Source organism: Heteronotia binoei, chromosome 16, assembly GCF_032191835.1.
Source record: "Heteronotia binoei isolate CCM8104 ecotype False Entrance Well chromosome 16, APGP_CSIRO_Hbin_v1, whole genome shotgun sequence".
Classification (NCBI taxonomy): domain Eukaryota; kingdom Metazoa; phylum Chordata; class Lepidosauria; order Squamata; family Gekkonidae; genus Heteronotia; species Heteronotia binoei.
The window spans coordinates 47426840-47487442 of NC_083238.1; the positions used below are offsets into that span (position 1 = coordinate 47426840).

The window sequence follows — 60603 nt, forward strand, 5'->3', positions numbered from 1 at the left end:
AACGCCATGTGTAAAGGCTATGACTACTTTGACTTCATTTTGCTCGGAAATGGTTTAGAAACTAAACCTCACAGTGGCCGTGTAGTTGGTGTGATCCTTCTCTATGTGGCACAGTAAAAAGGCCCCAGACTGTCATTTTGGAATGCCAACGGGCTTTAACTGGACTCCAGATTAAGAAAAAAAGAAGGCTCGCTCTCTTTAAGGGCATATTATTCTCAACTGATCACATTTGGAATAAACTCTACAGCCAAAATCCATTTTCCATGGTCGTTCTGAGCCCACTGCGTTCCCACCGCAGTTGAAGTTAGCGAAATCCAACAGAAAGTCAACCAACATTTGCTCAATGTTTTTATTTTAAAAAATATTTTTAAAGTGTGTGTGCGTGCACGCATGCGCTCACACGCTTGCATGCCTGAAAGTCATGGTGACGTCTGGCGGCCCCTAGTAGGACATTATTCAGAGGTGGCTTGTATTGCCTGCCTCTGCATCCCAGACCTAGTATTCCTTGGAGGTCCCCCATGTACTTGCCAGAGTCGACCCTGTTTAGCTTCCGAGATCTGACGAGATCAGGCTTGCCTGGGTTATCCTGGTCAGGACATTTGTTCAATTGTTTTCGAAAGGGCTCAGCCGTGCCCAATATTGATTGGATTAAAGATCTGATTACGAACACCAACTGGTAGGTAAAACATAGAATCAGAGTTGGAAGGGACCCCCAGGGTCACCTAGTTCAACCCCCTGCGCAATGCAGGAAACTCACAAATACCTCCCCCTAAATTCACAGGATCTTCATTGCTGTCATCTCCATCTCCGTTGGTAATTAAATACGAGCTTTAGAAAGCACACACTCATCTATAGATTTATCCACTTTTGTTCCACAGCCTGTAACATTCACTTTCTCCATCACAGCAGGGCAACGAGACCGAGTGAGAAAGAGGGCAAGGGGGGGAGAGCTGCCGGGTTTCACACCGTCGTTCCTGAAAAATGTGCTTCATATCTCTGCCCTCGCTTGGCAAAAGGACAGTGTGAAGCCTTTATTTTCTGTAAGCTCATTGGGATCTAGCCCTCAAATGCATGTTCCTGTCCAGGCATTCACCTGAGCCATAAAAAAGGGCCTTCCAAAGAGAGTTCCTTGGTGCACGTGCAGAGTTCTTCTACCACAACGGGACACTCAACAGAGGTTAAAGGCTTCCAAATCAGGAGGAATGGGAGTGGGGGAGGGGCAGAATGGACGGTCTACAATTTTTTCTAGCCTACAGTATTCTCCTCCCGCATGACTTCCGTCTTCACAGAGTCACATTCGCAGCAAAAGGTAATCTTCTCTCATTGTCAAAGGAAGAGGGAAAATGACTGAAGTGGATTTAGAATGACGAAGCTGCTGGAAGGCAGGGAGTGGGGCCAGGGGGCTCTTCTTGTGAGAACGGGTTTCCCTTTTTGCCTCAGTTTCTCTTGGACACAGTTATCCACGCTTCCTCCTTGGGTGAGGTGACTAGCTCATATTTGATGTCTATAACTTGTCCTTCCACGGGCTGCAGGTGCAGTTTCCTCACCACTGCACTCAGCAATACGGTAGCTACCATATAGGCAAACCTAGGAACCAAAAAGCAACAAGGTCGATTGTGGGAAGTCTAATTGTGAAGATCATGTGACACCCCCCACCCACCCAGGGCTGTTTTTGTAATAGGAGCTCCTTTGCATATTAGGCCATAGCCAATCCTCCAAGAGCTTACAGGGCTCTTCGTACAGGACCTACTGTAAGCTCCAGGAGGATTGGTTACATCAGGGGCGTGGCCTAATATGCAGAGGAGCTCCAGCTACAAAAAGAGCCCTGCCCCCATCCCAGTTACTTGGAGTCTGAGGAAAATCATCATTGATAGAAAGGATTTCTGTCAGCAAAGTGGGGCTTCGAGTCTTCCCTTTGTACCACAGTCCAAAATCATAGAATCATAGAGTTGGAAGAAGAAGGAGAAGAAGGAAAAGAAGAAGATCATAGATTTATACCCCACCCTTCTCTCTGAATCAGAGTCTCAGAGCGGCTTACAATCTCCTTTATCTTCTTCCTTCACAACAGAAACACTGTGAGGTAGGTGGGGCTGAGAGAGCTCTCCCACAAGCTGCCCTTTCAAGGACAACCCTTGAGAGAGCTATGGCGGACCCAAGGCCATTTCAGGAGGAGTGGGGAATCAAACCCGGTTCTCCCAGATAAGAGTCTGCACACTTAACCACTACACCAGACTCCACAGTCATCTAATCCAACCTGCACAATGCAGGAGATTCACAAATATCTGCTCCCACTCCCCCCAGTGACCCCTGTTCCATGTGTAGAAGATGGCAAAACCCCTCTAGGCCCCCTGGTCAAACTGCCCTGGAGAAAATTGCTTCCTGATACCAATGTGGTGATCAGCATTTCCCTGGTCATGTAAAAAACAGCCATGAGGAGAAGGAGAAGACCAAGAAGAAGAGGAGGAGGAGGAGATTGGATTTATACCCCACCCTTCACTACCCAAAGGAGTCTCAGAGCAGCTTACAATCTCCTTTCCCTTTCCTTCCCCACAATAGACACTCTATGAGTTAGGTGGGGCTGAGAGCTCTGACAAAAACTGCTCTTTGCAGAACAGCTCTGACAGAGTTGTGACTGACCCAAGATTGCTCCAGCAGCTGCATGTGGAGAAGTGGGGAATCAAACCTGGCTCTCCCAGATAAGAGTCCAAGCCCTTAACCACCACACCAAACTGGCTCTCACTCTAAGCACTGATGCAACCCTTCCTGCTCTCCCTCTCATGATCTGCCTAAGTTCACAGAATCAGCTTTTCTGCATGACCCCTGAAATACTGCTCCTGGGGCCAAGTGGGGACCCCAGAATAGGGGTATGGGGGGCGGGGGAGAGAATCAGTGAAAACCATTTCCCTGTCTGTTGAGGGAATTTTTTCCTCTGGACAAATTCTAGCAACTTGCAGAAATTCCAACGCCATCAGAAACAAACTCCCAATCACCACCCTTAACGCCCAAGACCAGGGGTGGAATTCTAGCAGGAGCTCCTTTGCATATTAGGCCACACACCCCTGATGAGCCAATCCTCCAAGAGCCTACAAGGCTTTTTTTTGTAAGCTCTTGGAGGATTGGCTACATCAAGGGGGAGTGGCCTAATATGCAAAGGAGCTCCTGCTAGAATCCCACCCCTGCCCAAGACATATTTTTGGTTTTCTCACCTCAGCTCGGGGCACTCCTGGCTCCCTGAAAAGCCCAAGAGAGAAAGATTTTTCATGGCAGTTTCATCGTTGAATCTGTCTGGATCAAACCTACAAAAGGGGAGGTGGGAAGAGATAAAAACAGACATTAGCTACCTGCTTTAAAACTACATTTGGTGGAAAGTCAGGAGCTGAAGTGCTCTGTAATGCACAAGATTCTACCACGAGTGTATCTGCATCAGATCAATACTGTTTTGCATCTCCCCCCCCCCCCCCCAATTTTGTACAGTTTGGTTACACTGCAGCAATCTGATTTCTCTGCTCTTCCCTCCTCCTTCCCTGCGAGATGTTTCCTTCCAATTTTTTCTCAGCCCAGCTGGCCTGTGAATGAATGTGTGTGCGTGTGCAGAAGCTGATGAGTCATTAGAAAGCAGAGCGCTTGTTTCACCAGCAGGTCAGTGGGGGGGTTTCAAACAAGCAATTACACTCTGCCTCGCCTAAATTAACGTGAGGTTCCCACCGTCAGAGGATCGACAAGGCAACAAGACGATGACAGGCTATTTACTTCGCAGGGAGGAAAAAGGGAAAAAACCACATTCATTGTAGCAGATAACACAGATTAAAGGACGCGCTATGGCACAAGCAATTATTTCATCAGGCATTGGATTTACTACTGAACCTCCTTTGACTACCATCCCTCACTGTGTCCACCTTAAAGTCAACAGGCAGATTATGAAAATAGCTCACAATCGCTTGCAGCCATCTTTTAAATCCAGCACACAATGGGGTGTTAGCCATCCCTCTGTGGGCTTTGCAGAATTAAGAGTTTCCCACTTCTTTCTCCCACCAAATTCTGTTCTGAAGGGGAGTATGTCGGCAGGGCTTTTTTTGTAGCAGGAACTCCTTTGCATATTAGGCCACACACCCTTGATGTAGCCAATCCTCCTGGAGCTTACAGTAGGCCCTGTACTGAGAGCCCTGTAAACTCTTGGAGGATTGGCTACATCAGGGGAAGTGGCCTAATATGCAAAGGAGTTCCTGCTACAAAAAAAGCCGTAGATGTCAGCAGACACAGGGAGAGCACAGAGGGTAAAGTCAAGATCTGAAGGGGGAATGGGTGGGAATTGCTGCCCCCTCTTCCAAAGAATACCATTAAGTCTTGGGGACTTTATGGTTGTATGCATCTTTATACACTAAATCACGGGTGGCCAAATTGTGGCTTGGGAGCCACATGTGGCTCTTTCACACATATTGTGTGGCTCTCAAAGTCCCTACCACCCTGCCAGCCAATTTGGAGCCTCAGGTCCCCCCACCCCACCCCGTGTAGCTGTCAGATAAGAGATGCAGATTCTCGATTCCTGGGTGCATGATGCCTGGATCAGGACCACAGCATACACAGAGAAGAGGCTTCAGCTTTCTCTCCCATGCTTTCCCAACTTGAAGTGATCCGGGGTGGGGAGGGGTGCTATTTTGCTGACTGGGAATGACCAGGCATTTCCTGTACCTTACATCAGACTGTTATACATGGGGAAGACCTCAGACCTGTGGATGGATGGAAGGGAGGGAGGGAGGGAGAGGAAGACGGAGAAAGGAAGGAAGGAAAATAGATGGGAAAAGAGAGGTGTAAAGAAAGGAACTTTAACTTTAAATGTGTTCTCCAAGCTACCAGCCGGCTTGGCAAAGTGATTTAAATAGAGAAATGCTTTCTCCAAGCCAGCCAATGCAGGTTGGGGCTTTGAGAGCCACACAATGTGTGTGAAAGAGTCACATGTGGCTCCCCAGTTTGGCCACCCCTGTGATGTAACATGTGAATTTGGCCCTGAAGATAAGTTACCTCAGCTTGTCTAATAATAAGGCTAGTTCTGAGCCTTCACTGAATGAGCAGTTTACGTCAGCCATTTTTAAAACTGGCACAGCCTCCACCATTTTATTTTTCCTTGTGCATCTGCTGTTGCCAAAGATATCAGCACCCCCCCCACACACACACAATGCTTTTGGATTCTCAGTTTCTTCTTTGCTTCCTTGTTCCGACATTGCAGCTACAGCTGCGAGAGGCAGAACAGGGCCCTCAGAGAATTTTTTTATTCAATTAGGCCTAGTGTCTTTCCTCCCTGAATTAAATCAGTGACCCAGTTCATTTCCATCCTCCCCCAACACCAAAACTATGTTAAGAGTTGCCATCTGGAGGCTGAAGTGAGCTACGGCATTTCCTTTCTGGCTATGGAATCCAAATTTTGAAATTAGTCCCTTTTTTAAAAAAGAAAAAGAAAAGTTCATTCCTGGAAATATTGAGGTTGCACCTCCGTTTCCTTCAACAACAAACTCCTTGAGTGACATTTCCTCCTCTGAGCCATGATGTTATGAACTGAGATTTCAACACAGCTGACCTTATTTTTTTTCCTTATAAACAATAGCTATATACAGCATTTACTGTGGAAGATCATGAACATTTTTAAAAAGGAAGCTTTTGATTTTTTTTTTTAAAAAGAAAACGCAACAGAAAGCATTCTGAGAGATCACATTTCCCGTCACGTCATCTCACTTTGGAAGCAAACATGTCTGCAAATCTTAACTAGGTTCACCAGGTCCCCCCAACCACTGGTGGGGGATGAGGGGGTAGGGTTGCCAGTTCCATTAAAGGAAACTCCTGGAGATTTGGGGCCACCATATTGTTAACTATTGTCCACTTCAAAAAAAATCCTGTCTGTGGAAAATGTACTAGTTAATGAAAGGATTTCTCTTAGAATCATAGAGTTGGAAGGGACCTCTAGGGTCATCTAGTCCAACCCCCTGCACAATGCAGGAAACTCACAAACACCTCCCCCTAAATTCACAGGATCTTCATTGCTGTCAGATGGCCATCTAGCCTCTGTTTAAAAACTTCCAAGGAAGGAGAGCCCACCACCTCCCGAGGAAGCCCGTTCTGCTCAGGAACCGCTCTAACGGTCAAGAAGTTCTTCCTAATGTTGACCCGGAAACTCTTTTGATTTAATTTCAACCCACTGGTTCTGGTCGTACCTTCTGGGGCCACAGAAAACAATTCCACACCATCCTCTAAATGACAGCCCTTCAAGTACTTCAAGATGGTGATCATATCACCTCTCAGCTGCCTCCTTTCCAGGCTAAACATCCCCAGCTCCTTCAACCTTTCCTCACAGGACTTGGTCTCCAGACCCCTCACCATCTTCGTCACCCTCCTCTGAACCCGTTCCAGCTTGTCTATATCCTTCTTAAAATGTGTTGCCCAAAACTGAATACAATACTCCACATGAGGTCTTACCAGAGCAGAGTGAAGTGATACCATCACATCATGTGATCTGGACACTATACTTCTGTTGATACAGCCCAAAATTGCATTTGCCTTTTTAGCCGCTGCATCACACTGTTGACTAATGTTCAGCATATGATCCACTAAGACCCCTAGATCCTTTTTGCACATATTACTGCTAAGACTTCATACCCTCCTTATATGTTCTGTTTTTGCCATGTTGAGCACCGCCTCCCTCAGAAGAGAAGACTGAGGAAAAGTAGGACTTGAGCAGTTCCGCCCTTTCTTCATTACCTGTTTCAATTTGACTTTCTTGCCCTCACAATGGGCCTACCATGTCCTTGTACTTTTTCTTATTCTGAACATAAGAAAAGAACCCTTTTTTTGTTTTTAGCATATTTGGCCAGTCTAAGCTCATACTGAGGTTTAGGTTTCCTAACTTTTTCTCTACAAGCACTGGTGATTTGTTTATATTCATCCTTGGTTATAAGGCCCTCCTTCCAATTCCTAAAGGAGTCTTTTTTATTTCTCAAGTCTTTAGAGAGCTTTTTTATGGAGCCACTTCAGCTTCTTTAGGCTTTTTCCATTTTTTCTTCTCATAGGAATCATCTGTGATTGCACTTTCAGTATTTCGCTTTTAAGACACTCCCACACCTCCTGAACCCCCTTCCTCCTAAGTATTTCTGACCCAGCATAGTTATAAGTTTATCAGAGTTTGCCTTTCTGAAGTCCAACCTATAAGTCTGACTACGTATAGCTTTTCCCTTCCCTAAGACTGTAAATTGCAAAATCACATGGTCACTACTGCCCAGGGTGCCCACTATTTCCACTTCTTCAATCAATTCTTCCTTGTTGGTGAGAATCAAATCCAAAATAGCAGATCCCCTTGTTTCCTTCTTCACTTTCTGGACAAGGAAGTTGTCAGCAAGACAAGTCAGGAATCTATTTGACTTTTCATTTTTAGCAGATTTCTGGGTAACTGAAATCTCCCATGATCACTGTATCCCTTCTCTTGGAGAACTTTGCAATCTGCTGTAGAAGTATCTCATCCAAGTCCTCTGCCTGACTTGGTGGTCTATATAGCAGACCTCCACAATAATATCAGTTATTTCGTACTCCTTTTATTTTTACCCAGAGACTCTCAACTGAGCTGCCATGCTCAGATTCATGTATTTCCTCAAAAGTATATACCTCCTTTACATATACTGCTATGCCTCCACCCTTTCTCATTTGCCTGTCTCTTTTAAATAAGTTGTACCCCTGAATTCTAATATTTCAGTTGTGAGTGTCATCCCACCAAGTTTCAGTAAGGCCTATTATGTCATAGACTCCTTCCTTTATGACTTACAGTTTCTCCTGTTTGTTTCCCATACTCTGTGCATTAGCGTAGAAACATCGGAATCCACGTTTTATGCATCCCGAGGGTTTCGTTTTCGTACAAGCCTGCAAGTTAACATTATCTAGCGTATGCACCACTCTTTGCAAATCTTTAATGTTCTTAGTTGTGTTATTTTTCATTTTCAAACACATCATCTGGTCCAGGGGTCATTTTGTAGAAAAAAAGGTGCCAGAGTTCATTAGCACACATTTGCATAACTCATTTGCATATGCCACACACCCCTGACATCACCGGAAGGTGTACTAAATTCTATCAGCTCAGCATCTACCTGAAAGTGCTGCCTGAATTATCATTGTCATAATTACTCCCTTACTCCCTTTACACTTTTTAAATTACTTTCTCCTGTGCGGCCACAGTGGCATGAGGAAGATTTGCATTTGTCTGCTTTACATGATTTGGTTATTTTCCCTTTTTTTGTGTGGAGAAAAATATTAGAAAGGGGTTTTTTGAACAGTGGAGCTCAGAAGCTCAGTATTTTTTGGAGCGGGTGGGGAGGGGGGAGAAAGAAAGCGCAATAAAATTTAGAGGTTCTGGAGCTCTTGCCTAAAATGAGGCCTGATCTGGCCTAAAGTGGTGCAGTTTACCCAGGGCAGTACCACACAATAGGCCAGAATTACCATTTCCAAACCAGGAAAGGGAAAAAGAAAATCACAAAAACCTATGATGAAGTTGCTAGAGTTTCATACTTGTAAGGCAACGGCCAGGCTGAGCTGTCCTGCAGCACCACACCGAGGGCATACAGCACCAGGGTCTGAAATAGAATTAAAAACAGATCACTTCCACCAGTCCAAATGACACAGCATTGGCATATAAACCTTAATTCATTCTCAGCTTTAGATTATATTATCAAAACTTTCGCAGCCACCAAGGCAGCTAAAAGTTAAATAAAACTTTATATAACAAATATCCTAAAAATCATTAAATCCAGAACCAAAATTCATGTTCGAAGCATATAAAACAGAAATTGAAAGACATGGCAGGAAGGAGGGATCATAAACAAAAAACCCCCAGACAAAACAGACAAGTCTTCACCTGGAGGGAGAAGATGGTGTCAGAAGTGGACAGATGAATATCTTGGGAGAGAGAATCTCCTAAATTTGGTGCCATGGCCAAGAAGACACTCTCTTGGGTTGGTACCCCACCTAACCTCAGGCAGAGGGGTATCCAAACAATCCCTCAATCTCCCTCCCCACTCTATCACCAATCAGTTTTCAGTCTGAACTGGAAACACACCAAACCCAATATTCCATCTCTTGTTAATACAGGATGATTTTTGTGAGGATGGCAAAGAGCCCAGTAGCACCTTTAAGACTAACACATTTTATTGTCGCATAAGCCTCCAAGAAACACAACTCTCTTCGTCAGATGTTTCTCGGAAGCTTATGCTACAACACAATGTGTTGGTCTTAAAGGTGCTACTGGACTCTGCTATTTTTTCAGCAACAAATATGACTAAGTCCTCTGAAACTGTAAGGATGGATTTGGGTGTAGGGATGTGACAACTTTCATCAGAATCCTACTCTTAAACGAGAATGACACGAAACAATAAAATAAGTAAGCACATCTTCACATCCCCTTTTCAGTTATGGCAGCACTGATGCACAGGAAAAGAGAGTTATTTATGTTCTGCTGTGTCAGTTTAAAAGCTCCACACTCTCCACACTGTCTCCCCGGACATCATAATAATGAATGAAAGATGAGCATCTGCCAATAAGCAGGGATGGAATTCTAGCAGGAGCTCCTTTGCATATCAGGCCACATACCCTTGATGTAGCCAATCCTCCAAGAGCTTACAAGGCTCTTTTTTGTAAGCTCTTGGAGGATTGGCTACATCAGAGGTGTGTGACCTAATATGCAAAGGAGCTCCTGCTAGAATTCCAGCCCTGCCAATAAGGAACGGAGCCCTACCTCTTTTGGAATAACGTGCTGGTCAACCTTGCCCTCGAGCTCCTGCAGCCGGGCAGCGATGGGCGTCAGCTTCGAGGTCCTCACCGTCTCACACAGGACCTGCCGGCAGTATCTGCAAAGAAGCATCTATTAAAAGTTTTGTACCAAATAAAATGGAACACCACATGCTTCCATGGATTCCAAAGGTTTCTTGGATTCCGAAACACCAGGAAAAAGAAATTGTTCAATGTTGAACAGTACCGGCCCTAGGGTGTGTGGAGCCCCAGGCAGGCTCCCCCCACCGCCGGATCTGACATCAATGAGACCTTGTTGGGCTGGACAATGCGTGTCATATAATGTAATATATATAATGCCAGGTAGCGGAGATATAAACTTTATAAAGGACACACACAAGCACAATTAAAAGATTTTTTAAAAAAAGATGCTTAAAAGATTAGCACTCTTACAATACTTTGTATATTTATCAGTCTCTGATAACTGACACCTCTTGCTCTAAATTACTGCATCAACATCTTGAGGTAACGTCCGTGCTGTAGCAACTCTGGGTATGCTGTTCAGGTGTGGGTGTATAAGTTGAAAACCTACTTTTGATTTATTGACAATCATTACAGAAATCTGATGGTCAATGCTTTGAGCCTAAGACTCAAGGGAAACATGAAATGGCTGGGCATTGTAAGATTTTGTACATAAGTTGTTTCATGTGCTGGTCAGCCAATGGAGAAAATAGAGGTTTTGCTCTGTAGCTCCTGTGTGATTGAGCAAGCCTGGCAAAAGGAAGCAAGAGAGAGAGAAGAAAGCAGATGACAGCGAAGTGCTCACGGGCCTGATAAGAGCCCTCTGGGGACCTGATCCAGCCCTTGGGCCACATGTTTGACACCCCTCATTTAAACCAGGTTGCCTCTTCACCCACTTCCAAATTATAAGAGGGCGCTTTTTGGGTTTTTTTAACTTTTCAAATATTTTATTATAAGCTATGTTGACAATACAGAACATGTATTGAAGAATCATTTAAGTAACATCCAACAGAAACTACTGAACATATTAGCACAATAAATCTTATACTGTACAACTAGAAAACTCCATATGACAAAGACATCAAGAGCAAAAATCCACTTCATGTAACCTAGATTACTATCCAAGGTTTGATACTCAAAACACTTTTCAATAATGACATGGAAGCAGTGTCTGACATAAACCCAAATCCAATGGGGGAAAAAATTAAAAAGAGAGAAAAAGAGAGAGAGAATTAAAAAAATAAAAAGACATAAATGAAACAAGTAAGACATAATTAAGACCAAGAATAGATCTAATTTAAAGATTTCTAGAGAAAGAGGAAAGGAAAGGTCCCCTGTGCAAGCACCAGTTGTTTCTGACTCTGGGGTGACATTGCTTTCAGAGCGTTTTCATGGCAGACTTTTTACGGGGTGGTTTGCCATTGCCTTCCCCAGTCATCTACGCTTTCCCCCCAGCAAGCTGGGTACTCATTTTACCAACCTTGGAAAGATGGAAGGCTGAGTTAACCTCGAGCCAGCTACCTGAAAACCCAGCTTCCGCCGGGGATCAAACTCAGGTTGTGAGCAGAGCTTAGGACTGCAGTACTGTAGCTTTAACACTCTGCGCCATGGGGCTCTTGCCTAGAGAAAGAATCCATCTATAAATTAGGTTGTCTAGCAGGATATCATGAGTTGAAATATACTCCATAAATGGGAACTATTTTTCCTCAAAATAAGTAGATTTAAAGAGGGTCTTCTTGATTTGCTTAAACCACTGGTGGCACTGATAGGGACACAATTCTAAACTATGAAAGTGAAAAGGAAACAGATGTGGGAGAAAGGAGGATGTGGGCAGCAGGCACGAGTGATCCAGCTGCATGCCCCTGCTTTCTTAAACTCCCCCCCCCCCTTTGGTGATCAGGGTTCTGGCTGCACCAGCCCACTGGCAGTGAAAAAGAAGTGAAGTTTCACACACACACCTGAGCTGCTCGATTTTCGCATACGTGATGGGTCCCTTTCCGAGAATTTGGTCCAGCTCTTTGTAAAGCTTCTGCTGAACTTCTTTGGAAGTAGTCAAGAAGTACACTGCCCAAGTGCACACTGCCCGCAAGGGGAGGAAAGGGGGGGAAAGCATCAGAGAAAGGAAAAAAAAAATACAGGTTTTGTCAACAGCTCTTTTCTTTCAATTTACCATTCTTGTACGATAGCTGGGGAAAAAAATAATAACCTGTAATGGAGAAGTCGGGCCCTGTGAAGTGGTGCTTCCCACAAGGAGAGAATGAAGTTGGAGGGTGGCATCTCAGCCAGAAGAAAGGCTACTTAGGGGATGGCTGAACCCATCCCAATGAACTCACAGCAGAGGCAAACACATACAGATCAAAAGCACTAAATTATGGCTATCCAGGAAGGAAGAAATCTAAGACAAAGTGTTCTCGGTGCAAAAACAAACCCTCACATTTTTATCTGCAGATAACAGCTTCACTTGCATCTGATAAAAGTAGGGAATGCCTAGAGAAACTTGTCCCCTCTAAATTTTTTAAAAGGTTCGTTTAAAAGGTATAACGGGGTTTTTTAAACATTTTTGAAAGGCAAGAACATCCCTGCAGTGGATGTGTGATGTTTTATAAAGACGACGACGACCATAGATTTATACCCCGCCCTTTTCTCTGAATCAGAGTCTCAGAGTGGCTCACAATCTCTTTTATCTTCCTCCCCCACAACAGACACCTTGTGAGGTGGATGGGGCTGAGAGAGCTCTCCCAGAAGCTGCCCTTTCAAGGACAACTCTGTGAGAGCTATGGCTGACCCAAGGCTATTCCAGCAGCTGCAGGTGGAGGAGTGGAGAATCAAACCCGGTTCTTCCAGATAAGAGTCCACTCACTTAACTACTACACCAAACCAAAACACCCATTATGTACTTACACTTGGCAGTGATTATAGACCCTGCCAGGGAGAATATCATTGTGTCTTCCAATACCTAGGAAACAAAATTCAGACTATGATCATTTTCTCACAAGCCCACCAAACTTGTATGTTTTCCCATCTACACTTAGGTGTCCACAAGAGAGCAATTCATGCCTTCCTAGGGCTACCACAGGTCGGGAAAACAGAGCAGGACCAAAAGCTTATGTACCTCCCCATATGCCGCAGTCCCAATTTGAAGAGATTCATGCTAAGCCAAGGCTAACAGAGTCTGCTCAGGTAATCTATCTCCTCTCAGATGCCAATCAGAATATCACAAAACAGGTAGCTAAGTTCTGTAATGCTTGTCTTTGTATTAAAAATGCACATATCTCTTGATTTTATTGATACTTTTATTAATTTTTATTTTAACTATGGATAATTTTGCCATTTAATGTTCAAATTTGTTTCAGTTATGAGGCTTTTATGGTTGGCTTGGTGCCATATGAATAAACTGAACTGAACCATATAAGATGAAACAGAAAGCAAAAAGGGGCCAAAAAGGCTCAACATTTATCCAGCGAGAGGGTGGGGCCAACTCATATTCCCTCTGTGGAGTCTTGTGAGCAAAAATTTTACATCGTGAGCTACTAGCATGAAAGTTGGAAGCTACGGCATCAGTTAGTTTGCTCTGGGGGTCACCCTTCCTGGGCTAAGACCAAAAAAACCTGTGAGCTGGATAGGGTTGCCAATCCCCAGGTGGGGGCAGGGGATCCCCCGGTTTGGAGGCCCTTCAGGGTCATCAGAAAGCAGGGGGGGGGAATGTCTGCTGGGCACTCCGTTATTCCTTATGGAGAATTGATCCACAGGTATCTGGAGCTCTGCGGGGAGCGCTGTTTTTTGAGGTAGATGCACCATTTTCAGCATAGCATCCAGTATCTCCCCTCAAAACACCCTCCAAGTTTCAAAAAGTTTGGACCATGAGGTCCAATTCTGTGGGCCCCAAAAGAAGGCGCCCCTATCTACTTCATTATTTCCAATGGAGGGAAGGCATTTAAAAGGTGTGCGGTCCCTTTAAATGTGAAGGCCGTGGGAACAATTATGGATATCACCTTTATTTAATTCCAAATCTTATTATTTTCGGCTACAAAACTATAAAATCTTTGCAAGGTGGTATATGACTCCATATGGGCTCTTCAAAGGAAAAGTGAAAGATAATCCATCTTGCTGGAAAGGATGCGGTCAAACAGGTTCTTTCATCCACTGCTGGTGGGAGTGTATGCTTATCAAATGCTTCTGGGAAAAAATATTAAGAAAAATAGCAGAGATAACAGGAATTACAGTTCCATTCACTCCCGATTCAGTCTTACTTAACATATGGCCAAATTCTGATTGGACGGACCTGAAAAAGGAGCTATTATCTTTGTTACTACTAGCAGGGAAAATTGTTATTGCAAGTTGTTGGAAAAAACCCATTGGGCCAAATTTTAAATCCTGGTGTAACAAAGTTTGGGATATACTAATTCAAGACAAGTTAACCATCAATATTTTGCTACAGGATAATGTCAAAGCTGGTGATTGGTTTATTGAAAAATGGAACCCTTTTCTTGAATATATAAATAACAATGAGACAATTATTGGGAAAATTCCCTCCAAATTTCTAAGTATTATGATTTATTAACTCTGCAATGGAATACCTTTAGTAATTAGGCTAGGACCTGAGAAAAAGGCAATTTTATGTTTCTTAAAGTCTCAGCCTATTTGATACGTGGCATGGGATAATAGGTTAACAGTGACATATATTTTATAGGTCACTGATTTTTGTTAAGTTTAAGGTTTATTCAGGGTGATTTTTGCTTTTTTGTGTATGTAAAGAGAAAATGATTATATATATAGGCAAATATATTTATATACATATTGTAAAAGTACTTGTTGTATACTGTTTAAAGATAAAAATATTTAATAAAAATTTAAATTGTAAAAAAAAAAAAAAATGTGAAGGCCGGAACTCCCTTTGCGGTTGTTATGCTTGTCATAACCTTTCTCCTAGCTCCACCCTCAAAGTCTCCTGACTCCACCCCCAAAGTCCCCAGATATTTCTTGAATTGGACTTGGCAACCCTAGAGCTGGAGGCTAAAAATTGTGAGCTAACTCACACTAACTCAGCTTAGCAGGAACTCCTGAAAACCTCAGTCTTGCAGGTCCCTCCCCCAGAGGCCAACACTACATGGCTTCTGTGGGTTTACTGTACAGAAGGGCAGCCTACATGCTGGCTCAATAAACAGCTTCCAATCACTAGCATTAATGCTTCTTTGTATTAAGCAAAAGTAGCTATTTTACACTAAACATCATCCCTTTATAAGGTTAAAAATATCCCATGAAAAAGAAACAAGGAACCAAAGCCTCATCACTGGAAGAGGCAAAACGCCAGACATTGCAGCCAGGAAGGAGAGGGAGCAAAATACATGCCATTAAATTAGACCCGATCCATCAAGATGCAATTAGCAGCAGACCTAGTGGGACTCTGTTAAATGGACCTTGACGCCCCCAGCTAGATATACCTGCTTGTCGCTCTGGTTGCCCTGTAGCAAAGAGTCGATGAAGATATGCCGATTAAAGTTCTTGCCCTGCCGCTCTTTGATGACTTTCTTCAAGACCAGCTCCATCTCCATCAGAGCTTCAGGGATACAAAAGAAAGCAATTCCTTTCCGGCCAGCAGAGGGCAGCATTCCCAAACCCACACTGGCACCCTGGCCAGGCCACTGCGTCCCCTCTGCCCCCCCCTGCATAAAAGCCACTTTGCCCTTTACAGAGAACAAGAGCGCTGCAAGCATCTCTCTCTCACACAAGTATCGCATATGCCAGAGAGGCTTTTCCATTGCAGCTTTCGACCATGCGCACGCAGAACCGAACTATGCTGTGGCTTTAAATGTAAACTAGTAAAATCTCATGTACGCTATGTGAATAACATTACTGATTTAACTAGGGATGACATTATGTTTTGTTCAAGAGGGAAGGCTGGGCAATTTTTTGGTGCACCAGGAGAGGAAGAGGAAGAAGAGGAGGAGGGGAAAGAAGAAGAGGCGGAGAAAGAAGAAGAGGAAGAAGAGAAGGAGAAAGAAGAAGAGGAGGAGGAAGAAGAGGAGGAAGAGAAAGAAGAAGAGGAGGAGAAAGAAGAAGAGGAGGAGGAAGAAGAGGAGGAAGAGAAAGAAGAAGAGGAGGAGAAAGAAGAAGAGGAGGAGGAAGAAGAGGAGGAGGAGAAAGAAGAAGAGGAGGAGGAAGAAGAGGAGGAAGAGAAAGAAGAAGAGGAGGAGAAAGAAGAAGAGGAGAAGGTGGAAGAGGCGGAGAAAGAAGAAGAGGAGGAGGAAGAAGAGAAGGAGGAAGAGGAGAAAGAGGAGGAGAAAGAAGAAGAGGAAGAGAATGAAGAAGAGGAGGAGGAGAAAGAAGAAGAGGAGAAGGAGGAAGAGGAGGAGAAAGTAGAAGAGGGGGAAGAAGAGAAAGAAGAGGAGGAGGAGAAAGAAGAGGAGGAGGAAGAAAAAGAGGAGAAGGAAGAGAAAAAGGAGAATGATGAAAAGGAGAAAGAAGAGGAGAATGAGGAAGAAGAAGAGATTGGATTTATACCCTGCCCTTCACTTGGAGTCTCAGAGCAGCCTACAAATCTCCTTCTCTTCCTCTCGCCACAACAGACACCCTGTGAGGTAGGTAGGACTGAGAGAGCTCTTTCAAAATGACCCAAGGTGACTCAGCTGGCTGCAGATGGAGGAGTGGAGAATCAAACCGAGTTCCTCCAGATTAGAGTCTGCTGCCCTTAGCCACCAACATCAGTCCTGGCCTGTCAAAATGTCATCTTCATGCTTAATTTCCGCCAGCAGCCAGAGAAATAATCCTACTTGCTCTCACCGATGCTTAACGGCAAGACTTTTTGGCTGAATGCCTGAGGACCATAGCGCAGGTCTAAGTGTTCAAACGCTAGAACCAAGAACAACAGTTATATAGGACAGGGGTGGGGAACCTTCGTCTCGAGGGCCGTACGCAGCCCTTGAGGTCACTTGGTGTGGCCCTCAGGGATTGCTGGGCCGAACTGAGCCACGTGGCAGCCTCCCTGGGGCCTGGCTGGCCAGCAAGGATCATGGGGCCCAGCTGTGCTGTGCAGCAGCCTCCCCAGGACCAGGCAGGGATTGCAGGGCCTAGATGTACTGTGTGGCAGCCTCCCTGGGGCCTGGCCAGCCGGCCAAAATTGCTGCAAGGCCTGGAAATGTTACTGTCCCAGCTCAGTTTGCACTTGATTATCCCAGACAGGGTGGCCTAATATGCTAATGAGTGTGTGACCTAATATGCTAATATTAGGGGATGTGGTCTAATATGCTACTGAGTTCCTGCTGGGCTTTTTCTACAAAAAAGCCCTGGACCTATGCATTTGCCTAGGGCGGCAGGCTGGGTATGTGTGTTTGTGTGTGTGTGTGCCAGATTAGGCTCTCCCCACATGACTTCAAATAGAAAACAATTATTTGCATTCATTTTGCTGGCCTGAATCATTCTCCCTCGGCGGAGCACTGTTTTTTAAGTTAATTTTGTATGGCCTGCGAATGATGTTTTAAATATCCATATGGCCCTTGGCAGAAAAAAATGTTCCCCACTCCTGATATAGGAAGTAAGGGGTGTAGCATGGGGTGGGGAGAAGCCTTCTGGCTCGCAACTTCTCACTGGAAACAAGACAAACCTACTGCGGGCCTATCATGGTGGAAAGAATATATGCAGAGTGGTGTATACCCAGCTACCCCTCCCATCCAGGGGCAATGCGAGCAATTATCCATCAGATTCACCCAGAAAGGACTACTGAAAAGTGCCATTAGGTCGCAGTTGGTTTAGGGAGGGGTTTTCAAAGGCAAGAGATGTTCACAAGTGGTCTGGCCATTGCCTTCCTCTGCGTAGCAACCCCGGACTTCCTTGGTGGTCTCCCATCCAAGTACTAACCAGGGCGGACCCTGCTGAGATCTGATTATAGATTCGGCTTGCCTGGGGTATTCAGGGTGAGGGAAGAGGCAACGAGGCATCCTTTATGCACCTTTTCAGTGAAAATTTTATTTATTTATACTTTACATTTATGAATCGCCCAATCCCTGAGTGCATGGGGCTCTCAGCGATTTAGGACAGAGGTTAAAAACATCAGGACATAACAAAATTAAAATGCATAAATAAATGCTTAAAAACAGCCTACGGATGGCAACAATATATTCTTCAAAACCCGTTCCAAACTGTGTTGCTGCCTCATGGGCATGGTAAGGAGGAGGCAGGATTGAAAAGATGGCAGAGAGAGAGAGAGGAAGAGGAAGAAGACGACAATGACCACAGAGTCTCAGAGCGGCTCACAATCTCCTTTATCTTCCTCCCCCATCACAGACACCCTCTGAGGTGAGTGGGGCTGAGAGGGCTCTCACAGCACCTGCCCTTTCAAGGACAACCTCTGCCAGAGCTGTGGCTGACCCAAGGCCATTCCAGCAGGTGCATGTGGAGGAGTGGGGAATCAAACCCGGTTCTCCCAGATAAGAGTCCGTGCACTTAGCCACTACACCAAACTGGTGTAGTGACAGAGAGAGAGAGAGAGGAAAAGAGCGCCAGCCATGCTGTAAAACTGTTGCTGTCCTCAACCAAAAAGCTGTCAGAACATCTCTGCCTTACAGGCCCTGTGGAATTGCATTAAGTCCCGCAGGGCCCTGGTGGCATTTGGCAGAGAGTTCCACCAGGTTGGAGCCAGGATTGAAAAAGCCCTGGCTCTGGTTGAGGACAGCTGGATATATTTGGGAGCAATGAATGTATTTTCAGAGGTCTGAGAATCACTACCAGTTTAACCCAGACTTGCAAGCAACAGAGCAATTAAGAGGCAGCGTTTATTGCCTCTTCTCCCATCCTGACATGTTACTGTTTGATTAAATCTGAGCACTGCTTCTGTTTAGTGGATCTGCTCTCCAGACCAAATGTTCTTTCAATTTGTTAATTTCACTACTTTGCCATTGGATTCTAACTTTGTGCCGCTTTGCATGCTTAACTGCCCACCAGCTATATGTAGCTCTACTCACTGTACCCCATTCCATTGGCTGACGAAGGATGACTGCACACGAAAGCTTACATTCTGAATAAAACTTCATTGGTCTTAAAGGTGCTACTGGACTCCTACCAGAATTTTGAGAAGTCCTGCTTTGGGCAGGACTGTTGATTACTGTTTTTTGTTTTTTTAAATGAGAATATTCTGGAACTAACACCCCCTCCCCATCACCACCAATGTTCCCTTTAAGCTGCAGAGTCTTGTGAGCAAAAATTCTACTTTGTGAGCTCCTGGTATTGAAGTTGTGAGGTACTGTCATTAAAGTTGTGAGCTACTGCATAAATTATGGTGCTCTGGGGCCATTTTTCTTGAGCTAAGACACAAATGTGTGAGCTGGAGGCTAAAAATCTGTGAGCTAGCTCACACTAACTCAGCTTAGAGGGAACACTGCCCCAAACACACATTTTCTTCTACAAATAAGATGGAGAAACGCAGTACAGCTAACATAAGATTTCAAAACTCTCTGAATGTATCCTATGACAAGTGTGTGTGTGTGTGTGTGTGTGTGTGTCTTCCCAGGAGCAGACAAGATTTTTGTAATTTTGGTAACAGTATCAAAATACCATTTTTGTCAGGATCAATGAGTGAATTCAAGATTTTGAGTTTCCCAGAACATTTCATCAAACTGAAATGTTACAAGTCCAAAAGTAAGGGGGAGGAGAAGGTGTTTCAGGACTTCTTGGATTTACATCCCGCCCTCCGCTCTGGATCTCAGAGTCTCACAATCTCCTTTACCTTCCTCCCCCACAACAGACACCCTGTGAGGTGGGTGGGGCTGAGAGAGCTCTCATAGCAGCTGCCCTTTCAAGGACAACCTCTGCCACAGCTATGGCTTACCCAAAGCTATTCCAGCAGCTGCAAGTGGAGGAGTGGGGAATCAAACCCGGCTCTCACAGATTTAACCACTACACTAAACTGGCTTTCTTGGTGTTCTTAGCTTCTTTAAAATGGAGAGCAAGAGCTATTGCAGACTTAATTTGATTATGTGGTAACAGGCACAAGACACCCTCAGAGACTCCTGCGAAGAAGAAACAAAAATGGTGTCTCCTTCTGAAACTATCAGCAACTGGCAGTTCTTTTGCTTGGTGCGATCACCACCACGGACACTCCTCCGTCTTACAGAGCTCCATGCAAAAACTGAGGAATGGAACTTACCGCTTTCATACATCTTTTTTCTGGTCACGCTTTTGTCAAGCGACCCGTCCAAGAACCCCTTCCCAATTTCTGCCCATATCTGGAGGAAAGAAAAATGAATCGATCGCGTTACCATTCCAAGCTATTAAAGAGATCTGGCTGACTTCCACCTGCCACGAACACAAAAATTAGGACTCTGGTTCCGTAAATGCCGATGCAAACTAAGATGCTGACTTGCGTTATTTCACAGTGGTGCACAGTTACAATCAGCTGAAATTATTACTTGGTCGGAAGTCATACAGCCAAGACAGTGCCATCAATCTTGCACTGCAGTGGCAGTCCTGTTTTTTTCTTGTGGAAGGCCAGATCCGAGAGCACCGAGGACCTCCCTGGCTCACTAGAGGGGCGATCCAGCTGGATTGACATTACTTGCAAGACGAAGGACAGGAAAACCACAAATGATTGTAACATTATATAATATTCCAGAACTCAAAGACGTTGCGTGCAAAAAACCTGAGACAGCCAGCTAGAACATGGGAACGACACAGCAGCAGCAGAAGTTATTGGATTTTTTTTTCCAAAATAAACTTTATTCAGCTTTAATATGCAAGTTACATCCAAAGCTATGAAATGGAATTTTAAACCACTTACATCACATAATTTCAGATCCCCTAAGAGGGAAGATCTTTGTCTGTATATGTACATGACAAGTTTACTAATAACAATAACCAGTACAAACCGGTAAACAAATGAAACAGTTAGAATAATTAGATTAGTCGTTGTTATTAAACCGATTGCACAGTTGACTGAGTTAAAGAAAAGCAAGATTACAGCTAAATATATAAACTCATTCTCAATTAATAAAAAGCTAAGTTATCAAAGATTTCAGGTTTTCATGGCTGGTAACATCATTAGGGTTTGTAGAATCTTTCGGGCTCAAGTGCCGTGTTCTATTGGAGAAAGTTTTTCTTCCAGACGTTTCGTTCTCAGCTGCGGAGAACATCCTCAGTGGCGTTGCAGCCGGAGCAGGCGCTCTGACCTTCTTGGCTGCTGTGCATTGAGTGATGCACAGCAGCCAAGAAGGTCAATGCACAGCAGCCAAGAAGGTCAGAGCGCCTGTTCCGGCTGCAACGCCACTGAGGATGTTCTCCGCAGCTGAGAACGAAACGTCTGGAAGGAAAACTTTCTCCAGTAGAACACAGCACTTGAGCCCGAAAGATTCTACAAACCCTAACAAAGTCTAAGTACTTATGTGGTACTTTGAGTTCAGGTATTTTATTAGATTGTATAAAATAAAAAAATCCAAACTATTTTTTCTAGAAATGTATCTTCCTTGTTTCCGGAATAATCCATTTTAACTAAATTTGAAGCTATTTTATCCATCACGACTATGTCCCAAATCGTTGAGTACCATTTCCGGACTGAGGGGACTGCCTTAGATTTCCACGATTTAGCTAGTAACAATTTAGCTGCCAAAAGAAGTAAGGAAGTGTCAAGCATCGATATTTCTCAATAATCAGTCTTTTGTTATTGAATCAAAAGTTGCTTTATTGCAGAAACTCTATAGCTTTGCCAAGGACAGAATCCTTGAAAGTAATGATGTATACAGATTCGAATAGTTGCTTTATAGGATAGCTTCAAAGGACAACATACAGATACAATTTGAGTTACGGGTTAAAAGGCTACTACATATTATCTCTTTTATTGCTAAGGAATGAAAGCTAATAAAAACATCTCCCTTTCTCACACTTTCTCTGAGAGCAGATAAGACCTGGCTGTGTGATTCTGGGGGAGAGGCACATTACACCGTTACTAGCAAGGCTAACCTAAACATCCTTGGGCCAGATGGATTTATTACGCACCCTTCGGGTGGAAAGGAGGGGGGAACAGGCTAAGGTGGTGTTCTGCTCTATGTCTGTGAACTATCATGGCACACAGAAATATGCATGCTTGACAGGAAGTGATTTCTTTTCTAGTGCTAGGTACATTTTGGGTGGACCAGTTATTTAACAGAATTGATTCTGGGGTTAAAGGAAGCTTAACCTGTACAATTTTTTCAATGACAGATATGACCTGCTTCCAAAAATACTGAATTCGTGCGCATTCCCACCAACAATGCACTAATGTACCCCTTTGCTTACAGCTCTTCCAACAGTATGGGTTAGATGATTTCTTAGCATAGTACAATTGCAAAGGAGTCAAGTACCATGTAGAATACAATTTGAACTGCAGTAGTCTCATATTTAAAGATACTGTGTACAGTAATTTTGAGGTCCAAATATTGGCCCAGCTTTCTTCTGAAAGCGTATTTTTACAATCTTTGTTCCATGCGTTTTGTAATGCTGTGGACTTTTGCCAATTTGAAAAGGTAAGTGCCTTGTAAATTACAGCTATTAAACCTTTTACTTTGGGTATGTGAGATGATAAAGCTTTTTCAAACGCATTTAAAGGCCTACAAACTGAAGTGATAATGTTTGGGTTATGCAAGAAGTGATGTACTTGATTATATTGTAAGCAAGATGAAAAAAATTCTAACGTCTTACCAACTGATCTTGAGAAAGCATTTTATTATTCTGGCATACTTGCACCAATCTAAAGATACCTTTTTCCCTCCATAACAAAAAGGAATGGACATCCCTGCCAGCAGGGAACCACGATTGGCCCAGAAAAGAAGTGATGGGAGATACTCTAGGTACAAGTATATGGCAGTATTTATCCCAGAGTTGCAACGTGTGGGAAAGATAGGGATTAGAGGTCACATAGTGTGGTCTGTCTTTGGGAGAGTTCCAGATAGTCTCATGTAGTTGGTCGGGAAAAAGATATGACCATTCGATGTGTACCCATGCTCTTTCTATAAGGGGAGATGCAAAGCGAACCATGTTTCCTAACTGTGCTGCATTTTTCTAGAATAGGGAGAGCCAAACCTCCCATGCCTAAGGGTTTTGTGAGAACTGGAAAAGCCACACAATGTTTTTTATGTTCCCACACATAATCTAACAGAAGATTCTGCCATCTTTTGAAATCCTTATGTGAAATAACTATAGGCAAATTTTGAAAAAGAAATAAAAACCTTGGCATTATAAAAACCTTAATTTGTTCCACTTTTCCCAACAGAGATAAGTGTAGTTTGCTCCATGTGTTCAAATTGTTTCTGATAGATGTCATGAGTGAGTCGAAACTGAGTTTACAGAAATGAATAACATTGAGCGACTTTCTAATATTATCTGAAATTGATCTGTTGAGTATGAAACCAGCTGGGTCAGGATGCACATAAATGGAGATTATTTTGTTAAATCTGGTTGCTAATACAGATGAAAAAAAAATTAAAAATCATGATTTAAGAGGGATATTGGGCGATAAAAAGCTGTGCTTAATTTGTCTTTGTCTGGTTTATGTAAAACGATAATCCTTGCCTCTTTCCACGTTTGTGGAATATACCTGTTCTGCATAACATTATTGCAAGTTTCAAATAAGGCTTGTATTAAAGAGGGCAAAAATTTCTTTAAAAACTCAACAGGTAGTCCGTCTCTACCCGGGCCTTTGTTATTTTTCATATTGGCTATAACTTGTTGCACCTCAAAAGCTGTAATTGGTTGGTCCATGAACTTAATATGTTCCTCTGACAGTTTGGAGTCAAAGTAGATATCTCTTAAATAATCACTAATTAAAGATTGCTGCGGGTTAGATGAGGTATAAAAGTTTCGATAATATTGTACAAATTGTTTGGTAATTTCTTTTGATTTGTTAATCAGATTACCGCTAGGAGATTTGAGAGAATAGATTAAATTGGAAAGTTTTTTCTGCATAACTCTGTGTTTCAGCAATATTTCGGAGATATTGCTGCAGTAAATGGAACTATAGAAGCTAGCATAAGGAGAAATATAAAAAACAGTTATATCACATTATGGTACCTAAGACTAGGGATGGGTTAAATGTGACAACCATTGCATTATGAACTTTTTGCATGAAGCACGATGGCTAAACTCCATGGCTTTAAAGACTGCCAATTAATAATAGTAGGAGTAAAAAAAAATCCAACTTACGTGCCAGTATTAATTCATTTACATAACTGCACCTCAAAAGGGAGAAATAATAATAGGAAAGAAACTTATTCTTATAATTTACAATCATTTTTGTAAAAAGAAAGAAAAACATGAACTTAATGGGAATAAAATGTGATAAAGCTTATAAGGACTTGTGCAGAAATTAGTCCATGTAGAGGTTTGCTATTTAGCAGTTCTTAACATCTATTGCACAACAACAACAAATAAAATTAATACTGACATATAATTCACTCATATATTCACTAACATACAAAATCATTCTGACAATCATATGAAACAATGGGAATCAGCATTCATACACTATAATCAATAACACTCACACTACCCAACAAAGCACAAACTTCCCTAACACATACATACACACCACACTAATAATTAATTCATAACTATATTACAGTCAATTTTAAATTCATATTTGATCTACTCATTACTTAAAGTGAATTACATTTGGGATTATTATTTATACCATGACCATATATACTTTCACACATCATTCAGACTCCTAAACAATCTAACTCTCACTCATACCGTTATATAGAATTAATATGTGAATAAACATTCATGCACTCCCACACAACTAAGGTAACGCACCACACTAACATTCACACCAACAAACAGCCAAACAAGCCATTGAACTCTATGCATCCATGTTGAACTCCTCTACCCTAAGCAGAATATTAACGGGCTATTTAATATGCAGAAACAAACACTTTTCCGTTCCTCAAAACTTATTAACCAATAGACAAATACTAAAAGAGCCTTAACAGTGAAAAACTTCTTGCAAACAGATATACTCTTAAGAGTCATTAGGTGCCGCCAGTTCCATGAGAGTCTTTTCCTCCACCTTTCACATTCAGAGCTGCTCACAGCACTTTGCCAGTTAGACCATCCAAAGCTTGGCAAATAGAGCCGTTTTTGAATACAATTATGCCTGAGACGGGGTTCCAACGGAATTTGATTTTAATTTCAAAGAGTTTGCTGGAAACCAAGTTTAACCGACAGCTTTTGGACAGGGTTTCTGGGGATAAATCAAGCAGCAATAACACACGCTTCCCATCAAAGGAAATCTCCCCTCGTCTTCCCTCTCTCATAATGGCGTCCCCGTTGTGCTGATGAGATGAGCTGCACTAGGATATCCCTGGGTCGGCCCCCTACGTGCTGATGCCATAGATCCCACTCTGAAAGCATTCAGAACTGACATCGCTACGTCTCCATGGGCGGGAAAAGTTTTACTGAGCCATTTTTTTACAAAAATAAACGTCGAAGCACTTTCCTCTGCCCCTTCAGCAATCCTGCGAATTTTAAAATGACACGATCTCCATCTGGCTTCTATTTGATTAATACATTCTGTTAGGTGTTGTTCTGAGTTTTGAAGCGCCTTTACCTCATCTTGCAAGGTAAATGCCAACTCAGCGGCGTTTTCTGCTGTTTCAGACGTTTCCTTGAGCTCTGCCATTAGAGCATCAAGTTTTATATTAACTGGAGAGAGTAATTTAGACAGTGAGGTGGTGAAAAAGTTGCATAGATCCTTTCTCAGGTCTAAAAGATTCTGCTTTGTTGAGGGCGCTGAATCTGCCTCCACAGCGGCATTGGAATCAGGATTTGTGAGGGCCCAAGGGACTAATTGTCTCTTTTGGTGAGAAAAAACATCTTACCGACTCTGTCGATTTTGCTGCCGACTTGAAGAAGATGAAGAAGAAGATATTGGATTTATATCCCGCCCTCCACTCCGAAGAGTCTCAGAGCGGCTCACAATCTCCTTTACCTTCCTCCCCCACAACAGACACCCTGTGAGGTGGGTGGGGCTGGAGAGGGCTCTCACAGCAGCTGCCCTTTCAAGGACAACTCACCGATAGCTATGGCTGACCCAAGGCCATTCCAGCAGGTGCAAGTGGAGGAGTGGGGAATCAAACCCGGTTCTCCCAGATAAGAGTCCGCACACTTAACCACTACACCAAACTGGAAGAAGAGCGCAATTTTTTTCTCATACTTTTTTTGCCGTGAGTGAGTGAGTGCTTTGATCTATAGCAGGTATTTAGGGGAGAGTTGTTGGCGCCTCTCTAAAATGTGCCCGCCATAGTGAAGTGACGCCCCCCCCCCAGTTATTGGATTTATATGCTGCCCTCCACTCTGAATCTCATAGCGGCTCACAATCTCCTTCCCCCACACACACAACAGACACCATTCTTGCAGTTTGAGAGCTGCAAGAAGAAGAAGATATTTATATCCTGCCCTCCACTCAGAGCAGCTCACAATCTCCTTTATCTTCCTCCCCCACCACAGACACCCTGTGAGGTGGGTGGGGCTGAGAGGGCTCTCACAGCAGCTGCCCTTTCAAGGACAACCTCTGCCAGAGCTATGGCTGACCCAAGGCCATTCCAGCATGTGCAAGTGGAGGAGTGGGGAATCAAACCTGGTTCTCCCAGATAAGACACTTCACCGCTACACCAAACTGGCTCTCAAGACAGGAAGGCAGGCAAGCAGGCAAATAGATGGGGGAGGGAGAGGTGGAAAGAAAGCAACTTTAAATGCATTCTCAAAGCTGCTGGCTGGCTTGACTTGGAGAAGTGATCTAACTGCCATCTCCAAGCCAGCCAATGGCGTGGTGAGGGCTTCGGGAGCCACACAACATGTGTGAAAGAGCCACATGCAGCTCCCAAGCCACCGTTCGGCCACCCTTGATGTATCCTAACTAACCACAGCAAGCCCAGTGGCATCCACTTGGATGATCACATGAACTATGGTTCGTTTCGCTGAACCACAGTTCTGTGTGATGCCTGAACCAAGTCTATGGCTTAACTTAGCCAACTTCACAGGTGTGTTTTGGGTATTTTTGCATTTTGAAAATAATTTTATCGAAGAATAACCAGTCGTTATAGCAATAAGAAATGGTGGGTAAGTGCATACAAAAACATTCAGGAAAAACAGCAAACTACAACAAAGAGAAGAAACCAGTCTTTTAAAGTAGCTACAATGTTTTCAAAAAATTAACAAAGTCTATTAACAAAGTCTAATAAATGGCATTAAGAATGGGTTCAAAATTTTTTTCCTTAGCTAAATAGTCCAGAAAAGGAAACCAAACTGAAGCAAATTTTGAAATGCTGGGGTCATCAATAATCCCTCTCTAAGCTATGGAGTCTTGTGAAAAAAAATTCTACTTTGTGAGCTACTAACATTAAAGCTGTCAGCTACTGCATCAATGAGCTTCCTCTGGGGCTATTTTTCCTAAGACAAAAATGTGTGAGCTGGAGGCTAAAAAACTGTGAGCTAGCTCACACTAACTCAGCTTAGAGGGAACACTGGTCAGATTCACCCAAGCCAGAGTCAGATAGTTTATCTATTATACGGTATTCTTGTACTTTTAAGAGCCAATCCTGAAGTGTTACATTTCTGACACTTTTCCAGTAGGTACTAAAATCCATGGCATCCTTATGTTCTTGCTATTCACAGGAAACTTCTTGAAATACTAACTGCAACAGCAAGGGCTGTTCCAGCTAAGTACTGGGAAAGTGCCATATTCAGAGCATTTTTTGTAGCAGGAACTCCTTTGCATATTAGGCCACACCCCTCTGATGTAGCCAATCCCCCAAGAGCTTACATGGCAGGGGTGGAATTCTAGCAGGAGCTCCTTTGCATATTAGGCCACACACCCCTGATGTAGCCAATCCTCCAAGCATTTACAGGGCAGGGGTGGAATTCTAGCAGGAGCTCCTTTGCATATTAGGCCACTTCCCCATGTATCAGCCAGTCCTCCAAGAGCTTACAAAAAAGAGCCTTGTAAGCTCTTGGAGGATTGGCTACATCAAGGGGGTGTTGCCTAATATGCAAAGGAGTTCCTGCAAGAAAAAAAAGTCCTGGATTGCCCTGATTTCTTTGAAACAAGAGAGGGTTGCAAACAGTCTACATCACTCTCAGACTTACACTGACACCATGGGCATTGTCTCAGTGGGTGGGGGACGGGGAAGAAAGACTGAAAATGGAGTAGTCCCACACAAATCTATGGGCAGACTTTCTGGGAAGGTGTCTTTGCAGAAAAAAACCCAAAGGAATGAGCGCTCCACAAAATTTCCCAAAGAAAATCAGGGAGACCATCTGTAATTAGCAACCCCCGTCTTGAGGGGAGCCATCCCAGGCGGGCAGCACAGCACTCTTGAAACGCAAGCATCAACCCACTGACAAAAACTAACTCAAAATTGAATTCCTCCTCCTCTAGACCTACCGCATCGTGGTTCTTGCGGAATCGGATTACTTCCTGGTCATCTTCAAACCGACTGCCCATCGCGATCTGGGTCACCACTTTCATCGCAAACCCCAACATGTGCTGGCTGAGAGGCACGTGCTGGGACTCTGGGATGGACAGCCACTTGGCTAGCAGTTCTTCCGACAGCTTACCCAAAATGAAAGAATGAAAGAGAACTGTAGACATTGCGCCATTTGCAAAAGTCTGGGAAAGCAATACTACATATCAGACGCTGGAAGATGGTGGTTTGACTGGTGTGCTGAATTTGTGCAAACCCTCTGGGTATGAAAATATGGAATAACTGTGGAAACATCCAGCTAAGGAAAGCCACTGATGCCGAAAATGTCCCTGGCACTGCAATTATTTTCTGGCACTGCAATTATTTTGCTCCTTAATTGATGTAAGCAGGGTTTTTTTTGTAGCAGGGACTCCTTTGCATATTAGGCCACACCCCTCCTATGTAGCCAGTCCTGGAGCTTACAGTAGGCCCTGTAAACTCCAGGAGGATTGCCTACATCAGGGTGTGTGGCCTAATATGCAAAGGAGCTCCTGCTACAAAAAACCAACAACTTGGAATGCAACCCTGGATGATCTGACGCTGAAACCATTTTGCTTATTTAACTTGATGTAAGCCTTGGGCTAAGAAGATAGATGACTGTGGACTATTGCTGCTTCCTCACCTTGACTATTGGAATGTACCATGGAAACACTGGGACCCTGTCACTGTGGGGAACTGTTGAAATTTAATTGTACGACAAGGTCATTTATATGTACAAGATAGTTTGTTACTCACAATATCAGACCTTAAATAAGAGGACTTTGAATAAGAGTGTATTGCAGGGAATGCTTATAGCTACTGTGGACTTTTTGTGAGCGGCTGCGGAGAGCCAGTTTGGTGTAGTGGTTAAGTGTGCGGACTCTTATCTGGGAGAACTGGGTTTGATTCCCCATTCCTCCGCTTACAACTGCTGGAATGGCCTTGGGTCAGCCATAGCTCTTGTAGGAGTTGTCCTTGAAAGGGCAGCTTCTGGGAGAGCCCTCTCAGCCCCACCCACCTCACAGGGTGTCTGTTGTGGGGGGAGAAGATATAGAAGATTGTAAGTTGCTCTGAGTCTCGGATTCAGAGAGAAGGGCGGGGTATAAATCTGCAGTCTTCTTGTATGTTTTTGCTTTTTTTTGTTATTACATCAGAACAATAACCTTAGCAATGATAACATGGTTAGATCCTCAAACTAGCAAGGCTTCAAAGGCAGGAGGGCTCCAACAACACGGGGAACTATTTATGTCTCATGCCTATTTCACTAGAAAGGGCCCCTCCTGAATGTGCTAAGGCAGGGGTGGCCAACGGTAGCTCTCCAGATGTTTTTTGCCTACAACTCCCATCAGCCCCAGCCATTGGCCATGCTGATGGGAGTTGTAGGCAAAAAACATCTGGAGAACTACCGCTGACCACCCCTGTGCTAAGGAATGCAAGTGAGGAGGAGATGAAGAAGAAAACAGGAACAGACTGGATTTGTACCCCACCCCTCACTCGGCATCTCAGAGCAGCTTACAATTGCCTTCCCTTCCTCTCCCCACAACAGACACCCTTGTGAAGTAGGTAGGGCAGAGAGAGCTCTGAAAGAACTGTGACTGACCCAAGGTCACCCAGCAGGCCTTGTGGAGAAGTAGGGAATCAAACCCAGTTCTCCCAGACTAGCGTCCGCACTCGTAATCACTACACGAAACTGGAGGATGGACAGAAATGAATGAGGATATCTTTGTGCATAAGACTTCCATATATGTCAGAGTACATGCAAAGCTCTTGATTGGGGTGGCCAAACTTGCTTAACACAAGAACCACACAGAATAAACATCAGGTGTTTGACAGCCACAAGACACAGATGTCAGATGTTTGAAAGCCAAAAGACAGGAATGTCAGATGTTTGAGAGCTGCAAATAGATGGAAGGGGAAGAGGGGGAAAGAAAGCAACTTTAACTTTAAATGTATTCTCTAAGCCACTGGCTGGCTTGGAGAAGTTATTTAAAGAGAGATGTGCCTTTTAGGTGGTGGGGGCCTTGGGAGCCATACAATATGTGTGAAAGAGCCACATGTGGCTCCCGAGCCACAGTTTGGTCACCCCTGCGGCGTGGATCAAGATACTGTTTTATAACCAATTGAAACAGTACCTTAAACAATCAATCTGGCCATTTACTAGCTGACCCTATCTTAAAACCCAATTGTTAATAAAACAGCAACCTCAACAGCAGTTCCTACATAATTACTGGGCCACATATAAAGGGACTTCAGCTGCTATGACCTATCACTATTTAAAGTTCTTACTTTTATTTACAGGCTGTCTTTTCGCACTGAGCCTAAGAGAAGATTGCATAGTGTAAGTCAATGCAATCAATAGGACGAGACATGGACGTGCCTTTTATCCCAGTGGCTCTGGATTGATTATTTGCTGTTTGTCGTATTTATGTCCAAGACCTCCAAGCAAATATAACCACAGATAAGAAACAATTGAAGGGGTGACATGGTAGGAAATGACGACTGAGGCGTGACATGAGAGAGGTTAACAAAATTACACATGGGATAGGGAAAGCAGAGAAAGAAATATTTTTCTTCCCTTCTCACAATACCAGAACTCATGGGACGCAATAAAATTGATGAGAGGTAACCTTAAAATGGATAAAAGGAAGTACTTCTTTACCCAAAGAGTAATTAGCTCACGCGGAATTCACTGCAGCTACAAGCACAGCCAGCTTCAAGAGAGGACTGGGAAAACACACAGAGCAGAGGCCCATCAGTGACTATTAGCCACTACAGATGGAACTACAAAGCCAGAGGAGATGGCGGTATCCCAGCTGAGCTATTCAGAGCCCTAAAAGATGATGCTGTTAAAGTGATACACTCACTATGTCAACAAATTTGGAAAACGCAACAGTGGCCACAGGATTGGAAAAGGTCAGTTTATATTCCAATCCCAAAGAAGGGTAATGCCAAGAAATGTTCAAACTATCGCACCATTGAACTCATTCCACATGCCAGCAAGGTCATGTCAGAGATCCTACAAGATAGGCTCCAGCAGTATGCAGATTGGGAACTACCAGAAGTCCAAGCTGAGTTCCAGAAAGGTAGAGGAACTAAAGATCAAATTGCCAAGATTCGCTGGATTATGGAGAAAGCACGAGAGTACCACAAAAACGTCTATTTCTGCTTCATTGACTATGCTAAAGCCTTTGATTGTGTGGATCACAACAAACTGTGGCAAGTCCTTAAACAGATGGGAGTACCAGCCCACCTCAGCTGTCTCCTGAGAAACCTGTATAAGGGTCAAGAAGCAACTGGCCTGATCCAACAAAGTTTCTCTTATGTTCTTATGTTCCAAGCCATCTCCTTAAGTGAAAAAAATCCAGAGTTTTTCTACTGACCTTCAAAGCTCTATATCAGAGGTGGCCAAACCTGCTTAATGTAAGAGCCACATAGAATTAATGCCAGATATCTGAGAGCCACAAGACAGGAACGTCAGATGTCTGAGAGCCACAAAACAGGAAGGAAGGAAGGAAGGAAGGAAGGAAGGAAGGAAGGAAGGAAGGAAGGAAGGAAGGAAGGAAGGAAGGAAGGAAGGAAGGAAGGAAGGAAGGAAGGAAGGAAGGAAGGAAGGAAGGAAGGAAGGAAGGAAGGAAGGAAGGAGGAGAAAGGTGGAGAGAAAGCAACTTTAACTTTAAATGCATTATCCAAGCCAGCTGACAAGGCACTGGGGGCTTCAAGAGCCACAATGTGTGTGAAAGAGTCACATGTGGCTCTCGAGCCACAGTTTGGCCACCCCTGCTCTACATACCTGAAGGATTGCTTATTGCTTTGTGAATCTACCTGATCGCTGTGGCATCTTCACAGGCACCTTCCAGGACCACATCAAGGACTTCCATCTAAAATATCCCTTAACCCATAAGTCAAAAGACAGCCTTCCATTGAAGCCATTCACCTTCTGGATGGTTGGAAAGTTACTCTGCAGTGACTTGGCCACTCCAGTTTCATACAGCTTTTTCCTCAGGCAGCTCTCGCCCATATCTCCGCCGAGGCCCGACTGATACCGCAGCAAGGACTTCAGCATCGTTTCAAAAGGATCCGCTGAAAGATGGGGAGACCAAAGTCAAGCAGAAATCTCTACAATGCTTGTTAAAAGGTCTAGATCAGCAGCAAAGCACTTCACAAACGATGTTCCCTCCAGCTCATTTCAATTAACAACAATGCACACACACCCAAAAACTCCAAATGCAGCTGGTTTATAAATTCTGCAGTATTGTTCCCAGGGAACATGGCTGTGCTACTGTTGCAATAGATAACAGATTTTCAAGACACGCAGGGCAGCATCTCAGATCCCAGTTCTCATGGGGAAAACATCACACACACACACACCCCTTTGTATACAACAGTGTGACATCCATGTTATATATGTCTGAGGTCATGCAAATCAAACCAAGATTTAAAAAAAAAATTAATGCAGATTTTGCACACAGATCCTGAGAGAGCTTTGTTTTTATCCTCCCTCTCAGAATACTAAAAAAAAAAGTGTGTTAAATAAAAGGAGCTTGGCTGCGAAGCCAAGGCAAATATGCCACGAGCAATACAAACCTAAAACACACAAAGTATAATGGAGATATCCAGCAGAGCCGGAAATCGGTCCAAAACTATTCAAAGGACGAGGCCTTTCATTTCCACAGCCGAAGAGACTTCTATTGCTCGCTCAATTCTTTTTCTTTGCTCAAAGCCCAATTTACAGGCGGTCGAATTAAATTGATGGAAGTTTTCCCTCCCAGCTCGGTTCGATAGCATTAAGAAAAAGCACAAAACGGGAGGCAAGAAAGCTGTGCACAGGCAAAACAGCCATCCACAAGGGTATGTTTAATTATTACAGGCCTTTTAAAAAGAGATTTACACCTTTAGGTCTTCCTTACTGTACGGAGGGAAAGGGAGGTTTTTTCCACCCTTCAAATGAGAGGGAAAGAAAGGGCAAAGGCTTTTAGCTTGATGAAATAACGATAAGAGAAGAAGAGAAAGCTTACATTTCCTCACGTAATTTACCTCAGCACTATGTCCCAAACACAACTTACAACCACTTATTGTTCTCTTTAACTGTGAGGGCGATAACAACTGTGCTGAGGCAGGCTGTTATTCTTACAGGACGAGTAAGACAACCAGAAAGGCCACTCCGAAATGGACCATCCCAAAAAACTGTTCCCCACACAATACCCAGCATAAGCCAAATTATTTCATATGGATCACGGTCAGGGGTGGAATTTTAGCAGGAGCTCCTTTGCATATTAGGCCACACACCCCTGATGTAGCCAATTCTCCAAGAGCTTACAAAAAAGAGCCTTCTAAGCTCTTGGAGGATTGGCTACATTGGGGCGTGTGGCCTAATATGCAAAGGAGCTCCTGCTAGAATTCCACCCCTGATCATGGTCAACTGACCCAGACCTCTCAGTAATTCCAAAATGGGCCCAACAAAACCTTACGCTTGGATAAATCAGTGCATCTTGAAAGTGCCGTAAGACTCCTTTTCGACCTGGTAGCTTATAAAAATAATCACGACTGTCCACATTGATTTAATTTTATAACTTCTTCCTGCAGGTGATACAATTATTCGATCTCACCCACCCCCCTCCTCCACCCAGTTCTTGCCGCAGGCTACAAGTTCTATGCTCAAATTAATTTACACCCAACCAACCAAGACAAATTTTATTATTCTTAAAATGTGGGGATATCCCTCCCACCCTGTGATAGTACAAAATCCCTTATAGAGAAGAGGGTACCTTTTTTCCCCACCAGGCCACCTCCCACTTCCTTCAACACGGGTACATCTGTACCTGTCACAAAATTGCAGTGTGTGGCAGTCACAGGATATGTGTCCAGGTGAGACTACAGACACAGAGTAAGCACAGCCACAATACATCAAAATCATCTCACAATCCTAAGGCTCTTTCCTTGTGAAGTATTCTATGGAATTCATCTGCAGTACAGTATAGTGGTTAAGAATGGTGGGCTCTCATCTGGAAAACCAGCTTTGATTCTCCACTCCTCCTCCACATGACACCTGCTGGGTGACCTTGGGCCAATCACAGTTCTCTCAGAGCTGTTCTCACAAGAGCAGTTCTCTCAGACCTCTCTCAGCCCCACCTACCTCACACAAGGTGCCCATTGTGGGGAGAGGAAGCGAAAGAGATTGTAAGTCACTCTGAGACTCCTTCAAGTAGTGAAAAGCAGGGTATAAAACCTGCTCTTCTAAAATTTGAAATCCCAACTACAGCCTTGCAGGGTTCTGCAGCTAGAGAATGCAGAACATGAAGCTTCCAAGCTATTCCTTAGCAAAGAAATCTCCGGAGATCATAAACCTTCAATATTGGTGAAAACTAAAAAATGGGCTTGGGAGATGATTAACAATACTTCACTGGAAGTGATGACAGAGATAATGGAGCTTGCTTTTCCTGTTTCATACCCTTATGGGTCACAAGCAATGTTCCTTCTAAGCTGCAGAGTCTTGTGAGGAAAAATTCTACTTTGTGAGCTACTGGCATTAAAGTTGTGAGCTACTGCATACATTATTGTGCTCTGGGACCATTTTTCCTGAGCTAAGACAAAAATGTGTGAGCTGGAGGCTAAAAATCTGTGAACTAGCTCATGCTAACTCAGCTTAGAGGGAATACTGGTCACAAGCAAGAGTGCAGACACAGGGACACATCCTTGCTTTGGGGGACAGAACCTACATTAGATGTAGGGGGACATGCATATCTGCTTCCCTGTTTCAGAGAAGACACAAAGAGAAGGGGAGAGAGGATGACATTTGTGTTTTTTCCCTCACTGTCCCTGGATAATGCAAAAATGGCCCCTTATCGTTGTCCCCTCAGAAAGCTTTTGCGAAGTCTCAGTCTCAGAATAGCTTTTGAATATTATTCAAGTCCAACAACTTGGTCATTCCTCCCCCTGCCCCCCCAGGGAATCCCTCTAAATTCTCTCTCTCTCTGACAAGCAGGTTTGCCTCAGGAATTTTGCAACCTTTCGTTCCATAAGAAACAACAGGCTTACTAAATGCCAGGTTCCTCTTTAAAAGGCAAGCACTGTATTAAAAAGCATCAGGAGAAAAGCTTAACCTTCTCTCCTGCTGTGACTTCGGCATGTAAAACCTGAGGTCTTGAGGCTGAAGACCTCCCCCTGTTCCCTTCTGAGGCAGGAAGAGCTTCTTTGGTAAATACCGGCCTTGAACTGGTGTCTCTCAGAGTCAATCTAGACGAAATGCCAGCACTTGGAGCTCTGGGCATTTTTAAAATTCAGGTATTAGGCACATAGGGCCCCGATTCATTCAGGGCTGCAGACATTTCAGATGAGGAAAGCAGGACCAGAGGGAATACTTAACCTCTCTCCCTTCCCAGAATGCCATGGCTCTGATCCAGCTTGGGGCCATATGTACCTGATAACTGAGTTTTAAAAATAACTGGGAGCTTTGGACACAAAACTTCTAAGTGCTTGTCCATTTGGCCTCAGACACTGTTGCCTCGTTATTTCATTTATACCCTGCCTTTCTCTCCAATGGAGACCCAAAGTGGTTCACGTTGTTCTCTTTCCCTCCATTTTATCCTCAAAAACAACCCTGTGAGGTAAGTTAGACTGAAAGTTTGCGACTGGCCCAAGCTTCCATGGCTGAGTCATGCAATTCCAATTTCAACACTCTATCATTATGCCACACTGGCTGTAAATTATCAGTTATTATCTACTATCTATCAGAGGAGTGGCCAAACTGCAGTTCAGGAACCACACGTGGCTCTTTCACACATTGTGTGGCTCTCAAAGCCCCCGTTGGCCAGCTTGGAGAAGGCATTTCTCTCTTTAAATCATTCTCCAAGCCAAGCCAGCTGGCGGCTTGGCGAATGCATTTAAAGTTGCTTTCTTTCCACCTCTTCTTGCCTTCATCTATTTGCCTGCCTTCCCTTCCTTCCTGGCAGTTCGGAAACATCTGATGTCCATGTCTTGTGGCTTTCAAACATCTGAGGTTTATTCCGTGTGGCTCTTAGGTTAAGCATATTTGGCCACCCTGATCTTTCAGTTATTAGATGAGCGCCTTGAGATTTTCACAACAGACTGGGCTTCAGGAAGAAGTCTTTTCTTGCTATGCATCTGCTCCACATTCCCTCCTTAGATAATCATTGCAAGACCACTCCTTGTTTGGTTCCCTTGCTAGAAAAACTGCTTATAATCTCCCTTCACCCTGACCTGAATGGCCCAGGCAAGCATGATCTCATCAGATCTCAGAAGCTAAACGCAGTTGACCCTGGTTAGTATTTGGATGAGAGACCATCGAGAAATATTTGTTACAAGGTGCTGGTTATTACCTTTAAAGCCCTATATGGCCAAGAACCTGCCTACCTTAGGGACCGCCTCTTCCCATATACTCTCCAGAGGGTGCTTCGATCCAGTTCTCAAAATCTATTGGTAATCCCTGGGCCGAAGGAGGCCAAATTGAAGGCCACCGGGGAAAGGGCCTTTTCGATCGCTGCCCCCCACTGGTGGAATCAACCCCCAGAGGAAATACAGGCCTTGCAGAATCTTGGTCAGTTCCGCAGGGCCTGCAAAACAGTCCTCTTCCAGCTGGCCTTTAATTGATATGGAGTCTATGCCAAAATCCCTTATCAAGATAAGAGTCTGCCAATGTAATGGAAGGTACCTTGAAACGGTCGCCCATGTCTTACTTTATTGTGATTTTTATGGGGAAGTGCGGGACTGCATAATCAAACCTATTCTGTCTAATTTTTATGGATTACCTGAAGTGAAGTTAGGTTTTTTTCTGCTATCTGACCAATGTTCCCATATCACAAGCCTGGTCGCAAAGTACCTTTTGGCTGCCATAACAATCAGGGAGCAAAAGACTAGCTCCCCTTCTTGATGTCTGACTGGTTTTTATAGCTGAAACTCCATGTAAATTTGCTATGCTGTACTTTTTATTTCTATGCCAATAAAGGCATTTGGATTTGGATATGGAGTCTGCATCATAGATAGAATACCGTCACACTGTAAAATCGAACAAGACAATATCTAGATCTGAGCACCAAATGATAGGTTGTTTTAATCTTTAAATGTATAATTTTATAGAATGTATTATTTTATAATATGTATTGTTTTAACTCTGTGATGTTTTATGCCGTGAGCCGCCCTGAGTCTGCTTCGGTGGGGAGGGCGGGATACAAATCAAATCAAATAAAAATAAAATTCAAAAAAATTCAAAAAAATATCAGGGTTGCTATGCAGAGTCAGGCAATACAAAAATTCCTCTTGCCTGGAAAACGCCATGAAGAGTCACCATAAGTTGGGAGAACCTTGACAGCACTTTCTACCACCAATATGCCTTCTCTCTGCCAGGCAAATCCTCCAAGAACTGGGAGACCCAGGTTTGAATCCCCACTTTGCTATAGAAGCTTGCTGGGTGACCATGGGCTGATCACACACTCTGAGCCTAACCTACCTCACAGAGTTGGTGTGAGGATAAAAAAGAGAAGAGAACAACATCCACCACTTTGGGTCCCCATTAGGGAGAAAGATTGGGGTCTAAGTGAAGAAAGTACATAAAAAATTAAATATCTCTGTTTGCAAGCTGAAGCCTAACAAACCAGAGGAACAAACTTCGGATTCACTGAAATGTCAATTTCCACAGGTACCTGGAAATCTAACATGTTTTGAACCTTGTTGGTTTTTTATGAATGTATTGTAAAGATTGGGTTCCAGTGATAACTAAAGAAGATGACGACACTGGATTTATATTCCTCCCTCCACCCTGAATCTCAGAGTCTCAGAGCGGCTCACAATCTCCTTTATCTTCCTCCCCTACAACAGACACCCTGTGAGGTGGGTGGGACTGAGAAGACTCTCACAGCAGCTGCCCTTTCAAGGACAACTCCTATGAGAGTTATGGCTGACCCAAGGTCATTCCAGCAACTGCAAGTGGAGGAATGGGGAATCAAACCCGGTTCTCCCAGATAAGAGTCCGTGCATTAAACCACTACACCAAACTGGCTCTCAAATAAGCCTCCAAACTGAAGAAAGACGGATGAAACGTCTTGATATCTAGAACAGACGTCTTTGGAAGGGCTTCCTTTAACCCCCTTGAACTAAATACTGTAATATGGATATTCCTTTATGATTGGAAAGTTTTGTTGAACTACTTTTGAACTGATTTGTGGGAATACCCTTTTGAAGCGTGTTCTTGTTCATTTGAATATCTATGTGCAAGCCTGGCCAGAACACCACTGACCTTCACATTACACTGTTTTGTCATTTAAAATTTATGGTGTCTCTTAGCATTTTTTTATTTACACAACCTCCACAGCTAGGCAGCAGCAAGCTCGACAAGCATCCAGCCCTGGCAGTTATTGGAAACAGCAGTTTTATTTCAGGAAAGAGTTTCCACAGGAACTCACACGTCCTGTTGGGGTTGATGTGCTGCTTCAGGACGTCGATGGACCCCAGGCTGATGACCAGGTGCCGCCCAAACCAGTAGGAGACAACTGGGCCATACTTCTCGTGGAGGTTCACCAGGAACTCGTGCAAGCTGCCGCTGGTAACGATATCTGGGAGGTTCCCATCTCTAGGAAGAAAGCAGGAGAAAGATCATTGGCAGGGCTTTTTTTTGTAACAGGAACTGCTCTGCATATTAGGCCACACCCCCTGATGTAGCCAATCCTCCAAGAGCTTACAAGGCTCTTAGTACAGGGCCTACTGCAAACTCCAGGAGGATTGGCTACATCAGAGGGTGTGGCCTAATAGGCAAAGGAGTTCCTGCTACGAAAAAAGCCCTGATCACTGGACCAGTTGGACTGCAAGGAGTCAAGGAACAGGCCACACCATTTCCTTTTCTACACGTGCAGGGTAGTAGTTGGCCGGGGTGGAATTGTAGCAGGAGCTCCTTTGCATATTAGGCCACACACCCCTGATGTAGCCAATCCTCCTGGAGCTTACAAGGCTCTTTTTTGTAAGCTCTCGGAGGATTGGCTACATCAGGGGTATGTGGCCTAATATGCAAAGGAGCTCCTGCTACAATTCTACCCCTGGTGGTCAGAAAGGTGTCCCAATAGGGGCGTCTCATCCGAACTTTCTGCTCCCCCATGAGGCCTACTCTGTGCAGGTTTACTGCACAGCTCTCTTGGCCTGTACCATAATTTGCAGTTCAATCCTAAGCAGAGTTTACTCCAGTCCAAGCCCACTGAAATCAAGTTATAAACCTTTACATAGTACATTATTTAAGAATTTGATATAAAATGTAACTAGATAATTAATAACTGAATAATTTTCATTCTTTTTAAAATCAATGGGCTTAAGTTGCATGAGCCATCCTAAGCAAACCCATCTTCTCAATGGGGTTTACTCCCAAGAAAAATCTTTTTAGGATTGCACTGTAAGTAGAAGAAATTAGTAGTAGTATGCAATACATAAATGAACAAATTCAGGCACGTGCAAGAAATTAATATAGAAACAAATCTCAAACAGGAAACAATTGTGCACCCAAAAATAAAACAACACACTGCCAACTACAATAAAACAGGATGCCAAACACATCTTGGCACAAAGGCTTCATCACTGGCTCATGGCAACTGATTTTACACAAGGAGTATTTAATTCATTCCAAAAATTAATTTGGTTATCTTCCTGGTTCCTGTGATTTCTCATGTCTTTTATGGTGAGAGTTAGATAGGACTGTGTGTGAATTATGGCCATAAGCCATTGGTGAAGGCTTCATGCCAAAAACATTTAGCGCTTCTTTATTGTGTTTGGATTGTTTATATATTAAATTATCGGTGTTATGTTTTGCACGCCTCATTGAATTTGTTCATTTATACATTGCAACATATTCCTTTTCTCTGTTTCTTTGTGCTCACAACCTTGTTTTGGTCTACCCTGTCTTTCTCAGTTAGGTACTTTCCCCCTTTGGTGTGCGTGGTGTTCAATGTTTCCTCTAAGCTGTGGAGTCTTGTGAGCAAAAATTCTACTTTGTGAGGTATTAGCATTAAAGTTGTGAGCTATTGGCATAAACTAGTTTGCTCTGGGGTCATCGTTCCTGAGCTAAGACAAAAATGTGTGAGCTGGAGACAAAATCTGTGAGCTAGTTCACACTAACTCAGCTTAGAAGGAACGCTGGTGGTGTTTTACCATGATTAAACCATGTTCATTTCCCGACCCCAGGCATGCAAGCCCGGCTTCTTAACAGGAACAAGAGCAACAATATGCACCAAGCAGAGCAACACAGCGGATCACTGGCAAGGAGAGCTGTGGGGGAAATCCGGTTTGCTGAGTGTGGGGAGGACTCACAGAGTTCCCATGTGTGTTTGAGAGAGGGGAGGAATACATATTTACAGCCCCTCTACAAAAACCACTTACTTTTCATCAGTCGGAGTCAGTCCTGGGATACCAGAAGCCTGCCTGGAAGCCTAAAGGAGAAGGAAAACTAAAACTCAGCCAATTGTTGTGTGACTAACTGCACAATTCTACATGTGTCTATTCAATAGAGTCATTCAACAGTAGTAGGGTTCCCATTCCCCTGGCAGAGGACCCCCCCCCCACCCAAATTTCTGGCCAGCTGGGGAAACCGCACTCCCAAACAGTGACATCCCCAACACAATGATGCAATATCATTGTGTCGGAGACACTGTATAGTGATGCTGAGGGCAAAACTGTATAGTTTGATGACAATTTTACCACAGAGGTTTGCCCCTAAACCAGAGCATTGCCATGCTATTTCCCTGACATGATGATGTCACTTCCACGTGACATCATCACACTGGGGACATTGCACGAGGACACAGCTGTCTGGGGGCGGGGCCCAGCCACACTCCCAGAATGCTCCCTCCCACCCCTTTTATTTATTTTATTTTAGGCAATTTATAGTTCGCCCTTTCCCAAGGATGGGCTCGGGGCGGATAACAACATTCTAAAAACCGCATTAAAAACAATAGTTAAAACCAGAGCGATGTGGACAATACATTAGGGTTTGCAGAACCTTTCGGGATCAAGTGCCGTGTTCTACTGGAGAAAGTTTTCCTTCCAGACGTTCTCCGCAGCTGAGAATGAAACGTCTGGAAGGAAAACTTTCTCCAGTAGAACACGGCACTTGATCCCGAAAGATTCTACAAACCCTAATGATGTTACCAGCCGTGAAAACCTGAAATCTTTGTGGACAATACAGTTTGACAGATCATACAAATTATAAATGGCGGCTCAGTTGGGCACATATTATGTGACCTGAAGATAGTAAATAAAATTAATTTATGTTACAGCAGGGATGGATCGCCATATAGGGCCAGCCGGTGGAGTAGGATGCCTGCTGCCTCAACCAAAGACCTGGTGGAATAGCTTCGTTTTACAGGCCCTACAGAAAGATAATTCAGTGAGGCCCCGGATCTTTAGAGGGAGCTGATTCCACCAGGCTGGGGCCAAGGCTGAAAAGGCCCTGGCCGAGGCAAGACGGATGTTCTTCGGGCCAGGGACGGTCAGCAGCTGTTGTGTGCCAGATTGTAGTCATCTCCAGGGCACATATGGGGAAAGGCAGTCCCCTGCCAGTGAGTCAAGGAGACCTGGCAACCCAAAGCAGCAGTCAACTTCAGGTGACTCCTCATGGGATTTTCAAGGCTAGAGATGCTCTGAGGTGGTTTGCCATTGCCTGCCTCCATGTAGCAATCCTGGATTTCCTCCCATCCATGTAAGTAACCCAGGCCAACCTTGCTTAGTTTCTGAGTTCTGAGATCAGGCTAGCCTAGGCCATCCAAAACACGCAAGTCCTAATCAGGGCCAACCCCATTTAGCTTCTGAAATCTGACAAGATTGGGCCAGTCTGGGTCATGCAGGTCAGGGCCTACTCAGCAGTAGCCCCAACAATATTCAGTGGAGTTTATGCCCAGATAAGTGTGCAATCCTAAGGGAAATCAACCCTGACTGTTCCCTGGAAGGTCAGATGCTGAAGCGCAAATCTTTTGGACACCAAATGAGAAGGGAGCACTCCCTGGAAAAGACCCTGATGCTGGGAAAGACAGAAGGCAAAAGAAGACGGGGACGACAAAAGATGAGATGGCTGGACAGCGTTACTGATGTAACAAACACGAATTTGAGCAGACTTCAGAGGATGGTGGAAGACAGGAGGGCCTGGCGTGACTTGGTCCATGTGTCACAAGGACTAGACTGTGCGAATGAACAACAACAAAGTGTACAGAGGACTGCAGCCTTGAGACTTTCAAAACAAAAAAGGAGACTTGGACAGTTTGAGAAAAGGGTGAGAAGAACATTTGACCTACGGTTCTCGGGAGGGCTGTGGTGGATGAGAGTTGGGATGGATCAATACCTTGGGGCTAAAGTCACTGTTTTGTTCCTCAACACTCTCTTTGGGTTTTTCCCTGCATCATTAGATTTATGTAAAGAAAGCACTACTTGACCTGGTATCTTGGGCTCTTCTCCGGGGGAGTAATTGCCCTCAACACAGTGTAAGTTTGCCACATTTCAACAAGAAAAAGACAATGAAGGAGGACATGAATGAACAACAGGGCTGAATAGATCTAAAAAAGTGTGCACGCACACCAAAGCTTATACCCAGAATTAAACTTTGTTGGTCTTAAAGGTGCCACTGGACTCTAACATTACCCTCTGGGGGGGGGGGGGGTAATCAATTTAATTTAATAAAGGGAGGGACGGTAGCTCAGTGGTAGAGCATCTGCTTGGGAAGCAGAAGGTCCCAGGTTCAATCCCCGGCATCTCCAACTAAAAAGGGTCCAGGCAAATAGGTGTGAAAAACCTCAGCATGAGACCCGGGAGAGCCGCTGCCAGTCTGAGAAGACAATACTGACTTTGATGGACCGAGGGTCTGATTCAGTAGAAGGCAGCTTCATGTGTTCATGTGTTCTGTAACTTTCCACCCTACCTGCTTATCCTGGTTTTACAGTCTGCTTATTGAGCAAACCTTTGGGAGCGCTGCACACCCCCGCCGAGTGAATCGTTCATTCTCTGCATCCATTGTGCCAATAAATTGGATTCACTTTGCTGTGCATCCCAAGAAGTGAAGGCTGGCTCACAAAATTTACATCGGAATAAAATCCTGTTCAGCAGCCAATGGGACACCCGTTTCACTTTAAGTGTTGCCAATTCCTCTCTGGCCATCAGCGGTGGTTGGGGGGTAGAGATGCCCTTTAGTTATTTATTAGTTCAATTTCTATCCTGCCCTTCCTGCTGAGGCGGGCTTAGGGTGGGTTATGACTGGGGGTCATTTGGTAGAAAAAGAGGTGCTGGAGCTCATTAGCACATCTCGTTTGCGTATGCCACACATCCCTGATATCACCGGAAGATGTGAAGAATTATATCAGCTCAGCATCTACCCTAAAATGTTTATTGAATTATAATTGTCATAATCAAACCTTACTCCCGTCCTACTTTTTAAATTATGAACACATGAAGCTGCCTTATACTGAATGAGACCTTTGGTCCATCAAAATCAGTATTGTCTTCTCAGACTGGCAGCGGCTCTCCAGGGTCTCAAGCTGAGGTTTTTCACACCTATTTGCCTGGACCCTTTTTTGGAGATGCCAGGGATTGAACCTGGGACCTTCTGCTTCCCAAGCAGATGCTCTACCACTGAGCCACCGTCCCTCCCCTATTATTTTCTCCTATGTGGCCACGGTGGCATGACGAAGATTTCCATCTGCCTGCTTTATGTTTTGGTTATTTCCCCATTTTTTTGTGTGGGGAAAAATATTAGAAAGTTTGTCAGATCTTAAGAGTTCAACGAAATTCTCACAGGGGGGGGTTGAACAATGGAGCCCAGAAGCAAGTTTGTTTTTTTTGGGGGGGGGGGGGAGAGAGAGAGAGAGAGAGAGAGAGAAAGAGAGGAAGAAAGAAAGAAAGAAAGAAAGAAAGAAAGAAAGAAAGAAAGAAAGAAAGAAAGAAAGAAAGAAAGAAAGAAAGAAAGAAAGAAAGAAAGAAAGAAAGAAAGAAAGAAAGAAAGAAAGAAAGAAAGAAAGAAAACAAACATTTAGAGGCTCTACTCCTGTCAGCTTCTTCCCAAAATAAGGCCTGGTTATAACGCAAAGTTCATACACGAAACCATTCATAAATACAGTCTCCGTTAAAACCAGCCAACTACATTAAGACGGCATCATGTTTCGCTGGGTCTGTCTCAGGTATTTACTGAATATGGTCTGATCAATAGGTCAGAGCCACAAACCAGAAGTTTCATGGCGATTTAAGCCAGGAGTTTGAACAGGAGGGGCCAATTCATACGCTCCTGGAGATTTGGGGAAACAGGGACCACAGTGGGGCACAAGGCCAGAGAGTCCCCCCTCCAAAGCATCCTTTTTCTCCAGGGGAACTGAACTCTTTACTCTGGAGATGAGCTGCAAATCCTGGGGATTCCCAGGTCTCCCCTGGAGGTTGGCATCTTGATGTGATGCCCCGGGTGGCATGGGAGAGATGCCATCCACTCCTGGAGATTTGGGGAGACAGCCTGGGGAGGACAGGGACCTAAGTGGGGCACAATGCCGAAGAGTCCCCTTCCAAAACATCCTTTTTCTCCAGGGGAACTGAACTCTTTACGCTGGAGATGAGCTGCAATTCTAGGGGACCCCAGGTCCCAGGTGCAGGTTGGCACCTTGATGGGACGCCCTGGGGGCATGGTATATTTTGCTTTTTAAAAATATTTTATGTTGCTTTTATTTGTTGCTAGCCACCCGGAGCCCATCAGGGGAGGGCGGGATATAAATCTGATTAAATAAATAAAATAAATCTACTTCAGGAGATTTGGGGGTGGAGCCTGGGGAGGACAGGGAACTCAGTGGGGTCACAATTCTTCCAAAGCATCCATTTGCTCCAGAAGAACTGAACTTTGGAGTCCGAAGATGAGCTGCAATTCCAGGGGGTCCCCAGGTCCCACCTGGAGGTTGGCACATTGATGTGATGCCCCGAGGGCGGGTTAGAGATGGCAACTACTCCTGGAGATTTGGGGGTGGAGTCTGCCTGGGGAGGACAGAGACCTCAGTGGGGCACATGCCATAAAGTCCGCCCTCCAAAGCATCCCCTTTCTCAAGAAAACTGAACTCTTTACTCTGGAGATGAGCCGCAATTCCGGGGGATCCCCAGGTCGCACCTGGAGGCTGGCACCCCTCTCAGATGCCCGCCTTGGAGGTAGGGTTGCCAAGCCCAATTCAAGAAATATCTGGGGAGGAGATTTGGGGGTGGAGCCAGGAGACTTTGGGGGTAGAGTCAGGAGCAAGATTGTGACAAGCATCATTGAACTCCAAAAGGAGTTCTGGCCACCACATTTAAAGGGACCGCACACCTTTTAAATGCCTTCCCTCCACTGGAAATAATGAAGGATAGGGGCACCTTATTTTGGGGCTCATAGAATTGGACCCCCCTGGTCCAATCCTTTTGAAACTTGGAGGGCATTTTGGGGAGAGGCACTGAATACTATGCTGCAGATTTGGCACCTCTACCTCAAAAAAACAGGGGCCCCCATAGCCCCAGATACTCGCAATCAATTCTCCATTATACCCTAAGGGGAATCTGTCTCCATAGGGAATCATGGAGTGCCCAGCAGACATTTCCCTCCCCTCCTCCCGCTTTCTGATGACCCTTAAAGGGGGGAGGGCCTCCAAACCGGGGGATCCCCTGTCCCCACTTGGGGACTGGCAACCCTACTTGGAGGGCTGCCCGCTCCCCATACCCCACGGCTCCACTCTCTCCCCCCACGCGCTTACCGGGTAGAGGTAGAGGACGGCGCCCACCAGGAGGAGCAAGAAGGTGGCGGCGAAGATGACGAAGTCCAGCATGCTGCCGCCGCCGCTGCTTCTCGGCCACGTCCCGAGGTGGGGCTTCCTCCTCCTTGGCGGGGTGGGGCGGCGATGGGGCCGCCCCCCAGGAGGCGAGAGCAATCGAGCCGAGGAGGAGGAAGAGAAGGCGGATTTGCGCCCCGGCCGGCCTGGCTTCTTTGCGCCTCCCGCCGCCTGGCTGGGTTCGAGCGGCTGCGCAGATGGCGAAGCATCGGCGGCTGCTGCTGGTCTCCAACTCGACGCTGCACGGCGGGGCTTACCTGGAGCACTGCCAGCGACACATCCAGGACTTCCTGGGGCCGTGAGTGCGAATCCTTCCGTCGCGCAAACGGGAAAGTTTGCAGCGTGGGTGCTTTGCGCAAAGGGAGCGGGGGACGGATGGGCGCCTAGACCCCTTTCTCTCCCGACAAAGTTGCCTTCCGAGGCACGCTTTCCGCGGAGGCTGCGGCCGCAATCCCGGTGCACTTTGAGCTGAGCCCCGCGGAACTGACTCCCGAGGAAGCAGGAGGGTGGTGGTTCTGCGGGGCTCTCTGGAAGTCCGGGGGACGCGATTCCACGCAGCGCTTTACGCACACTAAATAACACACTTTCAGTCCACTTTGCAACTGGATTTGATTGGGTGAAATGGCGAAATCCACTTGCAACTTGCAAGCGGTCGCTGAAGTGGATCGAAACTGCAATATTTAGCATGTGCGAAAGCGCCACGGGGAGGGATCGGGGCTGCGTTGCGGCTTCTCCAGGGAATGTTTTTTGATCTTTCCCCTTTTAAAACATGGCTGGTTTTCGAGTAAACGTGACTCGAGTCAGGCAAAGCAGTGGAGCGCTTTGGGCTGGGCTACTCCGGGAGTGATTTCCACCCAAAACCCTAACCCTGTTGGGGCTGAAGTCTCTAAAGATATTACGAAGCCGAGTTTTTCCTATTTTATTCATAGTATTTAGGACACTTTCACCCATGCTTGAAGAATGCATTTAAAGTTAAGGTTGCTTTCTTTCCTCCCCTCTCTCGACTTTTGGCTCTCAAACATCTGACATTCATGTCTTGTGACTCCTAAGCACCTGGTGTTCGTTCTTCGTGGCTCTTATATTAAGCAGGTTTGGTCACCCCTGCTCTAAACCGAATTAATGTGATCTAGTTCAGAGTTTTTTTAGCCTCCAGCTCACACATTTTTGTCTTGGCTCAGGAAGGAAGGCCCCAGAGCACACTAAATTTATGCAGTTGCTCACAACTTTTAATGCCAGAAGCTCAAAAAGTAGATTTTTTGCTCACAAGACTCCACAGTTTAGAAGAGGGAGTATTGGTCTCCACTAACCTGGTTATCTGTTCCCTGCACTATCTGTTCCCAGCCACAAAAGAGAAGCAATGTCCTCTTTAAGCCATGCCTTTTTTGTTGATCCCTGCAAATCCAGCTTTGGAGAAGGAGTCATGAGGAAGAATGTAGGAATTCAGGAAGTGATGGAATGAAGGGGAGGGTCCATGCTTTTGCCTTGTAGTCTCAGTGCCTTCCTTCTTTCCAGTGGGCAGGGCCTCTCTGCTTGCAGTCTCTGGACATGCTCATCCACTTATAGCAAAATCTTAGGGGTTTTCCCGTTGTTGCTTGAAAATATGAAGTCAGGATGAATTGGAGAGTTCTGGATACAGTGTGCAGAAGTGTTCCTGAGATTCGTTTGTATGTCTTGACATTAGCCACCGGTAAACCGTTTGCACGTGCAGTGACCGAGTTGTCTTTCTCAGGAACGTGAAGAGAATTTTGTTTGTTCCTTATGCCCTGAGTGACCGAGAAGCCTATGCCAAGATGGCGAGAGAGAAGTTTGAAAGCTTAGGTAAGGCAAGGATTGCCATTTATCAGCCTTGAGAGGAAAAAAATAAATCCTTGTTTACCTATTTACAGTCCACCTTTCTTACTGAAACTCAAAGAGGATAACACGGTCTACCTTACACAGGGGTGGAATTCTAGCAGGAGCTCCTTTGCATATTAGGCCACACACCCCTGATGTAGCCAATCCTTCATGAGCTTACAAGGCTCTTTTTTGAAAGCTCTTGGAGGATTGGCTACATCTGAGGTGTGTGGCCTAATATGCAAAGGAGCTCCTGCTAGAATTCCACCCCTGACCCTACCATTACATTAACACAGTCAATAGCATGAGACGAATAATAAGCAATGTCATAAGATAATATAAATCAGGAATAAAGCCTTCAGCAGGTGTACCTGATCTTTCTGAACCGGTGAGCATCTTTGGAATTCTGACACGGGATGGTGGGCAGAACCACAAAATGGCTGCCATGGGGGGTGAAGCCAGCCACAAAATGGGTGCCACAGCTTACCTTCAGTCTGACATGAAGACTCTTGTGCTGTGGTAGCAGCTGCTGCTGAAGCAACATTTTCAAAAATTCGCACAGTCCATCAACTCTCCTGTGGCCAATCAGAAGCCCTGCTGGGCCAAAGCCTCACCCGCCCCTGCCCACTTTCTGAAAACATTCAACAGGCACCAGGAAAGATGTTGGCGTGCGTCAAGAGTGCCCCTGGTCACCACTCTGGGGACCCCGGCATACAGTATTTATTACCTATGAAGACTTCCAGGGTTGTTATCCTGAATCAGTGACTTTTAATAGCAAGGACTTTGTAGCCAGATATCCTGATTTGCCACTGAAGTACTGCTGGCCTGTGAAACTGGAGGCTTTGCAGTCCACTAGTGGCTTGAGAATGCCAGTTATTGCAGGAAATAACAGGTCTTAGGTGAACTGATCTCCATGTCTGGGAGGTTGTATTCCGTTTAGTGGCTCAAGTTCCGCACCCCTGTTTCTGCAAGGAAGTGAGAAACGACCATTTAACGACCATGTTATCATTCAATCATTTGGAGCTGAAATAGACTTGGGAGAGTGGGTCTACCTAGGGCCATCTAGAAGGCTTTAGGCCAGAGCAGAGATTTGAACCTGGGATACCCAGATCCTAGTTTGATGCACTAATCGCCTCAGGGCTTTTTTTGTAGCAGGAACTCCTTTGTATATTAGGCCACACACCCCTGATGTAGCCAGTCCTCCTGGAGCTTACAGTAGGCCCTGTACGAAGAGCCCTGTAAACTCCTGAAGGATTGGCTACATCGAGGGGGTGTGGTTTAATATGCAGAGGAATTCCTGCTACAAAATCCCTGAATCACCTTCATCGCATTTGCTCTGTTGTTTAATAGAAACAGCGGCACCGGACACAGAGACCTCCCGATAGGTCCCCCCTTCCTCCCCCATGTCTGTACCATCTGAGCTCTGGTTCTGGAAGTGACTAAAGCTGGTGGAAAGAGGCTGTGGGGGTGGATAAGTGGAAGGCATGGGAAGGGTTACGTTCTCCTCACTCACTGTTCTCCTCCTGCTAAAATCAGATTTCCCACCCCCAACCCCCCACAAAATGGTTGGGAAGGTTCTGCCCCTATTTGGTATCCCATGATGCTTTGGGGAGGGGGGCCAGCTGATGCCTCAGGCCTGCTGATTTTTCATGCCCTAATGAAAAATCAGCACTGATCCTTGTGCAGCTAGTCCCCACAGGAGATTGGGGGGGGGGACCGTTTAGTCACCTGGCACTCCAAAATGAAGATTCCAACAAGCACCAGTTTGCCATACTCTCCTGTACTACTCCATTTCCTGCCCAGACACTGAAACTGCATTCAGATATTCAGACAACCCTATCAGCAGGGGTGGAATTCTAGCAGGAGCTCCTTTGCATATTAGGCCACACACCCCTGATGTAGCCAATCCTCCAAGAGCTTACAAAAAAGAGCCTTGTAAGCTCTTGGAGGACTGGCTACATCAGGGGTGTGTGGCCTAATATGCAAAGGAGCTCTTGCTAGAATTCCACCCCTGCCTATCTGTGTGTGTGTTTCCCTTTATGGGTCCAAACTTGACATATTGCCCTGTAATAACTGAACAATAGCACTTTAGACGCCATTGGGGTTTTGTAATCTATTTTTAATGTAACTGATTTTATTGGTATTAATATATGTATTCTATTTTAATGTTGTACATCGCCCAGAGCCTGGCACTAGCTAGTATGGGGCGATTCATCAAGTTTAATAAATAAAGATAATTGCGCACTCTCCTTTTTTAGTCCCTTTGTGCTCAGCTTGTGGAAGGCTTCCTGGTTTCAGATGCTTTGAACCAATCTTGTTTACAGCGGTGTCTAGTATGGGGTGCCTGGAAAACGGTTTTGTTTGCTCCCCACAAAAGCCATTTTCTGGGCTTGTGATTGTTGCTTTTGGGGGGGTGTCTGCTCTGCACGTGTTTTGCTCTCTCTAGTGGGTGATTTGATATTACATTGCTGTATGTCTGGGCTAAAAACCTGTGGGGAAAAGCCCCAAGATTCTAAACTGCAGTTTAATCCTGATTTAGATATTCATGACTTGTGGGGGGAAAAAACAGAGGGGTGAGGCTCTGACCAAGCCATGCAGGTCTAGGAGGAGTTATCTTGTCAGGGGCATCAAAATACCTTACATTTTGTCTGAGGAGCATCAAAATACCTTAAATTCTGTCTGAGGAGACAGAAGTCAATTGGACGAAGTGCCCCCATTTGGCCTCAAATTGAAACCAGAAAGCTGCCACAAACAAGGGTAGGAAGAAGGGGTGTTCACCAGCACATCTGTGGTGAAAAAGCAGGGGGTTGTCTCTTCACAACTTATTTTTTTTCCCATTTATTTTTAATGTTGTGTCTTTTTCCTTAGGCTACGGACTAGACAGTATTCACAAATCTCCAGATCCCAGAGAAGCTGTAGGAAAAGCGGAAGCAATATTTATTGGTAAATAGGAGCTCCTTTGTGGACTTTCCCTGAACATGCCTCACTTATTCACATTCTTGATAACAACAAAACAAAACTGAAATCTGGAGTTGTTGCCTTAAGAGAGAGATCTAATCTCTGGTTTCTGTTGGTCAGCAGTGACACTGAAGTTATTTGACAGATATCTCCGTTCAAATCTCATGACCAATTGGGGCAGTAACGTCTAGTCTGGTGTAGCAGTTGGGAACTGAAAATTAGGGCAATATCCACCCACTGTTGGGTATTATGCTATGGCAGTTATTTGCAACTGGATTTTTCTGTGCAAACAAGAGAATTTACTTGCAAACGAACAATAATGCTTGATTCAGTAGTGGCTGGATGCAGCCTAGATGTCAGCTCTCAACCCAGCAGTTGACGATATAGGACCACATAAAGCTACATAAGAGAAGCCACGTTGGATCAGGCCAATGGCCCCTCTAGTCCAACACTCTGTGTCACACAGTGGCCAAAACCCAGGGGCCATCAGGAGGTCTACCAGCAGGGCCAGAACTCCAGAAGCCCTCCCACTGTTACCCCCCCCCCAAGCACCAAGAATACAGAACATCACTGCCCCAGACAGAAAGTTCCCTCTATACTTTGTGACTAATAGCCACTGATGGACCTCTGCTCCATATGTTTATCTAATCCCCTATATCTAAGATTTATCTAATTTATTTTATTTATTGATATGATTTGATTTTTAGCCTGCCCTTCCCATAGAACAGGCTCAGGGCAGGTTACATCATAAAAACAATCAACAGTTAAAAACCAATTTAAAATATATAAAATCTATGTTTATCCAGTCCCCTCTTGAAGTTGTCTGTGCTTGTAGTTGCCACCACTTTCTGTGGCAGTGAATTCCACATGTTAATTACTCTTTGGGTGAAAAAGCACTTCCTTTTATCTGTTTTAAGCCTAGTGCTCATTAATTTCATGGAGTGCCCCAAGTTCTGGTATTGTGAGAAAAGGGGGGGGATACTTCTTTCTCTGCCTTCTCTATCCCATGCATAATTTTGTAAACCTTTATTGTGTCACCCCTCAGTCGTCGTCTCTCCATGCTGCCTTTTACTGAGCTGTCTAGCTAATTTGGCAGGGAGTGGTTTTCCCTCATCTTGTATAAAAGGTCTTTCTGAAAGCTGCAACCTGAGATCTTTTAACTGAGGTCTGTGAGGCTGAGCCCTGACCATAGTGGCCCAGAGTAGCCCAATCTCATCAGATCTTGGGTCTGCCTTTATTATTTGGATGGGAGACCACCAAGGAAGGCCAAGGTTGCTAAGCAGAGGCAGGCAATGGCAAACTACCTTTGAATGTCTTTTGCCCTGAGAACCTCATGATAAACCAACTGTGACTTGATGGTCCTTTCCACCCCCACCTTGGATCTTCTGCATACGAAGAATGTGTTATGCTGTTGAGCCATAATCCCTTCCCAATAGCTCTGATCTTGGAGGAATATCGGTCTGGACATGGCTTGGGTCTCCTGCTGGGTTCAGGTCTTGTTCTCCTGGACCTGTGTTAACACAAGTGGTCAGCTTCAGGTCAACCAGACTTCTTTTTCCCTGCAGGTGGTGGCAACACCTTTCGCCTTTTGAAAGCTCTTTATGACAATGGTCTGATACAGCCGATCAGGAAAAGAATTCTCGAGGTAGTATAACTCTTCGGCGCGCGGTAGGAAGGAAAGCGACAGAACGTTCTGAAAGCATAGTTGTGTGGTAGCAAAACATTACAATGTCCAGGGGTGGAATTCTAGCAGGAGCTCCATTGCATATTAGGACACACACACCCTGATGTAGCCAATCCTCCAAGAGCTTACAAGGCTCTTTTTTGTAAGCTCTTGGAGGATTGGCTACATCAGGGGTGTGCAGCCTAATATGCAAAGGAGCTCCTGCTAGAATTCCACCCCTGACAATGTCCTTTATGTTTATGGGCGTTCTGTGCCTGTGTTCTAATTTGGCCTTCTCAGGGAGGCTTCTGTCAGAGTGCATCATCTGCCATATGAAGGCTGAGCAAAACGATAGGATCTTAGTGGATAGCTGTGTAAATTAAAAAACCGCTAAGAGACACCATAAATTTTAAACAACAAGACAGTGTAATGTAGAGGTCAGTGGTGTTCTGACAAAACTTGCACATAGAACTTCAAATAGAAAGCATGTAGCAAAACAATATAAACAGAAGACAGTTCAAAAGCAGTCTTTCCAATCACAAAGGCATGACAATAGTCCAGTATTTAGTTCATGGAACTAAAAGAAGCCCTTCCAAAGATGTCTGTTCTAGAGATCAAGATGTTTCTTCTGTCTTTTTTCAGTTTGGAGGCTTATTTCCCACTGGAACCCAATCTTTACAGTACATTCACAGGAGACCAACAAGGTTCAGAACATTTCTGTGAGATTTCCACCATTAAAATTTATGGTGTCTCTTAGCGGATTTTTAATTTACACATATGAAAGCTGAGCAATCAGTCTCCTATAATAGCTGCATAGCGATAGATTTGTCTCCACAGTAGAAACTTGGGCCCACGTGTTTAGTGCAGCTGTTATCTGACACTTGGGTCCTGCACCGAATGTTGTGTTCAAGTCCAGTAGAACCCCTGAGCTAGACTTTGATGCCAAAACACCTACACATTCTTATCCGGTTGCACTCCCCAAATGTGTACTCGCTAGATATGCTTTAAACACCCAGATTCCTCTCGCTGTTAGGAATGTAACAGGAAACAGCCCTGGACGCCGTCGCATATCATCACAAAACTGGCGTGCCTCCCTTTGCACCACGGAGCATCGTTAAGTACAGATACTGATGCCGACTTTGTGATCTTTGTAAAGAACAGAGCCAAGTTGGACTGGAGGTCTTGAGCAAGGGTCTTTGAATCAGTGTTTCCTTGTTAGCATTTTCTGTTTTTTAAAAAACTTAAAAATGCATTGTGTCTTGTAGGATGGGATCCCGTACATGGGATCCAGCGCAGGAACGAACGTGGCCACGATCAGCATCAACACGACCAACGACATGCCCATCGTGTACCCCCCTTCCTTGTCGGCCCTTGGTTTGGTTCCTTTCAACATCAACCCGCATTACTTGGATCCGGATGTCAACAGCACTCACATGGGGGTAACGTCTTTTCAGACCAACTTTAGCCACAGCTGCATGCCATTTCTGCTGAGGAACGCTGCCCTTCAGAAACATAAAGAGACTCTACCCTTTGGATAACGGTTTCTCTGTAGTTTGGCATCATATTTGGAAGGGTGACAGGCACGCTTATGAAGCGGAGCGCTCTGCAGACACACGTGGGTTGAGGCTCTGCCTCACAGGTAGAATGCGTACTTTGGCCTGCAGAAGGTTTCAGGTTCAATCCCCGGCATCTCCCCGCAGCATGAGACCTTGCATACCTGAGACTTTGGACAGCTGCTGCTGCTAATCAGAGCAGACATGGGGGTGGGTCTTACCTCTGTCTTGCCACTCCACTGAACAAAGGTTAAAGCCTTTATGAGAACATCAGAAGAGTCCTGCTGGATCAAGTCAAAGGTCCATCCAGTCCCGTTTCACGCCACAGCCAACCAGTTGCTCTGGGGCAGGGGTGGGCCAAACTTGCTTAATGTAAGAGCCACATAGAATAAATGTCAGATGTTTGAGGGTTGTAAGACATGGGCAGGAAGAAGGAGGAAAACTAGATGGGAGGGAGAGGTGGAAAGAAAGCAACTTTAAATGCATTCTCCAAGCTGCCAGATGGGGCCTTTGAGAGCCTCACTGTGTATGTGAAAGAGCCACATGTGGCTTCTGAGCCACAGTTTGGCCACCCTGCTCTGGTGAATATAACCGAGGCTTTCCCTGCTGGTGCTGGGATCCAGATGTTTACTTATATTTTATGTTTGTGTTTTATATCAATACTGGTTTTTATGAAATGTGAGCTGCCCTGAGCCTGCTTCGGCGGGGAGGGCGGGATATAAGCTGAATAAATAAAAAAATATATATGGAGGATCCCTTTAATCCCTATGGTTAGCAGCCATTGGTGGTCTTTTCTTTGAACCTGCCTAAGCTCATTTTGAAGCCATCTATACTTGTGGCCATCAACGCATCCTCTGGCAGTTTCACATCTTAATCTCTAGCTGGTATTTCTTTTTGTCTGTCTGGTTTCGTTTCCCCGTCAACTTCGCTGGGTGCCCCCAAGTTCTTGTATTCTGGGAGAGGGGGAAAAAGTCCTCTCTATCTGCCCCATGAATAGGGTTATAAACTTCTACCATGCTGCTTCTTATGAACAGCTTGTGCATCTGCTTCTGGCCTTCATGCATCCCAGCAAGAATCATAGAGTTGGAAGGGACCTCCAGAGTCATCTAGTCCAACCCCCTGCACAATGCAGGAAACTCACAAATGCCTCCCCCTAAATTCACAAGATCTTCATTGCTGTCCAAGGAAGGAGAGCCCACCACCTCCCGAGGAAGTCTGTTCCACTGAGGAACCGCTCTGACTGTCAGGAAGTTCTTCCTAATGTTGAGCCGGAAACTCTTTTGATTTAATTTCAACCCATTGGTTCTGGTCCTACCTTCTGGGGCTACAGAAAACAATCCCACACCTTCCTGTATAGGGCAGCCCTTCAAGTACTTGAAGATGGTGATCCTATCACCTCTCAGCCGCCTCCTCTCCAGACTAAACAGGCCCAGCTCCTTCAACCTTTCCTCACAGGATTTGGTCTCCAGACCCCTCACCATCTTCGTCGCCCTGCTCTGGACCCGTTCCAGCTTGTCTATATCCTTCTTAAAACTTGGTGCCCAAAACTGAACATTCCAAGTGGGGTCTTAGCAGAGCAGAGTAGATCTGCAAGATGTTACAGCTTCAACTAGGTATAAATCTGTGTCTATTTGTAGATTGAAGTTGCGCTTCCAGTGGCAGCATATGCAGCTTGCCTTTTAAAATCCTTGTTTCTTGAATTCAGAAAACGCTTCCTGACACACCCACTCCACTTGTATTAAGAATAGAGAAAGTTTACTTTATTTAGTTCTCTCCAATTACAAATTCTCATTTGGGTTCCTAAAACCTAAAATGAACCTTTAAAAAAAAACCCTTATCTTGAAGACACACATTTTATTCATCCTATACACCAGGGGTGGCCAACAGTAGCTCTCCAGATGTTTTTTGCCTACAACTCCCATCAGCCCTAGCCAGCATGGCCGATGGCTGGGGCTGATGGGAGTTGTAGGCAAAAAACATCTGGAGAGCTACCGTTGGCCACCCCTGCTATACACCTAACAAGAGAATAAACAACATTTAACCGGCGTTGTGTCTTAGGTTCTAAAATATGACTATGTTTTTATCAGGTGGGTAATTTTTTTTTTGTTAATTATAATTGCAGGAAACTCGTGAGAAAAGGATTCTTCAGTATCACGAAGAACCAAACACCCCTCCAGTGCTGGTGAGTTTTTTCCATCCAAAAGCTGTGTTTTTTAAAGGTTCCTCCCCCACCACCACCATTTGGCGTACTAGTTTAAATTGGAGTTCACTGGGCATGTACCAGAAAGCAACCTGCTCTGTCTCAGACTGAGCCCTAGTTGCACGACTCCAAAATGGAAGGGTGCATTGTAATAAACAGAGCACATGGAACTGAGGAAGGTCCATAAACAGACAACAGTGGCTTGGTCAATTGTAAAAATATTTTATTTACTTCATTTATACCCCACCTTTCTCCCAACAGTGACCCAAGGTGGCTTACCTGATTCCCCTATCCTCCATTTTATCCTCACAACAATCCTGTGAGGTAAATTAGGCCCAATGTTCCCTCTAAGGTGTGAAGTCTAGTGAGCAAAAATTCTACTTTGTGAGCTCCTAGCATTAAAGTTGTGAGCTACTGCATAAATTAGTGTGCTCTGGGGTCCTCCTTCCTGAGCAGGCTGAGCTAAGACAAAAATGTGTGAGCCAGAGGCTAAAGAACTTGAGCTAGCTTACATGAACTCAGCTTAGAGGGAACACTGGTTAGGCCAAGAGTATGCAACTGGCCAAGGTCTCTCAGTGAGCTTCCATGACAAAGTGGAAATTCGAATCTGGGTCTCCAAGATCCTGGTCTGATAACCACTACACCACTGGATTCATTTAGGAGAACACATCATTCTCCTGTCTTCCATTTTATCCTCCCAACCACCACAGCAAGTTTCGTGGCAGAGTGAAGACTCGAACTGATCTTCTGCCTGAACTTCGTCTGACACTCTGAACTGTGACCTCACACTGGCATTCATTGACTTCCACCCCACCATCAACCTGCCAATGAACCAGTCTACGCCAGAAATACATTTTCTGGACACTACTGTTAAAATACACAATGGATGCATAGACACTATCTTATACTGGAAACCTACTGACTGACACATACCTGCATGCCTCCAACTACCATCCCAAACATACCAAACGATCCAGTATATACAGCCAGGCTCTACACTATAGCCGCATTTGCTCCAATCCTGCTGACAGAGATTCTCACCTGAGGGATCTATAACAAACCTTTTTGGAACTAAAGTACCCACCTGATGAAATCAGGAAATAGATTAACAAAGCCAGAATGATACCCAGAGAAAACCTGTTACAAGACAAACCCAAAAAAGGCAATAACAGAACACCACTAGTGGTCACACACAACTCTCAACTGAAAACACTAACAAATCATCAACAACTTACAACCTCTATTGAATAGTGACAGCTCTCTTTCAAAAGTACTGGGGGGTAAACCTTTTTCTTGCACTCTCAGAACTTCAAGAACAGAATGGAGAGGGGAATTGCTGAATTACAAACTATTATGAAACTTGGAACAAACACCTCCCCAGGACTAAACAGAGATGTTGCTTTGTTTATTTATCTTATTACATATGCTAAACCCACTTTCCCCAAGTATGACGATATATCCACAGTATTCCAATGTATTTCTCTTTTAGGATAGTGTATAAGAATAATGCTTTTGTGTTGACATACTCAAACAAGGGATATTGGCTGTTTATCTCACTACATATACTAAACCCATCTTCCACTATATTTTAATGTATTTTTTTCCTAATGGCAAACTAGAATGATGTATATATTTATGTTACATGTTAAAAGGTAAATTAGTTGGACAGGAAAAACTTCTGGGAAAGAAATGCCCTCATTTTGACCCAGTTTATTAGCAATAGAATAATTAACAGGCATTCTCACATTCTGATATGTTACTGCTTTATGGTTTCCCGCGCTAATGCAACCCAGATCAAAGGTTTTCTGAATTTGCTAATTTTACTATTCTGCTATTGGATTTTAACTTTTGGATTTCGTGCATGCACACGAAAGCTTACGTTCTGAATAAAACTAAGTTGGTCTTAAAGGTGCAATCGACTCCCTATTTTGTTCTCACCATGGCTTGTTATGCTTTTCCTTAAGTATATACTAGAGATAATTATTCCCCCTTCCCCAAGTTCAACAATTATAGACAGTGCACTGTAGAGAAACCAAAAGTTCCAGTTCATACAGTCAGAGTGACAAGTTCAGAACACAGGTTGATCTGGGAAGGCTTTGACCTTTGTATCACTGTATTTTCCTCAGCATGCTCACAACTTAGTTTTTCTTCACGTCGCAATTACTGTATTGTTGCCAGGCACAAGGTCATGTGGATCTGCCCTGATTTTTGCTGTGGCAGTAATAATAATTTTTTTTAATTTATTTCTATTTATTTGAGATTTATATCCCGCCCTTCCCACCAGGTGGCTCAGGGCGGCTGACTTAATGTGGTGTTCTTAACTCAATTCAGGGCTTGCGTGAAGGATCGCTGCTGCTTGTGGAAGGAGATAAAGCTACCTTGCAAGGAAAAACTGGGGCTCGGCTGTTTGTGAGGTAAACTAAAGAGATGTGTTCCTTTTGCCACTTGAATGATAGTGCATTTTTTGCTTACTAAACCAGTTTTTCTATACCACCTTTCATCTCCTGATGAAGTAGAGGCAGTACATGATCTTTTAAAAAATCCCCTCAGTATAAAACAGCCCCCAAGCTTCAATAGTGCTAAACTTCAGAATCCCAATAATATCAAAGTCCGGCTTTTAAAACTAGCAGCCCCCCAAACCTGAGCACTAGCAAACCAGCTGATTTGGATGAAAGGCCCCATGAAATGAGACACCATTTTATGAGGCCAGTGGAAAACGAGAGATGGTGTGGCCCAGCCTGTTAGCGGTGGTGTTAACAAGGGCCCAGATGCCAAGTGTTGTTCACTACAGCCCATGCAACAGATTTAGTGTAGTGGTTAAGAGCAGCAGGACTTTAATCTGGAACACCGGGTTTGATTTCTGACTCCTCCATGTACAGCTGGCTGGGTGATCTTGGGTCAGTCACAGTTCTCTCCGAGCTGTTCTCTCAAGAGCAGTTTTCAAAGAACTCATCCCCACCTACCTCACAAGGTGTCTGTTGTGGGGAATCGAAGGTGATTTTAAGTCACTCCAAGACTCCTTTGGGTAGTGAAGGGCAGGGTATAAAACCAACTCTTTGTGTGAACAAACATACAGATTTTTTGCTTCACACCTCCCTAGCTCAAGACTGAGCATCATTTAAGACGAAATTGTTTTTGTGAAATTTAAGTACCTACAGAGGTGTTTTAGAAAGGAGGCTAATGTAGCTTTCGAGCCCTTAGAATCTGCCATTTGCCTCAGGGACAGAACACTCTGTGTTGGCTTCATGCTTTGAAGGCCCTTATGCAACACTTTCTCACATTTGCCTTTTCCAGCCCTCCACATTAGCAGGGTTAAAACTCACCAGAATAATAGAAACAGCACCCATGCCTTTAATAAAGGAGATCTCAGTGGCCATTATGGAGGTTGCTAGGCAACCACAACAATATCACCAGTCTTCAGTAAAAGACAGGGCGTACAGAGCGGGGGAGAGAACATGCGGGTATTTGTATGTTCCCCATTTGTTGTTGTCTAAAACTACTTTTTTCAAAATTTGCAAAGTTACTCATTTTCTCTTTGTTTAGAGGGAATTCCCCAACAGAACATAAACCAGGAATGGATTTTAGCTTCCTGCTGGCTGAGGATCTTGAGAAGCCTTAAAACATCTGTCATGTCCAAACCAGTATGCCTGCTGAATCGGTATCAAAATGCCTTGAACAGGGTGTGGGGCCAAAATTGTCACCAACAGTTGCCACTGGTTCTTAAATTACTGGGCCTTGTGCCTGGCTTTTGGGTGGAGTTTGGGCTTTCCAAAGCTGAGCTCCAGAATCTCTTGGTGATAATGTTTAGATCCGGGAGATGCATACCAACCAGTATGAAGTCTTAAGAGCATATGCAGAGTGTTCTTCCCTTTGCCACTGAGCAGTCACTGTCTGCAGAGGAGGGACTTCCAGCTCAGAGTTTGTGATGTCCACCTCGTACCTCATCTCACCTGAATGGAAGATTACAGTAATGGTGCAGTAGACAAACCAGAACAGGATCCCCAGTTCCTCTGTCTTCCTAAAAAAAATGGCTGGAAAAGTTTTGTACCCCTGCTTAAGCAATAATTTTGAAAACAAAACAATAAAGTTCTTCGGAGCTAACAGAGTCAGTGTTTTCATTCGGACAAGGCAGGCCTACTGCAAGCTTCTCTTCTGTAGAAGATCCAGAGAAGTTAGCTGCAAAACAGTTGAGAGTCCAGTAGCACCTTTTAAGGCTAACAAATTTTATTCTGGCATAAGCTTTCAGGAAACACAGCTCTTTTCATCTGACAAAGAGATGTTTCTCGAAAGCTTATGCTACAATAAAATTTGTTAGTCTTAAAGGTGCTACTGGACTCTCTTCTGAAAAAGGACACACGTAGCTCAT

The 60603-nt window shown here is 44.5% G+C and overlaps 2 protein-coding genes across 2 annotated transcripts; one reads left to right on the plus strand and one right to left on the minus strand.

Annotated features, from left to right (window-relative positions):
* Positions 1-335: 335 nt before the first annotated feature.
* Positions 336-46519, minus strand: LOC132585286 (cytochrome P450 20A1). The gene is made up of 13 exons (XM_060257092.1): positions 45956-46519; positions 40602-40651; positions 38648-38814; positions 32167-32312; positions 28175-28342; positions 19913-19991; positions 15216-15331; positions 12676-12730; positions 11733-11853; positions 9761-9872; positions 8539-8603; positions 3207-3296; positions 336-1587 (listed from the first exon to the last, which is right to left on the minus strand). The coding sequence occupies exons 1-13, from the start codon at positions 46025-46027 to the stop codon at positions 1437-1439; spliced, it is 1392 nt and encodes a 463-aa protein (XP_060113075.1). The 5' UTR covers positions 46028-46519; the 3' UTR covers positions 336-1436.
* LOC132585289 (alpha-aspartyl dipeptidase-like) lies at positions 46080-60338 on the plus strand. Its single transcript, XM_060257095.1, has 8 exons — positions 46080-46328; positions 47760-47848; positions 50732-50806; positions 52387-52466; positions 53750-53923; positions 56160-56219; positions 58569-58651; positions 59781-60338. The coding sequence occupies exons 1-8, from the start codon at positions 46228-46230 to the stop codon at positions 59854-59856; spliced, it is 738 nt and encodes a 245-aa protein (XP_060113078.1). The 5' UTR covers positions 46080-46227; the 3' UTR covers positions 59857-60338.
* Positions 60339-60603: the final 265 nt, after the last annotated feature.

What these genes read in the sequence shown, in the direction of transcription:
- LOC132585286 (XM_060257092.1), bottom strand. Translation starts at nt 46,027, where the DNA reads ATGCTGGACTTCGTCATCTTCGCCGCCACCTTCTTGCTCCTCCTGGTG. An exon ending in CCGTCCTCTACCTCTACCCG is followed by an intron (nt 40,652 to 45,955) that starts GTAAGCGCGTGG and finishes CTTCTCCTTTAG; the next exon opens with GCTTCCAGGCAGGCTTCTGG. An exon ending in AAAAAAGATGTATGAAAGCG is followed by an intron (nt 15,332 to 19,912) that starts GTAAGTTCCATT and finishes GTATCCCTGAAG; the next exon opens with CTCTGATGGAGATGGAGCTG.
- LOC132585289 (XM_060257095.1), top strand. Translation starts at nt 46,228, where the DNA reads ATGGCGAAGCATCGGCGGCTGCTGCTGGTCTCCAACTCGACGCTGCAC. An exon ending in AGAGAAGTTTGAAAGCTTAG is followed by an intron (nt 47,849 to 50,731) that starts GTAAGGCAAGGA and finishes CTTTTTCCTTAG; the next exon opens with GCTACGGACTAGACAGTATT. An exon ending in TCAGGAAAAGAATTCTCGAG is followed by an intron (nt 52,467 to 53,749) that starts GTAGTATAACTC and finishes TGTGTCTTGTAG; the next exon opens with GATGGGATCCCGTACATGGG.